Below are 72,089 nucleotides of genomic sequence, written 5' to 3' on the forward strand. Positions count from 1 at the left end.
GGAGTCCTGAAATGACTCCGCATTTGCTAGGTCTAAATTATAGCATTCTATGACATTGAACATAAATGGACTAATTGAAAAGAGATACAACCGTCTCCTAATTCAACATGCTCCATCTAATGACAGTAAATGTCAAATCGGTCAAGTGAAAAGAGGCAGGCAGTAACACAGGTGCCATAAGTCCTTCTCTCCCAGAACTGTTAAATCTGGTAGCTAGACTCACTTTTTTCATGCTCTAGAAGTTATGTCATTAAGAACAGATTTCTCTGTTGTCCTGTTTGATTCCCAGCTACAGCGTCTTCTGTGTGGAGACATGCTTGAATGGGCATATCTTAGTTGAACTCGGCACATAAAAAATCTACTGCCAATCATTAGCGGACTGGAGTTCCGCTGTGGCGACCCCTAACAGGGAAAAGCTGAAAGACACAACAACAACAACAACAGGACGAGCTTGCATACAACATTAGGATGAACAGAAGTTAACCCCAAAAAATGGGGGATAGATTACTGTGCAAAACATTTGCACAATGTATAATTTTAATTCCACAGGAAAGATACTGCTACCCCATGTTATCCTGTTCTCTTTGTAGCCATTTAATCAGAGTACCATTTTCCTTGTAGTGCTTTTACTAGAAGATTCTGCAATTTAAAGTGTGACCCTAATAAATGTGATAAATCCATAATATTAACCACTGGCACTTAATGCTGCCCACCAAAACTGTGGAATCTCTTACTGAAAAGCAGGCTGCACATTTCCCATAATTCCTCTCAGTCTGATACCAATTTGGGCAAGTGAATACACTGCTACCCCTCCAAGTCTGGGTTGAGCATGAGATACTACTCTGTGGATCAAAAAGTGATTTTCCTATCCACAGGTAATTTTATGTAGCCCAGTGATATGGTACACTGAAGTGTTTGCTGGAAATACTCCATTATTTATATAGAAAAGAAAGGAATGGAAGCTGTGTGGCTCACTTTCACCGAGTGAACAAAACTGAATATGACAAGGACTGGAATTCCCCCAAACTACATTTGCTTCTCTTCCTTTCTCTCCCTAATTCCTTCTCTTTCCCTTGCTGCTCTTTTATCTCTTTTCCTTTCTTCCCTTTTCTTACTAGCCAAAGCACAAGTTACTTCTTTGATAGTTCCTTACTTTAACTCCATTTCCTAATCTCCCCCAACTAGAAAACCTCTTCCTTTTCTTAGTCTTTTGCCCATATTTAAAATGCTTAACTTCTTTACCATTGGTTGCCACTATTGACTGTACTTTACTAAGCGTTCAATATGCTATAACTGTTGTTTAATATCCACTGTATGATTTTCTGACCTGACTTTATTTATCCTGTGTGTTGATTCTACTATTTGTTACTGCACTTCATGTGATAATGTTATGTAGTTTATTAATTAAACTATGTACAGGGAAGGTGCCACCATTAAGGTGAATTAGGCATTCACTTAGGGTGCAGATCAAGAGGGGGCACAGCCAGGCATCTCATAATACCTCTCTAATTTAGTATTTGTGGAACTTGGAGATGCGCGCATGCGTGCTCGAGTTCCACTTTAGCAAAAAAGAAAAAACAAACAAACAAAACTTTTCTTGTTACTGTTGCCGGACTGCTTTAAAAACAGTTAACTAGAGACTGCAGGGATCTGAGTCCGATTGAACTGTTTAGTCAGCAGCCATGTACGTGACGTGGCTGCTGATTAGTCCTACTCCTCTCGCGCTCTCTTCCCTCTCTTTGCATTGGGTAAAGCAAATAGCGAGACTGAGAGAGTGGCAGTAGAGTCTTCTTCCCAGACATGAATTTTATTACTGCCAATTGAAAACTAATCCACAGTGACAGCAGATAGTTTCTTTTCAGGTAAGTGTGAAAAAAAATGGTTTCTTCTGACTGTTTTTTTTTTTTTTCAGCAGGGCAAACCAGATATACGTATTGCATTTTCTTTCCCTGCTGGACCAACTAGATACTACATATTGCATTTTTTTTCTGGCAGGGTCAACCAGATAACTTATGTATTTAATTATTTATTATTTTTGGCAGGATCAACTAGATACTGTTTAAAATGTAAAGGTGGACGGGTTATATATTTGTTCTTTGTTTCTAACATCCTGGGCTAGGAGATTGCCTGAGTCAATCAGATCATAGCAGAAGACAAAATCTGCAATGGGCTGGCTGTTTTGGTGGCAGCTTGTGATTTTATAACACTCCTGGTGCGGTCAACCAGATACAATTAGTAGGTAAGGTTAGGCAGTGTGTGTGTTTTGGGGGCTGTTGATGACTTTCTTTTTCTTAATAACCTGTTCTGGCAGGGTTGACCAGATACTAGGGATGCAATGTGTTTTGGGGACTGTTTATTTTATTTTTTTTTACACAATACAATACACTGGAATGGTCAAACAGATACTAGTGGTCTGTGTCTTTTGGTGGCTGTTAATGACTTTCTTTTTTCACACTATGCTGGCAAGGTTGACCAGATACTGGCGATGCAGTTTTTTTGGGGAGGCTGTTGTGTTTTTTTTTATATACTGTAATACATTGTCTGGCATGGTCAACCAGATACTAGTGGTCTGTGTGCTTTGGGGGCTGTTAATGACTTTCTTTACTATTATTACTGTTATTGCTATTATTATTATATATATTATTATTATTATATTTATATATATATATATATATATATATATATATATATATATATATACTTTTTTTAATGTAATATCCTGGCAGAAGTCAAAGAGGTACTAGGTCTGCAGTGTGTTCTAGGGAGCCATTTAAGGATGACATATTTTTCTAGCCTAATATCATTTTGTATGGGTAGTCAAGATAAAAAGGAGTATTTGTCAATGTTTTGTTGTTAAAACAAACTGTACTCTTGCATGACTACAGTGTGTATTGCTGAAATGAAGTAAGATCATGTGTAAGTTCTTGGCTATGTGATATTTAAGAAATACAATAATGTAACCGTGGCCTTTTATTTTCATTGTTTTAAACATTGTAGGCTCAAAGCATATTCTCTGGGTAGGCAGTTGGAATGGGGGAAATGCCTATGTGCAAATATAATGACTGCAGTTCTGTCTTCCTTTGCAAGAGTAATGGGCATTTTGGTGAAGTAAGATCGACCAGAAGCTCTGAACTCTTAAGTATTGTTTGTGTGAAAAAAAGTATACTTAATTAATGACAGTGTCGTCTTTTTTGTTGCTGTTTTTGTTTTTAACCTCGTAAGATCAAGTCATTATTTCATTTTAAAAAAGTAACTTATCTGTAAAACAAGGGGTGCACTAATAAGTTCTGCCTAGGGAGAAAAATAACCTAGCACTGGCACGGACTATGTATGTTGGAGCTTTTCTCTCCAGGCCTCCACTGAAAGTGGTATCCTTGCCCAGTCAGACGTTCCTGGTAAACACATGCCAAATAAAAATAAAAAAATAAACCAAAAAAAAGTTTTTTTTTCCAGGGGGAAAGCCCTCCTGCACCCCCCAATGTAAGGGGCAAGCCCCCACACCACTTGAATGTATATATACCAACTCCATGGTCACATCAACTGAAAGAATGGGGAATTTCACTCAAAAAAGTGCATCACCGTGAAGAACTTGTTAAATGTTAATTGCTGTGGTGGAAATCCTTGGAACGTTGAAGTTCGACCACATGAAGCTTGAGAATTCAATCTTTGTCCAGCCACAAGTTACCCATTTGGCTCAATGTTTCATAGAATGGATACAAGCCAGCTGTATCCAATATTACAAGTACTGATCACTGTGTCTTGAGTCTCACTGTGTTCTCAGGCAGCAATCAACAGAAACTAAATTGCATCATTCACCCATGGATTACAACTTGTCTCGCTTCTGAATAGTTAATCTGTTTTTCCATGTATACTGTTATTAACATTCACAGTAATTTTGCTTTCCTTCAACCTCTACAAGCATTCCTGTTATATGCTCTAGAACTGTATGTGCAATTTTTGGTACAGCAGAAATTTAAGGGTGGCTAGGGGAAATGATAATAATTCTGAAATTGTTGTAAATTTTCTTTGACGTACAGCAATCCAAGAGTTAGTGTACGTGTGTGTGTGCTTGTGGGAGAGGGCTTTATATATTCATTTAATGCATAATAGTGACTTTCAGAGTTCACTATTATCTCTAATGAATCACACAATTTTGTAATTTTAGGACTCACACCATTGATTTTCAAATTCCATAGGGCACTCCTAGAACTTTAATGCATCTTATACACTGATGAGCCCTATTTAGTTCACACACACACACACACACACACACACACACACACACACACACACACACACACACACACACACACACACACACACACACACACAAATGAATGGCTTGTATAACATCAAAGACTGAAACAATACTAATTTACTGAACTCTAATCGTATCCTAACATAGAAATAGAGCCATTCACATCATGGTATTAGAAACCAAAAACACTCAGTCCATATCCATTTTCCATTTGTATAGGAATTCAGCATTCAAAGACCAGACGTGGTAGCTTTTTCTGACTGAATATCATGAGGTTCTGACTGTAAAATAAAATTATATCATATTTTGTTTTAAGATGTATGAATGTGTGGTAGGAATAAAGCTGATTTATTACCATTGGCAACTCACAGCCAAACATTCACCAACATTAAAACCTTTGAGGCAATGTGATAAGTCCTGAAAGTAATTTAAAATATTAGTTTTTCTTTATAGCAAGTATGTGTGGCCTTTTGAACATAAAAATGCTTGATATAAAGTGTAGGATTTAGAACAGCATGTGTGTTAAGTGGCGTTTACATTGCTGTACTGACAGATGGCAGCATTGTATAAACTCTAAAATAAACTGTCTAAACATACATACAATATGTACTGGTAACATTTTTATGGGAATCTTTTTAATCCTTTTCAACTATATAGCACCTCTCAAATACCTTAGCCTTGCAGATGGTACTGTTAATTGCAGAAACTGGGAAACATATCAATGTGCTCTATTGGTTCTGGAAATCTCCAAATCTGTAAAAATATCCATAGAAATGATTATATGCAATCAAATGAAAAAGGTAATGCAGAGCTTAGTTTTTTGCTAATTAACAAGAACAACACTACAGACTCCAAAAAAAAAAAAAAAAAAAAAGGCTCAGGAATTTAAAACCAATTACCTTCCTTCAAAATTACCTACTGCAGAAACAACAAGCTTCTTTGTCCTCAAAAAATCTTCCTCAATAGCTAGTGCTTATAGAATATGTAGCAGTAAGCTATATTTTGTTTCACGAGTAGAGATACTTTCCAAAGGGCAGGAGTTCTCACACTTGTGTTACTCAGACTACTTCAAAGCATGGATGCATTTTTGAGCCTGGTCTAGATATCAGAAAGGTGCATTGTGGTTTCCACACAAAAAATAAATAAATGTATAAATAAATAATAAAACAGCACTCAAAACAAGATACACGAATACATACATTGCAGTATTATTCGATTGGTAATGATTGGTTGACAACGTGTAATCTGATTCCAAATAATATTAATACTGAACAAAGGTTTAAATTTACTGCATATTCAAACTTCTTAAGTCCTTTCTGATCTCAGCATTTGTGAAATGGTGTATTATAACAGTGAATGTTGCATATTAATTTTTTACTCCTATTGATGTCCAAGGGAAGGGTTATCCATAAAATTTTACATACAGACATCTGACTAGTTAAACTAAAGCATGTAACTTCAACAGATATGTAGTAGAGGCAAAGAACATTGGGAATAGAATTAGTAGCACAACCTAAAAAAAATTCTAAATAAGTATCTGCTTATCACTGTTTGTATTATATCCTTTCTTACTCCAAATGCACCCTGGTACCTTCCTCAAACACTAATAGGGCAAAATACAAGCAACACCTATATAACCAGCATGTACCAATGCTGTGATATTTACTAACAAGCTAATACTTTAGTCAGAGTTGTCAGAAACAGATTAGCATTCATCCAGCCACATAACTGAATCTGTGATGTAACAGGCATCTTATAGAGTTGTAGTGCTAATACAGTTTGGGAAACAGCTACAGCATGACATATGTCTGTTCAAGCTAGAATAGAATAACATATATCTGTTCTAGCTATATAACAAGTAATCCATGTTTATAGTGAGAGAATATGATAGCTCAGCCCCCGCATTAGTTCTTTATTTTGCAATTAGAAATGAAGCCTCAGCAGTCCAGACGTCAGCAGTTTGTTTCCCCTGTTGCTTTGCACCCGAATTCCCCCCGCTGTTTTAGCCATCTGCAGCATGCTACAGATGAATATCACTTCTTTTGTTTCACAAAGGTTGGATGTTAAACTTATGACCTGTATCATGCAGCTGTAAAACTGAATTCTGAGGGAATATTGCTATCATCTGCCATATTAATAATCATATCAATGTAAAATTCCAAAACTTTATGGACAATTACTGTTTCAACTGGGTTGCATTTGTTTTCTGTGGGGAAACATTTTTAAAATGCCACTAAAACTCAAGCATTGCTTCCTGTCACTGAAAAGTATGTTCTACTTGAAATACATTTTGTTAAAAAAATACATTAGTCTTTGGTTTCCTAACTGGCACCATACATATCTTCAGTGCTGGTGTCAGAATCATTATAGTAGGAGCAGTAGTGAGATGAGGAGATAAGAATGGTGTCAAAGGAAATGAAAGTACACTGGTCAGGTCACAGAAAATAACAACTCATCTGGAATTGTATTCATCTCTGCATCCATCTCACTTTTTCTATTGATGCAGACACAAAAATATGTATGTATGTGAATATATGGATGCCTGTGCATATGTGTGTGTATAGCTGCATGTTTATCTGTATATACATATATATTTTTCTGTCCTATTTTACTATATTACCCTTAGCTACATATTCACTTAGAAAAATAGTAAAAGTCTATTTGTACAAAATAACATGCAAAACAATAGAAATTAGCAAAAAAATAACTACTTTTATGCAATATTCTGCATTTTAACTGAAACCAATCTAGAGCTGGAACTGTGACATTTGCATTTATAAGGTACGGAACTGCACATACCATGAGATTCGATTGCCAGTAGTGTTAAGCAGAAAAATAAGTGCCAGATGAGGTGAAATTGTTTTCCATTGAGCTCCTGCCCAGTTTAACCTCTCAATGTGTTTGCCTGCAATGCGGTCTTGGCAACAAGATTCACACGGAAAACCTGAATTGCTTAGGTAAAGTGCACTTCTTAATGTACTTGACCTGTAACTCTTAAGGATTTTCCTCACTTTGTGCCTCAGAATTTGTCACTCGTAACAGGAAACAGCACAATGCAGGAAAACATATTATAAGCATTAATTTGAATTCAAGGCTGAATATGTCAACACCTATCTGTCTGTTTTTACTATATACATATATTTATATACTTTTTACATTTTTTTTCAATGTGTGTGTGTGTTTAAGTAGGTATGTACTCATCTGTGATTCAGTATAACTAGATTTCTAATAACAAGAGAGCATTACCGTAACCTAATAGGTGATGAGCACAAGAAAGTAAGCCCCACGTTCACAAAAAATATCAGATGGTTATCTTAAAGAGTAGTTTAGTCTCTAGATCTGAATGGGAAATGACTTTATTGATGTAGATTATTTGAATGTCCATCTAGCAGTCTTCACCCATGGTCATCTGATTCAAAGATTCAAAGAAAACTTTACTGTCATTTAGGAAATACAAGTGCAACCTAAACAAAATACTCGTTATCAGAGTACAGAGGCAATTTAAGTATAAAAAGAATAAGGCATGATGTAGTCACAACTATTCTAATGACTAATACACATAAAAAAATACTCCTTATAACCTATTTCTAGTCAGGTAAAACTATCCATACATATAAATCTACACATATGAACAAATAATATTGTACACAGAAAGAGAAGAAAAGGCAGTTTGTTGTTAATTGGGCATCATCACCATTATGTATACATAGTTTTGCTATGACAGATGAAGTTTGGCAACAAACCAAGTTGTCTCGGGACATCTTCATGAGTGGTTAGATTGATATTAGTGGGTGTTAAGTGGGTTGAGGGGGTGAAAGGGTTAAGTGGAGGCAGGAAGGATTGGGAGGAAATGAGATAAGGGTAGGGAGGGGCTTAAGAGGTTTAGACAAGTGTAGCTGGTTAAGCAAACACATTTTGGTGTGAACTTGCTACTGAGACATTGTATCCCCATGACGACCTGTAGGTATAAGAGGAGATACGGTAGGCCTCTGGGTATTGGTTGGTGGCAGGTGGTCTGTGGTATGTATTATTTATTTATTTATTTTCTGTCAGTAGGGTACTGTGAATTCTCATGTTTGGGGGGTTAGAGATCCATAACTTTAATCCCGGAGGCAGGTGGTTACCAAGCTTGAGATGATAGGTGGTCGGGTTAGTCATTTCATCGGTAGCTCTTAATGAAAAATAAAATAAAAAAAAAAAAAGACAGGAATCATGACCTATAGGTTTGAAATGATTTCAGCGTTTGGGGTCAGTCCTACTGTAAACTTGTGGCAGCATCCGTGCAGGGAATTGAGTTCCGGTAGCTTTGCGGTTAGGCTCCATAGTCTGTTAGTTGAGCCAGGTGGATGCTTAGCTAGTCAGTGTCTCTATTTTTAAATATTTCAACCAGGTAGTACATTATTTTCCTAGTGATTTGTATGAGTCCGTTTCCCACTGTATCTCTCTTTTATCAGATGTTGAGAGGTTGGCATTGGCATTTGTTGGTGGTGAGGGTGTTGTACGGAATTTTAGCAATCGCAGAGGTTGAAAGAACCATGGATTTCTTTTTGTGGGCTTTAGGCTCAGAGTGTGAGGCTTGCTTGAGGTAGCATGGTAGTCTGTGCGTGCGTGTGCTGGGTGGTGCGGATGTGAGGTTTCCCAAAATATGACACTGCTGGTGTCATTTGTGGTTCGCTATCCATAGAGTCTTTTGGATCCCTTGAGTCCTCTAAATGATACCGGTATGTTTAACTCTTCTCAGCTTTGTGAATCTCCAAATGGTTCATAAGTTAATATGTTGGAAGAACTTTTGTGTTGACCAGGACGACAAGGTAGTCCTAAAATGTTGAGGTTGCCATGAGAGTCATAGCACAGTCAGAGACACACAGTTAATACTTTCCAGTTTTGAAACATAGACCTTTTAATCGAAAAATCAGTTAACCAGAGGTTAATAGATTTAGATGCTGACTTTTACTTTTGCACATTTTTGTTTTATTATGCAACATGACTTAATGGCAAAACAACAAACTCAGGCTATTTGTTGATGAACAGGAAGGCTCTTCCTTTGCTCATATTCACTGACTCACACTGCAAAGAGCTTGGTGATATAAAGCTAGGTCGTATATTTTGTGCATCATTTACCTGATGTACAGAGCTTGATTTAAGGTTTTGTCGCAGATTCATTGTTTGTTACACAAAGAGTTTGGTTTAATGTGTTGCTGTTCATCTATAGCTTGATGTAAATAAAGTTTGTTGTAATTGTTTTACAACATGAGAACTAGTCGGGAGGGGCTTATTCTTTCCCACTTGGTGGTAGGGTTTCAGTGTACGTGGAATGTTGCCTCTTGGTTTCACCGATTATCACAGAGAGTCCTAATTGTTGTATCATTTTCCAATTTCTTGACACCTCGTATCATCAGAGAACTACATTCTAATACAAGTACTGTTAGGCCAGCAGATTTCTGGGTTGTACGAGCAGTGGTTGAAATCAGTCTCTGTTTTGGGTCTTTCCTGACCCCATTTGTTTGGACTTGCACAAATTTACATAATTTTGTGTGTTTCGCTGATAGGCTGAAAGGTATGGGCATACTTGTGGTTACTTATTGAGAATGGTATTTGAACCACGTGGAGTGACAAAACTCTTTCATGCCTCTCTAAAGTACAGATTCTGCTCATCTGGACATAAGGGAACTGGTTAGTTTGCCTCTACAGCAACTGGCGGATGGTGTGGGGGAGGCGATTTTGCTTTGCGGGGCCAATCATTCTTGCAGTCGGTTGAATTACAAAAAAAAAAATAAATAAATAAATAAAAAATATAGCCTTATATTTGATCTGATTCTCATAAAATTGTGGCTGCTTGGCAGATCATTTGGTGGTGGAGTAGTCAATTCCCACGCTCGATGACTGGAATGTTTCCAAGTAGAGGGTGTCTGTTCCTGGGCTGCAAGTGCAGTGCTGTGGTAATGGCTGTGGGGGAGGGTATGGTTAGAGATGAGGAGACTGGTCAGCGAAACAGCAGTTGTGTCTGCTGCGCTAGGAGGGCATACCTCTCAATGGTACAGATTTTCGCAGGATGTTCAGATTTTGCTGCACACTTTTTGCACCCCCCCCCTTTTTTTTTTCTTAGAATGGTGGCTTCTGACAAGCTATGGCAAAGTATTAAGACTGCAGTCAGAAATAATGACAAACATTTGAGTTGCAGACTTCATGCCATTCTGAATATCTATGTTAACGCAAAGCTGTTCTATCAACCTTTTAAGTTTGTAAGAGGAATATTTAAAATAATACCTAACTGTATTTTGTAAACTGCTAGTAAGCTATTAGGATTGCTGCACTTTGTCCATTTGTTCTACATGATGTTGGTTAGTGTACCTCATTTGGAGATGGAAGGTTAAGAGCTGGGCAGATGGTTTTACAATATAAGTTATCTTAGCTTATACAATGTCCTAATTGATGTGGTATGGAATCACAAGGTTACCCGGGTTGTAGATATAGGTAGGTCCCTTCATGTGTGAGGTTTAGTTGTAACATACTCGACTGGTAGTTAAATTTATATTGGGTATTTGATAGGGTCATTGGATGCATAGTTTCAGTTATGGCTGCTTTGTCATAAATGTGTGTGGCGGTGGTACATTCCTTCATGGTTTGGCAGGATACATTGTCTTTGAAGATGCCTTGGAATGTGCATTATGTATTTTAGATGATTTACATGTCTTTTTCTTTCTTGCAGATGGGGGTTTTGGAATGCTGCTGCTATAATTTGGAATAGGTGCGTATAAGGTGCAGCCTTCTCTTTACATCTTAGAGGATTTACTTTTGTCCTTTTCTTTGTAGATTGGTGGTGTGCCAGGTATCAATTGTGGTGCTACACAGTGAGTTCAGAGATGATGGAAGAAGTGGCGAGTGAGGAGGTTACACATGGGGAGCACAAGTGGGCAACAGTTACTGACTCAAGTAAGTGGATTTCAAAGTTGTTGAGTTTTGGTAGAGGATTTACACTGCTAGCCAGAGAAGGACAGGCATTTGAGTTTGTGATCTCAGGGTTAACTGGGTGTACAATCTGTTCTATTAACCTTTTCAGTATGTTAGATCAATGTTTGAAAGTTGTCCCTACTTTTGGGCATTTGCATTCAATAGTAAAAGGGAGTAACAGCCATTGGCCATAAGTACGAGTTTGGGTTCCTGCAGTGGGCTTGATGAGGTTACAGGTAATGCATTTTATTTAGTGTTCATTAAGGCACATCACTGTGGATGGGGTTCAGGTAGGTGGAGTGGAGTCAGAGCACTTTTAGTGTCATAGGAAGCTACTGGGCTACTGGCTCGGGGGTGATTACAAGCTAGACAAGTTTGGCTGTTATTTCTGCGGGTAGCACTTATCACTCTTGTCCAAGGGGATATGAGTCATAATAAAAAAAAAAAAAAAAAAAAAAAAAGAGGGGGCTGGTCCCATACTTTGGTGCAGAGTTTGGCAAACACTTGATGGGGCTGGCAGGGTTCTTGTCAGTGCCTCCATGTTAAGTAATTATTGGTATGTGTGCACATAGAATTTATTGTTTTTTCTTTTCTTTGCAGATTGCTGAAGTGCAGAAGGCATCATGCGGTGGCTTGAAAAGGGGATCTGTAAGGTGATACTTTTGATAGGATGAATGTTCTTGCCCTTGGAATGGGGCACAATGAGGGTCTGAGTAATCACCTTATTAAGGCATGTTAGAGCTCTGTGTTCAATTAGTGGGCGCTGATTATTGTGTTTGTATAGGGGCAAGTAAGGAAGAGGTAGGTGGGGGGCCAGGGAAAAACTGTTGGTGACAGTTTATGGGGAGTGTGGGGATCCCATGGGTTAAGTAGAGTCACGACATTCATAGGAGCACAGGAACTTATTAGGCTAAAGCCCTATGGCTCTTGCAAGCCAGTGAAGTTCAACCCTTGCTTTCAGGAGCTTGGAACCTTGGGGTGGTTATATTTACTCATCCAGTTGTTTGAACCGTATTTGGGGGAAGGGCCAATGAGGTGTTTGACAGGATGCCGGAGTTTGTCCCTAATGGGCGGTATCTTTGGGTTGACAAATTTTTCCCTTGAGTAGGTAGTGTTAATGTTACATACCAGGTTAAGGTTTTACAGAGTAGCACAAGGATCATTTCACTTGTGGTTTGGGTGAATTTTGTAGGTAGGGTTTTAGGAAGCATGGTAAGTAGGTGGCTGTGTTGGGGTAGTTTTAGAAACTGGGTACATTGCTACAGGGGAGTTAGAAGGTTTAAAGGAAGCTTGGTCACAGGATATGGCAGCTGTAGGCCAGGTCTTAATTACTTACTAGTGGTACAGGTAACATAAGGGAAGAGAGCCTTTGAGGGAAAAGGCCAGGGACAAACAGGGGTTAAGGATGGTTAGTAGTTTGAGTGTTCTAGCTAGGATGGTTGCTAGGAGGTTATGAGTGGGGTGGCCTGGGTTTAAGTCTGGATTGTCATTTGGTAATGAGTGAATTGGGGGTGTTTATGGCTGGGCACATAGAGTACTTCATTGCTGAGCATAGGTGAGTTTTCAGGAACTAGGTCAAGGGGTGCTGGTTTTCTGCCATTTAAGGTTAGGGCATTAAAGTTTTGGAGTTAGACTATTCCCTACAGTAATTGGGTTACTGCACATCCAGAACTGGGTAGTTTGCTGGGCTAAGGTGATATGTTACAGCTGACAGGGTTCTGGCTACAGGTTGTCATTCTGCTCAGGTTGAGCCATGATTAGTGGCTGGAAGGAAGTGGTCTAAACAGGAATCTATTCTCTTGGAGTGAATGTTCCGGTGGTACAGTGGAGTCATGCATAATCCTAGTTTCATTAGGGTGTGGTTCAGGGATGGTATGCAGGATGCTAAGGGCTTTACAGGTGATGGGTACACTGAATGATGTTTGGCTTAACCCTTCCCGTTATGGGAGGTAGTTGGTTGAACAATTTTGGGAAGAAGGGAGGGGGAACAGCCTGGTCAGGCTGGTTGGCGGAGAAGAGGGACAGGCTTGCCCTCTTCTGTTCCCCCTCTGGTGTATGGATGTTCATTTCAAGAAGCTGAGGAAAGGAAAATGAGCAGCTGGAGGAAGCTTGCTGAATAGATAAGTAAGCGGAGGTAAGGATGCTGCTTATTTGGTGGAAGGCAATTCAATGAATGGTGTATGAAGTGAGATGGGACGCTGCTTCATAAGTAAAGTAAGTGAGCAGAGGTATGGATCCTGCTTACTGGGCAGGGTGAGTAGGTACGCTGCCCTGATTGACATTACAAGGATGGCACTTCATAAGTAAAGTAAGCGAGCAGAGGTATGGACGCTGCTTACTGGGGCAGGGTGAGTAGGTATGCTGCCCTGATTAACATTACAAGGATGTTATGCTGTGTTTAGAATCAACTATATTATGGTCAGTTGTAACTAATAAAGTTGGTGAACAAAGCTATGTTATGGAAGTTTTAATAAAGGTCGTCAAATGTCATTCTGTGTCATGTGTTTATTGAAGGGGACCAGGACAAATGAAGTTTGGCAACAAACCAAGTTATCCTGGGACACACAGAGCTATCTGAGGAGAAGCAGCTGATCTGTGATATATAGCAATAAGTAGCCTGTTTTTTTTTTTTTGCTTATTTGTAGTAGTTATTGCTTATTCTAGATATTTATAGCAATTTTATTTCATACTGCATACTTGTACTGTATTTCATAGCTATTGGCTCACTTGTGATAAACATTTCCCCAATGTGTTCTGCCTTAAATAGTTTAGGTAGTAGCTGTAATATTCTCCATATTCCTGATTGTGTTGTGGGCCTAGTTGTTTGTTAGAGGCTGTTTTCTGAGCTCAGTGTCCAGGCCATCTTAATTAGCAAAGACCATCCCCCACTTCAGTGAGAGTTTAGTGTTTATGGTCATTGTCTAGATGGGTTGCCAGGGCTATGGCTTGGAGAAAGCACCTCACTGGTTCTGGTCATTTTTCAGTTGTGCACTTGCCTTGCTTCATATAAAAAGTTTTAAATTGCTAATTTTGTAGAGTTCTAATTGTATTTACTGTTTAGGGCTACACACTCAAGTTAGCCTTTTCTGTGTTTATTTAGTATATTATTGCATTGTTTAGCCTGTTTTAATAAAAAAAAAAATACTATCTTGTTTGCTTGTTTCCCACCTTTCCTAGCTAGTATAATCCAGATCCTAGGCTTTGCTGGTTTCAGGATTTTATTTTCTGTGTTCAGAGCTATCCATACCTTGCTGTGGTAGAGGGAAGTCCTACTGCTTACCAGTGGGAATGGTAAGCATTGTACTGCCTGTCTAACACTAGAGGAGTGGTTTCCAGCTCTGAAATTGTAATTGTAGCCATTTTGGGCTGATTTCTATCCCTTTCAACTTTCTGGCTTAAAAACGCGCGTGTTTGTGCATTTTTCGCATCATGCAGCACAGCAGGGCTACTGTTAAACTATTCCAGGTGCCAGAAAGTCTGCTCTTCAAACTTTCCCTTAGAACTAGCTGGTTTCTCAGTAGTAGCACTAAAATCTGAACCCCTGTGACTAGCACTAGCTCTAGAACCTGGTGGAAAGCACTAGGAAGCCTTAAACTGATACAAGCACTCAACTCTCCTTGTTAATAAGGAGAAATTAATCGTAGGCACTAAACAGCATATAATTGCAAAGTACCTTGCAAAGGTAAGGGAAAACAGCTCTTGTACTTTAAAAAAATTGATTTCTCCTGTCCACCTGGTGAATCTGGGCGCACTGGGGCAATGCAGCAACTACCTCATGTGCACAGAAAGCCCTCTCCTTCTACCACCCAACACTACAACCTGCGAGAGATGCACTTACATAGCCAAACTGGAAGCAAAGCTGTCTCCAGCCAAGATTGTGCTAGATGGTCAAGAGGAGAAGGTTAACACCTGCACTACACCTCAAGCAACACATAGCCCTTCAAAACCCACACCATCAACACCCACACATAATAACACTAAACCCACATATGCGGAGGCCCTTAACATTAACCTGCCCAAGTGACAAGGACCTTCGAAGCTGAAACGCAAACAAACACCAGTCATGACCAAAGTGACACATAGCTCACAACACCAGTGTGTCACCCAACAACAGCCCCTAAGGCAAGACAACGTACCCAACACTTTAGTCATAGGTGACTCTGTAGTCAGGCACACTGATGTCCCACTCACCAGGCTGAACAAGGAGAAAATTACAGTCAGCTGCCTGTCGGGTGCCAGCATCCACCACATAAGGCATGCACTCAAGTCACGCCACAACAAGTACAAATACAACTGTCATTGTCCATGTTGGAGTGAATGACTTGAGATGTACCTCCATGGACTACATGAAAAGAGACATGGAAGAGCTCTCAGATCATGTTGCCTAGGCAGGTATGACCCTAGCCCTGAGTAGCATCCTGTCTTCGCCCAGGATTATACCACAGTATAAGAACAAAATGATTGACTTCAACAATTGGCTAAGCTTCTGGTGTCATTCAATGCAGATCCAATATCTGTCTGCTTGGGACGACATGATCGACAAACCACGATGCTTTGCTAGAGATGGTCTGCACCTGTCACCCCTGGGATTCAGGTTACTGGCTAAAGCTCTTGCCACCCCTATAGTGACTTTTTTAGGCAAGGTTCAAAGGACAAAACCACTGCTGTAACAGATAAAAGCATGCAAAATCTGAAGGTAATGCTACTCAATGCTAGAAGTCTAAACCTCAAAATGCACTCTCTTGAGGCACTCCTAAAATAGAGCACATTGATAGCTGTGCAGTAACTGAGACCTGGTTCAAGGCACCAGAGAGGACCCCTGCAATACCAGGCTACAACTCTTTCCACACTTTTCAGCCACCAAACCAAGATCGAAACACTAAAGGTGGAGGAGTGTCCATATTCAACAAGGATATTCACACCTCCAGGCTAGTTGCCCAACACAATGCATCTGAAATTCTCCAGGTGCAACTAACACTAGGTAAGACTGCAATCCAAACTGAAGCTTGCTACAGATCCCCCACCATGCCTCAAGAGTTTCACTATACCTTTCTAAACATACTGGAAAATATTAAGATACAAACAAACACCCTAATACTGGGTGATTTTAACTACCCTGCCATTAACTGGGAAAACTACTCGGGTACCAACACCTTTTCCCAACGGTTCTTGGAATTCATAAATTCCAACTCCCTGGATCAACTAATCCATTGTCCCACCAGGGGCTCCAATATCCTAGACCTGGTCATTACCAACATGGCAGACAGATGTTCCACACCAGTGGTCACCCCCTCATTAGTCAGGTCTGACCATAAGCAAATCACCCTTGAGATCCACATCCCACCCCCAATTCCCAGTAAGGAACCTCCGTAAAAAACTTCTCCAAAGACAACTTCATGCTACTCAAGTCTGAAGTGACAAACTTCATTACACCCATGCATGCGGGAGATGAAAGTTTGACTGCTGAATGCTACACTAAGGCACTGTACGAGCACATCCACTCGTGCATGAATTGTGCCATTCCAAATAGAACCAAGATGCTCTCCTCCAAAAAAAAGGAAGCCAATCTGGTGGTCCCCTGCCATAAACAAACTATACAACAGAAAAAAAAAACTGTTGCATAAAAGAGGAAAATCCCAGGATGATAAAAACTCTCTTACCAGCCTCAGTAGGAAGCTGAGATCCCTCATAAAATCCTCCAAAGCTAGTTACGAAAATAAAATTGCCAAAGATTCCAAAGACAACCACAAGGCATTCTATAGTTATGTCAGTAATCTAAATGGCAATGCTCAGATATGCTCAGAGCTACAACAGAATGGCATTAAATATACTGATCCCAAGGATATTGCCAATATCCTGGCAGATCAATTTAGTGCCAACTTCACCCCCTTCTCACCACCTAATGGACCCATCTCAATATCAAAAGATTGCCAAATTCCGGTAAACACAGCCACACAGGTAGAAACCACACTCTCCAAAGCTAAGAATACAGGGACCAGATGACATCCCGGGCTGTGCAGTAAATGAACTACAAAATTAACTGGCACCTCACCTAAGTGTCATGTTTAATCATAGCTTCACCTCAGGCTTCGTGTCCATGGAGTGGCGCACAGCTAAAGTTATCCCACTCCACAAGGGGGATCCACCTTGGATCCTGGGAACTACCGTCCCATCAATCTGACTAGGCTGATCTGCAAGGGCATGGAATACATTATCATGGAACTTATAAACAAAGACATTGGCAACCTTCAAACACTGGACTCCACCTAGTTTGGGTTCATGAAGGGCCGATCTTGTCTCCTGAACCTGATTGACTTCTTTGTATCAGTCTCCAGAGCTGTGGATGAGGGTAAGGTGGTCCACACAGTCTATCTGGACCTCGCCAAGGCCTTCGACACCATCCTCCACTCTGGAATCATAGATAGACTTACTAAGCTGGGCATAAATCCCTACGTCACTCGATGGGTTGCCAACTGGCTTACTGACAGAACCCAGACTGTAAAAGTAGCCAACTCCAAATCCAGCTCCAGACAAGTGGCAAGTGGAGTATCTCAGGGTTTGGTCCTGGGACCACTCTTGTTTGGCATCTACTTCCCTGAAGTACAGGCCAACACTAAGGGACTCTGGCTAACAAAGTTTGCAGATGACTGCAAACTGGGAGCCATTACTGAATCCCCAAATGATGTGGATATTCTACAAAAGGGCCTTACAGAAACAGATGCTTGGTGCCAGAGCCATGGGCTCAAGCTTAATGCCAAGAAATTTATAGTTATCTCTTTTGGGAAAAAACATGTACCCATGAATTACCATATAGGTGGCAGTACACTAAACACTGAAAGTGTGATGAGAGACTTAGGGACACAGGTGGACAGTGGTCTCACCTTCGATAACCACATTGCCACAACAGTCAGGAAATCCTTCTATGTGGCACACCTCATCACTAAGGGTTTTTCATCTAGGAAAAAGGAGGTCCTTTTCCCACTGTACTCATCTCTCATTAGACCCATTATAGAGTACAACACCCCATCTGGTATGTACCTCACAAGACATCTGCAACAGCTGGAAAGGCTGCAGAAATACCTCACTAAAAGAATCACTGGCCTAAAGCAGATGCTCTATGCTGACCATCTAAAAAAATTCCAGCTATACTCTATAGCATATCGTCTATTCAGAGGTGATCTCTGCTTAACATACAAGGCCATGTCAAACCCTGAGTTGCTGAAAATACTCTACTTAAAAAAATTCCAATCCCTCAGAGCCACATCCAGGGATCTAAACCTTGTCATCACAATGTAAAAACCATGCTGGAGGGATAGGTTCCTGACCCAGAGACTCCCCATACTCTGGAATAGACTGCCCATATGTGTCAAGCAGAGTGCCTCCTTGGCCCTCTTCAAAAGGAACCTTGACGATTGGATGCGAGATAGGAAATTCACCCCAGGGATCACATCATTCGCCCTGCTAGACAGGGGTCCAGGGAAGTAAATATTGTGGGAAGAAATATCCAGGGAATTGTTATGGCTAGGCTTCTATAGGCCCTATGACTGATAGCCTAGTACCAGCCTATGAACCTATGAACATATGAACATCTTCATAAGGGGTTAGATTGATATTAGTGGGTGTTAAGTGGGTTGGGGAGATGAAAGGGTTAAGTGGAGGCAGGGAGGATTGGAAGGAAATGAGATAAGGGTAGGGAGGGGCTTAAGAGGTTTAGACACATGTTACTGGGTAAGCAATCACATTTTGGTGTGAACTTGCTACCCTCCTACCCTCCTCTTGTTTGTTGGGGGGTTGGGGGGATTGGAGTTAACCAGTTGGGGTAGGCAGAGAAGCAGAGAAGAGGGACAGGCTTGCCCTCTTCTGTTCCCCCTCTGGTGTATGGAGGTTCATTTCAAGAGCTGGGGAAAGGAAAATGAGCAGCTGGAGGTAGTTTGCTAAATAGATAAGTAAGCTGAGGTAAGGATGCTGCTTATTGGTGGAAGGTAATTCAATGAATGGTGTATGAAGTGCGATGGGACGCTGCTTCATAAGTAAAGTAAGCGAGCAGAGGTATGAACTCTGCTTACTGGGCAGGGTGAGTAGGTACGCTGCCCTGATTAGCATTACAAGGATGTTATGGTGTGTTTAGAATCAAATACATTATGGTCAGTTGTAACTAATAAAGTTGGTGAACAAAGCTATGTTATGGAAGTTTTAATAAAGTCATCAAATGTCATTCGGTGTGATGTGTTTATTGATGGGAACGGGACAAGTGACTTTCTGATATATTTGTAGAGTACATCTCCAATGATTAAGCAACCTTTATAAACAGCTTCATCTTTTACATATATTTTAGATGGAATTCCATTCTATCCCTTTTTGGATTTAGATTATGAGACATAAAATTTGGAATAGTTTATAAATAGTATTAGATCCAACAAGTCTACCTTTTGTTAACGGGTCATGCCCTAGTAATTTTGCAGAGCTTACCTCTTAAGTAACCTTGGTTTTCCTTTTCCATTCCTTCATTGTGATGGCATGTCTAATCGTTGTGAAGTTATGAAATAGAAGGACTTACAAAGGTTGCATGATATAAATGTAATAGTTAAACAAAACCACATTATATGTTCACTGCTGTGAGTTTCATAAATGTGCAAACTTGAAAATTTATCCTGAGCTGATTCTTTTAAGCATAAAAAGGGGGTCATGCATGTGTTGTCAAGGGATTTGTTTTGTCTAAAACGTACAATACCTTTACTATTGTTAATCAATGTTATGATTACCAGCACACCTGAAAAATTACTGTATAGAAAGGTATGACTAATTACCGATAAAGTGTAAATTAAGCTTCAGAAAAGATTTTAAATGCAAAAAGTTGCTAAGCACATATCAGTTCCATACTGGTATGTCTTTTTAAATATAGACATATTTATTATAGTTTCAGTTTTCTAATTAAGTAAAATTGCTGCCATTTGAAAGATAAACATTTTTGAAGATGTAAGAAGATACAAGTGTTCTGCTCTTAATAAAGTATTGCATTTTAAGATTAGACTTTGTAATCAAACATATGGACATTCTTACCTCAGTAGTTTTAGAAGCACACCGGATATACAGACACACTGACATGCAAACTCAAAGTCTTAACACACGTACACACACACACACACACACACACACACACACACACACACACACGTGTATAACAAAACATGTCTCGTTTTTAATGAGTGGGATGTGCATAATTTGGTTACCTATAGTTTGTTCTATAGCCAAAATTATGGGGCATAAAATAAGAAGTGAGTATGCTTCTCTAGGGCTATAGTTTTCTGGAGACTGATAGAGTGCACATTTAATGTATTGGCAATATGCCATAAAATAAGATCCCACATAAACTGAATGAGGCAATATTTTAATATATCATATTAGGAAAGAAATGCAACCTATCCCTTCTGAAAAGACAATGTAATAAAAGAAGAATAATCTGCAGTAGGAAAAAGGAATGTACACAGACAGAAGGTAACCATGCTCAACAGATCGGGAAAGTCCCTTTAATTAATTAATTAATTAATTATGTTAAAACATAGGATGTAAAACTGAATTATTGATGGCACAGCCACGGTTTAAGTCTTTAACAGTCTTCTTATTAACTCATTTCTGATATTCAATTCCTTTTTGCTAGCAGATTATTTCTAGAGACACAAACACAGTATAGGTCAAGGGAGGTATTTTCAGGTTAGTGGAACAAGTGGAAGAAGAAGGGATTGAGTCAGACAGAAAGGGCTTAGTGAACTTAGGGCAAGGTCAGGTGTTAGGTTAGTCAAAAGTCAAGTGTACACATTTTAGCTGAAACAATAATGCAAGCTTAACAGTACATACTTTTTTTTGTGTCTGTAACTTTGTGTGTCCTTATCGGCAGACACTTCAGCTGCAGGCTGGTATCTTAGGTCATGTACAGTCTCAGAATCAAAGTCTGGTTATGCCAGTAATTTTCTCTTGACTGTCATGGACTCCTGCACACACCTGTGATCTACATCATGTACACCTGATGATTGCATGACTCACTTGTAATGCACAAGAAGAAAAGTGTTTTCAATATAATCATGAGATTTTGTTTTAAATTACATTTCGTCAATAGTGTGTGTGTGTGTGTGTGTGTGTGTGTGTGTGTGTGTGTGTGTGTGTGTGTGTGTGTGTGTGTGTGTGTGTGTGTGTGTGTGTGTGTGTGTGTGTGTGTGTGTGTTTTCATGTTCACATGTTGATGTGATTATAAAACACATCTATCTATGGGTTATTGTTTAGTCCAAGACTATATAAAGCTGAAGCAGTGATTTGTGTTTCTTTGTAGTATTCTGATTAGAAAAATGGAATAAGCATGTTTGATATCTCTGGGGAAGCTCTCTCTTTTTTTCACAAATGAAGGTCCAAAAAAAAGCATACAACCACATTTGTGGTGGACTCCTTGCCCCTTCAGTAGGTGACTGACATGTCATCTGCACCATCTAAGGGATTACACTAGGTGAGTGTACCTGCAATTCCATTTATAGCCTAATTGTGTATTATCTTTTGTGTCAGGTACAACCTTTGGAGTGTCAATCTAATCTCTAGTTAGAGCCAATTTATTACACTGATTTGGAAGGACACTGGTATCTGCTCTTGTAAGTGGCAGTGTTAGTTCCAAAGAGGCTGAGGGTGGAAGGGAGCAGGTTTACTTTCATACAAGAAAAGCTATGTAAGACCATAGTAGATAATACCCAAGCCTTGCTTCATCTGTCATAAATATCATCATGTGCAGGACATTTAACTTTTAATTGACATTACTGGAAAGCTGTTCGATGTCACATGGAGGATGATACATTGTTTTCAGACATATTTGTCCAGAGACACCTGGGTGGATAGGGGAGGGGGTTAGAGGTAGGGTGAGTGAGTGCCTGAATGATTTGGGCAACATTGTCAGACTGTGTTGATGCTGTAAGGGTTAAAGTTTTAGAAGGAAGCTGAGGAAAGTTTATAAGTGTAGGTTGGGCTTAGCAAGGCTTGTTTAGGCATAGTTTGTTGCAGTATTAGAAAACCACATACAAGTGACCAGTAATCTGAGTAAAGCCTGGTAGTATGTAGCCTGTGTAAGTTAGATGACGATGTGTGGGGAACTGATAGCTGTATGAGGTAAGGTATGCTGTTCAAGTGTGGGGATTCTTTTAGTAGAGGTGGTAAGAGTATTGTGTTATCTGTAGGTTCCAGGGGAGGGGGAGGGTGAGCAGGGTGTGTGGTGTTTTAGGTAGTTCCTCATGGTAGGGTTGTTTTATAATACAGCAGGAGGAAATGTTGTTTCAAGAGTTATTTTAATGTAACGTATCAGTCTGAAATTGGCCAGGGTGTAGATCTCTGCTGCTGACGTGTGTTACTGGCCTCGTAGTAATGAAAGTTGTTGTGTTCTACCAAATCTTTAGTGATCCAGGTATGTGGAATATAGGGTGTCTGCCCCAAGTTTGATTGGTGCTGCATGGAAGTTTTTGGCTTTCTGTGATACTGTCTGGGTTGCAGGCATATGATACGGTCTTGCATGTTTTTTTTTTTTAGTTGGCTTTAGGAACCTGTTGAATATTCCTTGTAGGCAGTTATTCTATGAAGTACTGAGCCTAGGGATTTATTTTTATTTATTTATTTTTGAGGGGGAGGGGATCATTTGGTTGGAGAAGAGTTGCTCCCATTTTAGCAGAAAACACAAAAATAGGAAACAAGCGCAACCCAGCAAAAAACTGTCCTTTTAATAAATTGCTTATTTTGCACTGGACATACTGCTTCACAAGTGCTTTTAGATTTTATTGGTTTCCCATTTTGGTAGGTACACAGGCTGGGGCATAAGAAAGATAAGACTATGCACTGCCAGAAGTGCTGGTGTATGACATCAGTATGGGACACATAGCTAAGGAGTGCTTGCAAGTTCTAGGAATGGTCAGCAGATCTTGTTTAAAAAAACAAAGAGAAGAGAGACAGTGAAATGTGTGGGGAAGTGGTCACAGGGGGGCTTATAGTGTAATAACTAATGAAAAGTAAGCCAGGTGAGAGCTTGGTAGGTTCATACCTCTTAATTGTATAAATTGTTGCAGAATGTCCAGGCTTTACATCTCAATTGTCCAGATTTAGTAGAAAATCCAGATTTTTGCCTCATATTTTTTGCAATATTTAAAATCTGTCTCTGATTTTGGTCCTTTGTTCCCTCATTATTTTGGTTTTTCAGATTTCTTGGACTTGAGAGCTATGGTCCAGTTTATCTTATTCTTCTGGCCCGTTCCTCATAGAATTTGGTGTTCTAGTAAACCACTGGGATTTGAATGCATTAAAGAATGATGGACTTTGCAGTTTCAGACTTCATGTCCTTCAGAAAAGGCATAATGACACGAGTGGATATGTTAGCAACTGTCGAGATTTGCATTACAATAAATGAAGTCTGTCCCTAGTTAGACATTTTAGTTTTTGAGATTGCTTGTACTAAGAGGTCAAGAGACATGTGTATGAGTTGCACTCTGTTAAACAGGGGAAGAATGAGGTAGGAGCTGGATGCCCATGATGGAAATGAAATACCTCAACAGTTGTCATCATCATCATCATCATTTTGTGGTAGTAATGTGCTCCTGAGGGTTCCAGACATGCAGCTGTCAGTATTATGTATGATGTACAAGTAAGCTAGCTGGAAGTAATAAAAAAAGAATTGCTGCAAGGGGTATAAAGTGAGTAGGTTGTGGCTGATGGGATTTTAGTGGTGTTGGATATTTTATCATAGGGTGCATCTTCTTGGGGAGGTTCACTGCGACTGAAAACAGTGACATGACTGTATTATCAAATGGTCCTTAGTACATTTAGGTATTCAATCAGCTGCTTAGTTATGTAGTTGTCTGGGGGAGGGGTGTAAAACCTAAGGCATGATGTGCCACAGCTACAATGTATGCATCAAATTTAAGAACCCAGCCTTGCAGGTGGGGTAAGCACAGTTTGACTTCTATTGGTTAATTGCAAACATGTTAGCCTAGTAGGTAATCCTGTTTTACTTGGTTTCACGTTGTGGGCTTGCTGTTAAAGAGGGACATGAGTGATTGGCTCCTGGTATTTGGTGGTGGGGGCAGGCCAATAGGGGGGCATGTTTGAGTTATTTCTCTTGAAAATAGTTAGGTTTGTGGATGCTGATTAATGTTCTTGTCTTGTAGATGGTTGAAGATGTGGGCCTGGATATTGTCCCATTTGGCCCTTGATGAATCCACACTGAGACAAGTACAGTGTTTGGAGGTTCCCTATTTCCAGACTGATTAATTACATGATAATTCTTTACATGGCTTTGCATATAAGTCTGGTCAGACTTATGGGATTGTAATTGCCTAGGTGTGTGGAAGGTCATCCCTTATGCTGGGGGATAACCATAGGTGCTCTCCATTCATTTAGTACAAAACTTATTCTGAAGCTGAGTTTGAACAGAATTGTTAAAGTTATCCTAAATCGTGCTTCATGTTACTTAAGATGCATCCAGGGATATTATCAGGACCCATCAATGCAGTATTTTTAGCTTTTAATTATGCTTTTAGGACTTGGTCTTGTGTGATAGTTGGACATGAACTAGTTTCATGCATATCTTGAGGGAACAGATGGAGGGGAGAGAGGGGTAAATTTAGAGCTAAATTTGTCAGACAGTAGGCTTGTTATATCTTCAGCCTCAGTGTAGGTAACGCCATTCACGATCAGCTCAGTGGATTTCTGTACTGTGCTTTTGAGATTGCAAGCATAACTAAAAATGCCTTGTGATTGCCTTTGGCTTAGGTAGCTATTTTAGCTTCAAACTTGGCTTTGGTGGATTTTTTTGAGTCCTGAGTTTGTTTATTTCACTGACAAGGGATCTAACATTCTGGGAATTGCTGTTCTTACTTTTGTTCGGAATTATTTTACTTTTATTATACACTTGTCCATATCATTTTTCCACTATGTGGACTTCTTTCTGGGGTTTGCCCTGTACATGTGCTGCATTAATGCTGTTTACATGCTGGTATAGTGGGTGGTGTACATTTCTGCATGTTGAATAAAAATAACTGAGTTTGGTGAGGATTTGAAGCTTGTCAATATATCATTTAGGGGTAAGATAGTTTGTCTTAAATACATTTTTAAAGGTACATTGGGTGGAAGGGATATCAGGTTTCAGTTTTATTTTGAAGGAGACTATTTTACAGTTAAACCTAACAAGTGATGAAGACAAGCAAGGGATGGTGCAAGAATGGATGCTGTCATGTTAGTAAGGACAAGATTCAAGATGTTTTTCCCCCAGTGGGGACTCTGGCTAATTGTTCCAGGTTGGATCTGGAGTAAGGGCAGATGGTTCAAATGGGTGTTTAAGGGCAGCCAGGTGATTGGCTAGTGACTTAAACATTTCTGGGGGGTTGTCTTGGGTGTTTATCACAGCTCAGATTATCAAAGCAATGAAGGAAAAGATACTGAAGGGAGAGTATGTTAATGTACTTGACTTGATTGATGTGAATACTGTGCAGAGGATGGCTGAAGCAGAAGGGCTGGGGACTATGGATTTTTTGGTTGTGTTGGCTGCTCTGGAGAGGAGAAGGTCAGGTAAGTTTAAGGCACAAACCTGGGAAATTGGGTCCTGGGTTTTGTTTATTGTATGGCAGTGGTTTTGGAGAAAGACACATCTCAGTTCATGCCCCTGCTTGCATATTTATTATGATTCAGAAGGCATAGAGGTTGCAAGTTGACAATGTCTGTCTGTGGTATGATCAGCATTTTCAAAAAATGAAAAATGGTTGTAAGCAACTTGTGTTAAGAGGTAAAGCATGCAGACATTTGGTTGGCAATGATGTTGAACAGCTCAGGGGATAAAAAAAATAACAGAATCTGAGGGATAGGTTTGGGTCTTGTTGAGCCATTCATGGTTAAAGATGTTTCTGGCCAGTCTAGGTTTAATTGTGTATGTTCTGCTTGTGGAGGGTATCAAACAGAGGTTAAGTGCTGACACAAGGAAGGAGAAGGTGGGTCATCATTGTCACTGAGGTCACAGTATGCACTCAGGTATTTTAATGTGGGACAGCTCATTCTCAGAAGCAGATGTAATTTTCATGGGCAAAGAAGAGTGATGCCTTTTCAAGGGCAACTTGGGAGGCAAGCTTTCTTACTCGCCCATTAATGTGCAGGTGCTTCTAGTGTAGTTCGTTGACTTTTCGGAAGTTGAAATTGCTCAGGAATTGATTGAAGGTTTCACTTGCAGGGTTTCTATTAAGTCTAGGGTAAGGGTGGGAGGGTCACCATACCTTAATTTGAAATCAGTCAAAGGGAAGGAAGCCATAGTTTGTAAGGAAGTGGAAGCTGGCAGACTGCTGGGCCCCATTAAAGTGTCAGCATTCCATAATTATCACATTTCTCCATTGGTCTTAGTTCCAAAAAAGAAGCTGGGTGAGTTTAGGCTGATTCATCATTTATCTTACCATAAAGGGGATTCAGTAAAGGATTTATTTCTAGAGCAGATGCCTAAGTGTGATATGCTGCATTGATGGCTCAGTACACCTTATCAAGGAATTTAAGGGACATTGGTTGGTAAAACTGGACATTAAGGTGATCTTTCAGCTTTTTCTAATCCGGGAGGAGGATTGGCCATTGCTTGATATGTGTGTAGCTGGGAAGTATTACTTTTATAAGGCAATGCTAATGGGATGTGTGGTTGTTTGTGCTACATTCAAAAAATTCAAGTTTGGTATTGCAGTGGATTCGGCAGAGGAGGATATTTAGTTAAAGATGGTTGGATGATTTTTCGCTGACTGATGAAGACAGGGAGGGAGTTGAAGCAGGTATGGTGTATGGACGTGGGAGTAATATTAGTGCAGGACAAGTTGAGGGCCGAGTCGAGTGCTGCTTTTCATAGGGCTAACTGTAGACATACAGAGGCATTTGTTTTGTTTGCTAGTTGACAAGTTAAATAAGTTGGGGGAGAAGACTGAATGGGTCACAGGGATAGGGAAGGTAAGAGTTAGGGGACATGCTGGAGATGCTTGGTCTGAAGAATATTGTGTGCAGGGCAATATGTCCAAGTATGACTCTTTGTAGGTCTGATGCTAAGTTTTTGAGAGGAGGTGGTAGTAAGCACCATTTTGTGATGATTAATCAATTGGTAAAGGAAGATTTGAGATTATGGGTGGTGTTTTTGTCAAGTTTCAATGGTGTGCCCTTTTGGGAGGAGGATTGCTTAATGGGCATGGAGTTACATTTGTTTATGGGGGCATACTTTGATGGTGAGTGGTTTGCAGTGAGTTGACAAGTAGAGTCACCAGATGACTGGAGAATGGATATGGCATTTTTAGAACTCATGCCAATTTTGGCAGCATCTGTGGTCTGGAAAAAAAAGTTGAAGAATAAGAGAGGAAGTTTTCTGTCTTTGGCCAGGACAACTACCAGGTGAGTCTTGCTGTCATTGGTTTTATGGAAGATAATTTTACAAGAGTTTTTTAAATTAATTTTATTTATTCATCCGAGCATGTTCGTGGACATTTTAATGAGATAGCTGACAGTCGTTCTCAGTTTCTGTTTCACATGTTTCTTTCCATAGCACCAAAAGCAAGGTTTGAACCACTGGTTTTGACAGAGGAGGTGTGAAATCTTGGTCAAATTCCACATGGAAGTCATATAATGCAGCAATAGCTGCATTTTCTTCTTTTGTCAGCAGTTGTTGGTGTGTCAAAACAAGTGGTCAGTTGTTTTGCTGATGAGATATGTTGTGTATCGATGGCCACTTGGTGAGGCAGGTCAATTTAGGTGCATTTATTGGCTTTAAGTGCAGCTGCTATGGTAGCAGGATTAAGGGATGGTATGGAAGCATTGGTGATGAGTAGGTTGGTCAATGGTTGGGAGAAATGTAATGATTCAAGAGTGGACAGTTGCTTTCCATTGAGTAAGCAAAGACTTCAGGAGTTATTTAGAAGTCTGAACAGGTTATTGACTAAGCAAGTAGATTACAGTGTGTGGAAGATGATGGCGGTTTTCATTTATATGGGAGTTTTTAAGATCAGGGTAGTGTTAGGAACATTGTTTTAGAGTGTTATTTGCATCACTAACTCATCAGTATTGATACAGTTACATTTTTCAAAAACATATCAGGTAGGGAGGTGTAAACAGATCGTGTTGCATGGCAATAGCAAACAGTTGTTATGTATGGCCTAGACAGTTGTAGAGATTGCATAATGGTGGTTTGGATGAGATGGTTTTTCATTTAGGTAATGGAAAGGTCATAGATGCAGAACAATTTTGTGTTTATGATTAGGGCTGTATTGGAGAGTCACGGCGTTAGCGGTGACAGATTTTAAACACTTTCATTTAGGATAAGTAGGGCTTCTGATTTGCAGCAACAGGATACATTGGTGCTGTTCATACCTAGGATGGGTAGGCAGTCATGTAATGATTTTTTGTCTTATATTAGACAGAAATGTTGTCAGTTGTGTAGTTCTTTTTGTTTTGTATGTGGAAACATTGTATTGTTGCGTCACTCTTTTGTTCTCTGGATGGCAAAAAGAGGTTTAATTCAACCTGGTTGGTGTTCTGGGTTTGGGCCAGAACAGATGGAAGGTGTCTTGGCATGGCTTTTAAGATATTGTTTGGGAAGTCTGAAGAGATACAGGCAGCATTATGTGTACCCAGTTTTTTGTTTATTTATTTGGGGGAATAATGATTTGAGTGTGTTGCCTAAAAGAGTATCGTTTTGCAGGATTGTTAATAATTTATTAGAAATGAAGCCAAGATTTCCACAAATTGTGCTTATCTGGTCTGAGATTATACCTGGGATGGTGTGGAGGCATGTGGAAAATTTAAAGATTTGGTGTCTGCTATCCAGCATGGATCCATAACAAATTACTGAAAACTAGATGCCCAAAGCTCACTTTCCTGGAAATCATAACCCATGTATGCATCTTTATGAAATTTTATACTATCAAAATGTAAAACATTGGAAAAAACATAAAACTGAATAAAACAGGTTAAAGAAGATACTTTGCTATGTTCAAGTCACCTTAAAACTGCCTGTTCTGAGGGATGTGTCCCTCTTACCTCCTTACCATTATCACTATTATTACTATTATTATTATTATTATTATTATTATTATTATTATTATTATTATTATCAGAGTGGACATAGGACTGGGAGTAATCAAATGTGCTGTGATCACAACTTGTATAACAGAGTTGTGAGAGTGTAGTCAGTGCAGGGAAGTTTGCTCTTGTACAAACTAAACTTTAAGCTACCATTTTGCAACTTGCAAGCGTACTAGTATAACAGATACTTTCAGAGGAGGCCCCAGGTACAAGATATTAGTGTGCATGACTGAGACCACAATAAATCATTTCAAAACCTTTCCCACCTTTAATTTGACCTATAACCTGTGCAATTCAATTGAAAAACAAATCTGTCAGGGGAAGAAATACAAAAAAATAAAAAATGTACAATACGCTGGTTGCATAAGTGTGCACACCCTTAAAGTAATACTTTGCTGATGCACCTTCTGAGTTAATTACAGCATTCAGTCTTCTTGTGTAGGAGTCTATCAGAATGGCACATCTTCACTTGGCAATATTTGCCCACTCTTCCTTGAAAAAGTGCTCCAAATCTCTCAGATTGTGAGGGCATCTCTTGTGCACAGCCCTCTTCAGGTCACCCCACAGATTTTCTATTGGATTTAGGTCTGGGCTCTGCCAGGGTCATTCCAAATCTTTAATTTTCTTCTGGTGAAGCCATTCTTTTGTTGATTTGGATGCATGCTTGGGGTCATTGTCGTGTTTAAAGGTGAAATTCCTTTTCATCTTCAGTTTTCTAGTGGACACCTAAAGGGTTTAGGCCAAAAGTGACTTGTATTTGAAATTGTTCATAATTCCCTCTACTTTGACTAAAGCCCCAGTTTCAGCTGAGGAAAAGCAACCCCAAAGCATGATACTCCCACTACCATGCTTCACCGTGGGGATGGTGTTATTTTGGTGATGCAAAGTGTTGTTTTTGTGCCAAACATACCTTTTGGAATTGTGGACAAAACGTTCAGCCTTGGTCTCATCAGTCCATAACACATTTTTCCACATGCTTTTTGGAGACTTGATGTATTGTTTTGCAAATTTTAGCCAGGCCTGGATGTTTTTCTGTGTAAGAAAAGTCTTCCGTCTTGCAACTCTATCCCATAGTCCAGATATATTGTTTGAGATTGTTGTCACGTGTAGTACACAATCAGTACTTGTCAGAAATTCCTGCAGCTCCTTCAGTGTCGCTGTAAGTCTCCTGGCAGCCTCCCTGACTGTTTTTTGTCTTGTCTTTTCATCAATTTTAGAGGGATGTCCAGTTCTTTGCAATGTCACTGTTGTCCCATATTTTCTCCACTTTTTGATGACTGTCTTCATTGTGTTTCATGGTCTAGCCAATGATGTGGAAATTTTTTTGTACCCTACTCCTGACTGATACCTTTCAACAATGAGATCCCGTTAATGCTTTGTAACCTCTCTGTGAACCATGGCTTTTGCTGTAGCAGGCAACTGAGTAAATGTCAAGAAAATCCTACCAGGACAGCTGACATTTATTTGGGGTTAATCAGAGTCTCTTTAATTGATGTCAGGTGTGTACCCAAGAAGACTGAATGCTGTAATTAAATCAAAAGGTGCTTCAACAAAGTATTAGTTTAAGGGTGTGCACACACAAAGTATTAGTTTAAGGATGTGCACACTTATGCAACCAGCATATTGTACATTTTTTATTTTTTACCTAACAGACTTTTTTGTTTTTCAATTGAATTGTACAGGTTATAGGTCACATTAAAGGTGGGAAAAGTTATGAAATAATTTATTGTGGTCTAATTTTTTTATATTTCAAAAAACAAAGCCAGGACAATGAGGTGATTGTAAAACAACACTTTAATAAAAAACTGTTCAAAACATCACTAGGGATGATGAAAGCCCCTGTGAATGCATAAATTATACAAAATAAGCAGCAAACCGGTTTTGGCTAACCTAGCCTTCCTCAGTGCAACAAAGTTAATAAATGAAGGCAGAGGCTGAGCTGTATATAAAGACAGCTCCATTATTCAATTTAATATAATTGAAAATTTACAAATGCTCATTCAGACCACCTAGTTTAATTATCCATTTCTTTACCTTGGAATTTAATATGGTGTGCAAACCCCCTTTACAGTTCCTGTCCCCACCAATTTTATCAATAATAGTAAAATGAAAAGAGAATGTCGGATGCTTCAAAGTGTGTTTATATAAAGAATTGGTCAATTTGTGGTTCCTGACATCACTCATATGTTCAGAAATTCTAATTCTCAATGGCCTAGAAGTTTGCCCTACATAGAATGCTGAGCATGAGCAGGAAGCCAGGTAAACAACCCAGTCTGAACCACAGCTTGCCAAAAACTTAATGTCAAATACCTGTGCTGTATTTTTGCTGGTAAATTGTTTGGTCTTAAATACTCTGAGGCAATGGGTATAATGCCCACAAGGATAAGAACCTATTCATTTCTCCCCAGTCATAGTACTTTGCCATATTGTATTAATAGATCTGTAAGAATGTTTATAATGGCTAAATGGTAAAGGGGGTTGGCACTCCATATTAAATTCCAAGGAGAAGAAATGGATAATTAAACTAGGCGGGCTGTTCAGCTCTGGTCTGAATGAGCATTTGTAAATTTTCAATTATAATAAATTGAATAATGGAGCTATCTTCATATACAGCTCAGACTCTGCCTCATTTATTAACTTTGTTTTACTGAGGAAGGCTAGGTTAGCCGAAACCGGTTTGCTGCATATTTTGTGCATTCACAGGGGCTTTCATCACCCCTAGTGATGTTTTGAACAGTTTTTTATTAAACTGTTGTTTTACAATCACCTCATTGTGATGGCTTTGTTTTTTGAGTTTTGGAGCAAGTCTGAGCCATTGCACTTGCCATACCTGCGAGGGAGTGATGTTCTGTGTTCTCTCATTTCTTTATATCACAAAAACCTGGCATTTTAACAGGGGTGTGTAAACTTTTTATATCCCCTGTATGAGTGTGTGTGTCTCTGTGTGTATAAATATATACCTCCAACACACAAAAAAAAATGAGTTAGTGCAGATGTGGAAATAACCACTCTTTACTAATCCCAAAGTATAAAATGCAGACCATAGTTTCACCATAAATTACATTCATGGGAGCGCTGTGTGACCCTTTCCACCCACATTGGTGCTGGTACATTTTTTGTTGTATATCAAGTCTTTGGCTTGGTGCACTGTAATGACTGCCAGGTCCCACATAAGCTTTTTTACCTTGGAGTTTTACATGTATGCACGTGTCTGTGTGTGTGTGTGTGTGTGTGTGTGTGTGTGTGTGTGTGTGTGTGTGTGTGTGGGTGTGCGCGTCGGTGTTGTCAGGTAGACCCATATATATATATATATATATATATATATATATATATATATATATATATATATATATCAAACTATATATATATCCATATATATATATATATATATATATATATATATATATATATATATGGGTCTACCTGACAACACCGGCGCACTACAACACCGACAACGAAATCACCGACACCACACAACCGAAAGTTCACAAACACGAAACCTCACATGCCCAACACACCACAATCCCAACAATCAACAAACAAAAGAAATCCCCTGTCCAAAAAGCACACAAACAACACAAGCACACCAAAATCCTTACAAACCCACACTAAACCTTACATACACAACTATCCATAACCTTAACCCAAACCCTAACCCTAAGGTCCGTCACTATCGCACACTCACCTAACCTGCACCCTAACCCTAACTCACTTAACCCGCCCCTAACCCTAAAGACTGTCACTATCACACACTCACCTAACCCGCGCCCTAACCCTAACTCACTTAACCCACCCCTAACCCTAAAGACTGTCACTATCGCATACTCACCTAACCCACGCCCTAACCCTAACTCACTAAACCCGCCCCTAACCCTAAAGACTGTCACTATTGCACACTCACCTAACCCGCACCCTAACCCTAACTCACTTAACCCACCCCTATCCCTAGAGTCCGTGAATATCGCACACTTACCTTACTCGCACCCTAACCCTAACGTCCATCACTACCGCATACTTACACAGCCTTTTCACATGTCGGTGTTCTCATCGTCAGGGTTTTCATCCATCGGTCATCTCAGTTTTCAATCTTCTGGTGTCGGTGTTCTCATTGTCGGCGTTGTCAGGTAGACCCATATATATATATATATATATATATATATATATATATATATATATATATATATATATATATATATATATATATATATATATATATATATATATACAGATAGAATCTCTTTCGCTGTATGTATCTGTGTATGTGTGTGGTGTGTGTGTGTGTGTGTGTGTGTGCACGTGTGTATATATATATATATATATATATATATATATATATTTTTTTTTTTTTTTACACTCATTGTTTTAATGCCTGCCCCCTACTCTATGGCTACAGATTTTGTTGAATCAGCTAGATGATATTAGGATCCTAAATAGCAATGTATCTTACAGATCCATGAATAAAACACCTAAGTAAGCTTAATTCTTAAAATATAGATTTGGCCTCGACTTGATCTTTATTAAAAATATTTAAAAAGTTAATTTTATTTTGCTAAATGTGTCACATTTATAGCACTGCAGAAGGATATAAAATTTTGTTTGTCACAGATCGACAAATATCTGTCAGAGGCCATTGAATATCAGTTTCCAGTACAGTCAGCCATGTATTCTATACCACTTGTATGAAAAGTGTGACTTACATATGGCATATAAACATCAGTTCTTTAGGAATCATGAGTTACAGTCCTACATCAGGATATGAATGCTTACAGTGCTGTATTATGCTGTCTTACAGTAATGACAATTCATCTGCTAACACTTTCATTCTGTACATCCAGTTAATTAGACTGGACATGCACATCAGTAGAATTTCTGGATATTTTACTACTGTAGAAATCACATAATTATTCATGGTTTTGTGATCCTGTACCGATAAATTGAATACTACCATTGTACACTTAGTCACTTCAGCCAAAGATATATGTGCTGCTGGTAAAGTTTTTGGGGTTCACTAATTAGAAAATTGATAATATTGATAATGACATGCAGACAGTCATCTTCTTAAAGATTTTTTGCTGGTTCCTAATTACTTTCTCCAGTTCAGATTTGCTTGGCTGTGTATTTTAAAGAAAATAAATTTAGCAATCTTCTGCAGCTAGTCAATTGAAGTAATTCTTGTGTCTGTAAAAAGGAACCCGCACTCAAGCGCAGATAAAGTAAATTAACCCTACTAGCTGCGCAGATAAAAACATATTTTATTTTAAGGTGCAGGCATAATGGCCTAAGACTGTAGATTCTTTGCAATATTTTAATATCCACGCCATCAGTATAATGTCATTTAAATTATCTGTTTTGTTCGTGACAACTAATGCATTCATTCACTGGTCATAAAAAAAAAAAAATACGCCATTCTGTATAACATATCCTTTGTATAATGTATGCTTATAACATCTGAGTCACTGTGTTTTTTGTAATTTTACTACAAACAGTAAGAGACTGTCAGCAAAGCAAACTGTGTCACAGAGTGCTGCAGTTTTATAACCCACATGTTAGTCATAATACAAATCTATTCAGTATTCATGTTTTGGCAGTTTTATTTTATGACTCCATCTAAGAAGTGTAGCCATCTCAGACAGATGGCTTCATAAAGTATAAATTAATTTACTGAACATGGAAATTGCATTTATATTTTCACTTATCCGAAGCACTTCATTCTCAACAATTAACTTTGACTGCTCCATGATAATACTTCATAAGCAGCTCATTACTGTACTAATCACTGCAACATTAGATTGACTTGTTGTCTTAAAAATAAATGATTTTATGAAGCTGAAATCATGCTATAATTCTTACATGCCTAAAACCTAGCTGCTGTATAAATGTACTATGTACACTGTCTCGAATCCACTAAACTGCATGCTATAAACTGACTATCAAACCACAAGTAAGTAACAGTGGGATTCAGGAATAGCGTGGGAGTGACTGTGGCTAGCCATGCTTTACTGTTTGTGCATGATGAGCCACACTGCTCATTAAGAACTATTGGGGTTGGGCAAGTCTGTATGATCAGCAGCTCACTGAATGTCCTTTCAGTGACCACAGCATGAACTGGAAGGAGTATGGAAGGAGTATGGTGTGGACGCCTGGAAGTATGAGCAGATCGTACAGTAGTGACAAGAAACAAAGGTATATCTAGCAGCCTTAAAGATCCAGGAGATGTGTATGTTGATCTATGCTTTGACTTATTTAAACATATATGTTTATCTATTACATATACATATACATACATATATAGGTTTACTATCAAAAAGTTGAATGTTGGTTCAGCGAACATGGAAAGTCGAACATTAGTTAGTTGACTTCCATGTTGTTGAATGTTGGGAGATTTAGAGCACATATCAGCAAATGCAAGTGTGCGTTCGCTGATATGAAGTTAATGTTATGAGTAGAGTCATGGTACAGTGCGGATTGGGAAATGTATCCCTTTCCTCACTGTAGTGCAATCTCAGAGTTAGAATATTTAATTTGCAGGGGGTTTTGGGGCACAGCCTCCCACAGGGGGGTGCTGGGGGGCTTGTCCAACTGCTAAAACGTGAATGACAGTGTAGTTGTTTAAGTTACATTTGCACCTACACTGTAATCATGGTCGATTTTTGACATAAATGTTGAATCTGTTGAATTCGATCAACAGATTCAAAATTTTAACCTAATTAGTGTTCAGGTAGCATGATGTCATTTTTGAAAAATCGAATGTTCAGTCTTATGAACGTCGATATTTTGATAGTAAAACACACACACACACACACACACACACACACACACACACACACACACACACACACACACACACACACACACATATATCTATATATATATTCTACACCCTAAGTCGACTTGACGGTCATACTTCGGTCAACAAAAGCAGATGGTCGACAGCTGATCACAGAATCCTTGGGGTTAGGTAATACGTCCCTTCCCTGGGGAATGTGAAATCTCAGTGTTAGTATATATGTATATAAAATTAGCAAAGGAGGTGTGAATGCAATCCCCTACACTGGGGGTGCAGGAGGGGGCTTGATTCCCTGCTAAAACACTGATTATGAAGTTTGCATGTCCTGACGAATAACCAACTAGTTGCTCAGCATAATGCATCCGAGATTATCCAAGTGCAACTAACTCTGGGCAAGACCACAATCCAAATTGTAGCTTGCTACAGATCCCCCACCATGCCCCAGAATTCTCACTCCTCATTTCTTGATACACTGTAAAATATTAGGGTACAACCTAACACCCTAATAATGGGCAATTTCAACTATTCTACCATTAACTGGGAAAACTACTCATTTACCAACTATTTTGCTCAATGTTTTCTGGAATTCATAAAGTCCAATGCCTTGGATCAACTTATCGACACTCCCACCAGGGGCAGCAATATCCTAGACCTGGTCATTACCAACATGGGCAACCAGTGTTCCAAACCAGAGGTCAATTACTCATTGGTCAGATCTGACCACAAGTTAATCCCCCTAGACATCCACTTCCCGCTCCCACCCCCCATTAGGGAAACCACTGTAAATAAAATTTTCCAAAGCCAACTTTACGCTACTTAAGACAGAAGTGGCAAACTTCATGACACCCATGCAGATGGCCAATAGAGTAACGACTGCTGAATCCTACAAAAATGCACTTTATATGCACTTACACGAGTGCATGGATTCTGCAGTCCTTAACAGAACCAAGATGCTATCCTCCAAAAAAAGGAAGCCAATCTGGTGGTCCACTGCCATGAACAAATTCTACAACAGAAGAAAGAAACTGTTACAAAAAAGTGTAAAATCCCATCCCATCCCGGGAACTATCGACCTATTAGCCTGACGAGCCTGGTCTGCAAGGCCATGGAATGTATCATCATGGAACTCATAAACAAAGACATTGGTAACCTCCAAACTCTGGATCCCACCCAGTTCGGGTTTGTGGAAGTCAGATCATGCCTCCTGAACCTGATCGACTTCTTTGAGGCAGTCACCAAAGCCGTGGATGAGGGTAACGTGGTTCACACAGCCTTTCTTGACCTCACCAAGGCTTTCAACACCATCCCCCATTCTGGAATTATAGCTAAACTCACTGACCTAGGTATAAATCCCTACATCACAAAATGGGTTGCCAACTGGCTCACTGACAGAACCCACACTGTAAAAGTTGCAGACTCCAAATCTGACCTCAAGGCAGTGACAAGTGGAGTGCCACAGGGTTCCATCCTGGGAACTCTCCTGTTTGGTATCTACTTCAAGTACAGGCCAACATAGAAGGCCACTGGCTGATGAAGTTCACAGATGACTGCAAACTTGGAGCCATAGTCAAGTCCCCAAATGATGTGGACATCCTACAGAAGGGCCTCACTGAGACAGATGCCTGGTGTCAGAGCCATGGCCTCAAGCTCAATGCCAAAAAGTGCAGTGTCATTCCCTCTGCAGCAGCTGGAAAGGCCACTGAAATACCTCACAAAGAGGATTACTGGCCTCAAACAAATGCCCTACACTGACCGCCTCAAAAAAACTCCAGCTTTACTCCGTAGCATGTCATCTACTCAGAGGTGATCTCAGCCTAACATATAAAGCTATGTCAAACCCAGAGCTGTTGAACATGCTACACCTAAAGAAATCCCAATCCCTCCAAGCTACACGCTCTAGGGACCTAAACCTTGTCACCACAACAAACAGGACACGCTGGAGAGATAGATTCCTGTCCCAGAGACTTTCTATACACTGGAACAAGCTACCCATCTATGTCAAGCAAAGTTCTTTATTAGCACTCTTCAAGAAAAATCTTGATGAGTGGATGGGAAATAGGAAATACACACCAGGGATCACTTCTGTGTCTCTGCGGGACAGTGGCACAGGAAAATAACTTTCTTGGGTGGCGTAAGCTATGGTACCTTGCTGGCTAGGCTTACGTAGGCCCTTGGGCCGATAGCCTAGTACCTACCTATGAACCTATGAAGGAACTCCTTGGTCATCCTCAGTAAGAAGCTGAGATCCCTCATAAAATCCTCCAAAGTTAGTTATGAAAATAAAATCACCACTGACTCTAAAGACAATCACAAAGCATTCTATAGCTATGTCAAGAATCTCAATGGCAACATTCAGATCTGCTCTGAGTTACAGCACAATGGCACTAAATATACAGAACCAACTGATATTGCCAACATCCTGGCAGATAGGTTCAGTACTAACTTTACCCCCCTCTCACCCTCTAAAGGGCCCATCTCTATACCAGAAGAACACAAAGTTCCTGTAATCATGGCTGCACATGTAAAAAATATACTCTTCAAAGCTAAGAACACAGCATCTATGGGACCTGACAACATCCCAGGCTGCGTTCTACGTGAACTACAGAATGAACTGGCACCCCATCTAAGTACCATGTTCAGTCATAGTCTCACCTCAGGCTTTGTGCTCACTGAATGGTGCACAGCGACAGTTATCCCACTCCACAAAGGGGGAGCCACCATGTACCCTGGGAACTACTGCCCCATTAGCCTGATGAGACTGGTCTGCAAGGCTATGGAACGTATCATCATGGAACTTAAAAACAATGACATTGGTAATCTCCAAACACTGGACCCCACCCAGTTTGGGTTTGTAAAAGGCAAATCATGTCTCCTAAACCTGCTAGACGTCTTTGAAGTGGTCACCAAAGCTGTAGATGAGGGTAAGGTGGTTCACACAACTTAGCTAGATCTTGCCAAGGCTTTTGACACCATCCCCCACTCTGGAATTATAGATAAACTCACTAAACTAGGCATAAATCCCTATGTCACAAGATGGGTTGCCAACTGGCTCACTGACAGAACCCACACTGTGAAAGTAGCAGACTCCAAATCTGACTTCAGACCAGTGACAAGTGGAGTACCACAGGGTTCAGTCCTGGGTCCTCTCTTATTTGGTATCTACTTCTCTGAAGTGCAGGCTAACACAGAAGGTCTTTGGCTAACGAAGTTCACAGATGACTGCAAACTAGGAGCCATAATCGAAACTCCTAACGATGTGGACATCCCACAAAAGGGCCTCACTGAGACAGATGACTGGTGTCAAAGCCATGGCCTCAAGCTCAATGCCAAAAAGTGCATTGTCATCCCTTTTGGTAAAAACTCTGTACTCATGAACTACCACATAGGCAGTGGTCTACTTAACATCAAAAGTGTGATAAGAGACCTTGGGACACAGGCGGACAGTAGTCTCTCCTTTGATAATCACATCGCCACAGTAGTCAGGAAATCCTTCTACATGGCACACCTCATCACAAAAGGTTTCTCATCCAGGAAAAAGAGGTCACTGTTCCCCTCTACTCATCACACATTAGACCCATTATAGAATACAGCGCCCCTTTTGGTATGTACCTCACAAGACATCTATAACAATTGGAAAGGACACAGAAATACCTCACAAAGAGGATTACCAGCCTCAGACCAATGCCCTACGTAGACCATCTGAAAAAACTCCAGCTTTACTCCATTGCATATCGCCTACTCAGAGGCGATCTCTCCCTAACATACAAAGCTATGTCAAATCCAGAGCTGTTGGACATGCTCCACTTAAAGAAGTACACACTCTAGAGACCTAAACCTTGTCACCACAATAAACAGAACATGCTGGAGGGATAGATTCCTGTCCCAGAGACTTCCCATACACTGGAACAAACTACCTATCTATATCAAACAAAGCTCCTCATTAGCACTCTTCAAGAAAAAATCTTGATGATTGGATGTTAGATAGGAAATTCACCCCGGGGATCACTTCAGTGGCTCTGTTCAACAGGGGCACAGGAAAATTATTTTCTTGTGGGTACCTTTTTGGCTAGGCTTTTATGGGCCCTAGGGCCAATAGCCTAGTACCTACCTATGAACCTACAAACTTATGAACCATGGTGTAGGCACAGAAGAGTGTCAATATTTGTGTTTCAGTGTTACTGTGTTGAAATTAACCATGTCAATGTAACATTGATTCAACAAACGCTACTATAGCCACACACACACGCAAACACACACACACACACACACACACACACACACACACACACACACACACGTGTGTGTGCGTGTATCTCTCTCTCTCTCTATATATATATATATATATATATATACTCTATAGATATATATATACATATATGTGTGTGTTTGTGTTTGTGTGTGTGTGTCTGAAGAGAATGTATGTTGGGGAGGTAGTAAGAGGAATGTAAGAAGTTTAGGGTAGGTAGTAGCAGGGACAAACAAACATATAACACAGATAAGACTGAGAGGGAACGTGGTGATACAATCAGGAATGATGAAGACAATCCAGAAGGGGGCATCAAATACAGAGAGGAAGGATAATAGTACTGCTAGATGTAGAGGTGAGTGCAGAAGTCTGGGATACCACTGGCAGTGATGGTGATGGTTGTGATGTGGTAGCCACTTGAGGTGGTGTTACAGGCATGGATGGTGGCAGGGGATGCTATTCTGGATTTTGATGTATACTAATGTACAATAGCTGAAAAAGATAAGTACATGTATATATTGGATCGGATAGTAAGTGAGAAAGAGGGTGGAACAGAGAAAAGTGCAGATACAATAAAAGAAATTCAGGTACAGTGTCATCAGAGCCTGACCACTATACATGTACTATAATACAAGGTCATGAAACAACTACCCCATTGTAAAAATAATGTACCTATATGCAGCTCCAATGGGATTACAATCCGCAACCTTCATCTTCTGTCCTAGAAAAGGCACTTCATGACCATGCTAAGCTTCAGCAGTAGCCTGAAAGAAGCCTTCAGGGAATCACAAATTTGTTGTGTTATACACACTTGTAGAATGATAGAATAAATGAAACATTGATGATTACTCAGAACACTACCTGTGAGATTTAAACTCCTTATCCAAAGCCTTGGTTAGTAGTGTAATACTTTAAAAAGAGGTGTTTAAAACTTTTCAATCTTTTCCAGTTTCTTGTGCGCCAATTTCAGATAAGTGATGCTCAGCTGATTTGAATGTCCCATGGCAAGAATGACCAATATAAGGAGCATATGATTATGGTTGTACATTACAGATGGACGTGTGAAATATGCTGTATGTTGAGCAGTAGCATTACTCATTATTGTGTATGAACATCAGTATTGTTCTTTGCAGTCTGCTACTCACATTAGGAGCAAGAGGAAATAGTGATTCCGGAGCCTAAAATGACAATGAAGTAGTTGTGTTTGCCTATTTTTGACCAGACATAAGGGTATAAATGGAAGTATAGTAAAGAGGTGAAGAAGGGGAAGCAGGCAAAAGGTATGACATAAGGTGAATGACTAAGGAATGAACAGGATGGGGGTGGGCAAGGTGAGATATATATTGTTGTGTCGGATGGGTGCACATTTTTCATACATAAAGAAAAGTTAAGTTGGGGAAGGGAAGTAAGCATGAGGAAGGTGCCAGTGATAGAGCAGGTATCATGGCAAGAGAGACAAGACTGATAGCATGTGTGCTGATACAATGATGGAGAAGAAACACAATGGTGAAGAAGACTTCAGACAAACAGGGAGAACACAGTGGTGAGGAGAAGACTGTATAATCAGTAGGGGTCAGTACTGACACAAAATGGAGGGAAACATATGAATGGGATATAGGATGGGGTTCTGCAGCTACATTACCTGCTAGATACAATTCAGTGGGAGAATAGTTTCCACCCTGGATAACATTATCATTTGTCCCTTTCTCAGATGATGGACAGGGACACCCAATGAATCCCTGGAGGAGGTTCTCCATCTAGCCGAATTGAGCATCTAACCTCATGCTAATTATCTCCACTGGAATGTCTTTCAGCTGCCTGTGGGTGACATTTATCACCTCCACTGACAGTTGCTATCTATTTTCAGTGTTTAGTGCAGGTAGGGGGGCGAGGTATGAAGGTGACTGTGGCAGACTGATACCAGATGTGTTGGGTGCTTCTGGCAGTGGTATTGATGGCAGCAGCAGTGCTTTTTGGGGCCAACAGACTTGCCTGAGGGTTGATTGCAGGTCTTTATGTTGCTATTGCATATAACAGTAAAAAAATGAGAGAATTAAAATAATAAACAAAATTAATTTATGGAATAGGTATGATAGCAACAATGGAAGATGGGGAGATACAGAAGTACAAATACAGTGGAAAAATACAGCTGGTATGTAATTGTAGTATGATTAAATTACACCTAATATACTTGAATAAAAGGTGAACACAGTTCTCTGTTTAATAAGGCTCTTGAAACAGACAAGTAATATGGGGACCTGAACTCACAGCCACCATCACAGCCAAATGAATAATGTGATACACTACTAAGACAAGCTAACAGGGGTCTGTAGTGCAAGACACAGTAACGGGATGTCAGAGACAAATTTACTTACACAAAGAAAAAATGATGCTCAGACAAATATTTCCTCACTGGTACTGTAACAGAAGTAAACAAGAATATTGATAAAGAGTGCCCGTGACGCACACGTCCACTTACTAAAAGTGTTGTTTATACATATTTACAATGTCTAATCTTGTAGTTACTATAATTAGACTAATATCGCAACTTAAAATCTATCAGAACACATTTGGGGGGGATTAAAACCATAGGCATCATTATAATATGTGAGAACGGTCTTAAAATCATGAACCACATGTCCAAGTATATGGGTGAATGCATGTTTACATACAATAACATTCAACAGTCATACTGCTACCTTTGAACTATACAAGTTATCATAGAAGTGACAGTGATTTATGGAAGGTATACTGTATGAAACTGAATATATACTACTTTTAACATTAAAGCTGTACATTCATCAAGTATGTTTTCTTAGGTGCAACAGTCTCCTCCTTTGCAGCTGCCTCATCACTGCAATGTCTTCTGGGGCTATGGAGACAAAAACACCAATGTGTAAAATCTTTGGATGGCACACACTGGAAGGTTGCATGTATGGCTACAATAAATTTTACTTACACTATATAGGTGGTACCTGCTGTTTAACTTCTTCTTCCCATTGGCCTAGAAATCAGGATGTCATCACCTCATGTCAATATAATGGTGATGGCACTGTTCCCTTGTGCATGTGATGCCCCTGGCATGGATGACAGCCTGGGCTAAACTATTCCAGGCTTTAGCCTACTCTAAAAAGATCACTGCTCTGTCCTTGTCCTAACTTGATGTCTCTCCCTGAAGCATCACAGGTGGTAATGACTGACTCCCAAAGCAGTTCATACACGTACCATCTGTCACACATTGATGAGCACTGACAGACAGATCATGTACATGGTGGATGACAGGCTAGGATAATCTAGGTTATGGTATTATTATGGTACATAATGGCACTTTAAAGTGTGAGACATGGCAGTCCTGTATCCCTGTTATACTATTAAGAAATCAGGCACTGCAGTGACTCCATTTTCATGAGGTTATAAGTGGAATTATGCATCCCACTAAAAACATGACATGAACCACACATGTGCAGTACTGCCTGTAGTGACCCAGGCATGCGCACAGCATGGAGGATGACTAAGTGCAATGGTTAGCAGGTTTCCTTATTGTACAAATTGACTGATTCAGAAACAATAATGAGTTGAATCATTAATAGTGTTAGCCAGGTAAATCTATGCAATATGACGGGAGACAAAGAGCCATAGCACACTAAGGGAGAACCTACATAACAACAACAACTTCTGAACCTGCAACAGCTGGAACCGTGTGGAATTGTTAAGGAATGTAAAGATCTGTTTGTATAATAGTACTGCTATTTTTTACAAGTACATTTTTCAAGTATGGCTGCTTGTAACTGCTATTATACTTGTTGCCATAATTCAAAGTATGTCTGTTAAGCCTTGTGTTTTATGAAGTTGTGATAAGACGGGGACAACAAGGTTAAGGCTATTCTTGAGGATTAAGGATTGCTAAGCATGATGGGAGACTCTGTCATACCCATCAGCATATTTGTATGTGTATATATTACACATATATGTCATTTACTACATTTGCTGCAAAGAGAGAATACAGTCATGTCACTTTAGTCAGCTGCAATGTTATAGCTATCACTTTGTGTGGGATATTTGTTCAGTAAATAATGTGCTTCACATTACTTAAAGAGTCCGAATGGAAATAGCCACTACATCCTTTACATAGACCATGGACATAGTCTCTATGCCTATGGATACCCAGAAGGCACATACCACACAGGTAAAACAGGCTTATGGGAGAACTATCAGTCATGAAAGTTTTGTACCCTTAGCATGCACATGTCAGAATCTGCACCTAGCACCCATGGGTAGAGAAGTACACACAGGGATATGGGTAATGGTGCTCACTGAAGAAATGGTTGACACTCTCCCCTTAGGATGTTGTGTCATGGCTGAAATGTCAATTATGTGCAGTGCCATCATGGAGACACAGGCTAATACATCCACAGCCATGACAGACTAAGTGATGGTGATGCAGGGTGTGAGAGATATATGATTGCTTGTATAGACTCAGTAACATACTAGAATGTGATCTAAAGCTCACCTGCTAAGGCTGAAGCACTATCCATGAAGCTGGTAGACATCATGGCCATGGATGACCTAGGTCACACTTCTACAGTGGTGGCACTTTCAGAGATACAGCTGTTGTGGAGGTGTCTATGCCCAGGAGATTATGTCCTCATGGTCATGGCAGTCCTAGCAGTAGCACATCTCAAAGCAGATGTAGCTTGGTGTCATTTAGCATACAAGCACCTGACTAGGGTCCTGACAAAAGCAATGCAACTGCTAGTAGAACCAGATCTCATGGGTGGGGGCAAGCAGTAGATGCTGAAACTTCTGCTATGCATACTCCATACCTGTTCAGTACAGCAAGCCACGATACTGCACCTCCAGTTTATGCCATTTCTCAGCACTTGTAACCACAGCTACTAGTACATACGACACACAAATCTTTCACTGAGACTGGTCCATTACAAAGCCTTTTACATTAACTACCTTCCACCCACTGAAAGGCAACAGACACAACAGGGCGTTTTTATGTAATAATCCTCATCGATCTCACATTACCCTGTGAAAGACATCACTTCAGTGCTCCTTCCTTCACATATCCAGATATGATAATGGTGCTGTCCCCTTTGTACATAATTACTTAGGTTGTTTATGTCCGATGCATAGAGTGACCAGCCTGTACTCAGAAAACACAGCCTGGCGTTGGTTTCACATGCATCACTTTTACTGTAGTTTATCTGCTTTAATCATGATTCTGAAGGGATGTGAACTACTGTTTGTTTTGCCAGTGCCAAGGCATAAAACACCCACTTCCTTCTATCACGATCATCCTCAGCTGCTGGATCCTCCACTGACTCCTTGACTGCCTCAGCCTCAACTGCTGGTTTATTGGAGATGGATACTCTTGCATAAAATGAAAGCATGCTTTCAGCAGCCAGAGCACATGCATAATAATAGTCCTTGATATTGACTGAACAGCCAGCACCCTACCCCCACAGCTCTTCAAGTGAAGAGCAAGAAAAAAAATATGTATATTTTTTTTACTATCATAAGTTGTTGCTAGATTCACACTTCCCCCAGATCTTCCATTAAAGAGCAAAAAAGAAAAACACTTTACTGTAATAAGCTGACCTCTACATTGTAGCAATCAGCTTATTACAGTCAGATGCAGCCCCCCTTCCAGCTTTTTTGGAAAGCAAAAAAAAATAAAGTCCATTCCTTCTACTGGTACACCTACCAGATAGCCAGATGCAAAATACATACCCTGTCCCTAATGCCTGAGACAATCAGGCCCCATTTCTGTACCCTGCCCCCCAACCCTACTTCCACACATTTTATTAAAAAAATATTTTAAACTGTAGCAAATTGCTTGCTACAAATGTACCAGACAGTTGCTACAGTTTATACCCTGCCTGCAGGCAGTGCTACAGTGATCAAGTTTTAGTTGATAAAAAAGGGATTTTCTTTAAATTTAAACTACAGAAAACTGCAATTACTACAGTTTAGGCCACATGTGGGGTATACAACACTCAGGTTTGACTGCAAATGATTAAAGATAGATCCAAATTGGCTGATCAAGCCTCCCCACAAAACTCTGCAGCCAGGGCAGTTGCCCCTCTTGCTCTACCCTAGCTACACTACTCGTCCCTTTGTTCTGTTTGATGTTTTTTTTTATTTTATGTGTGTGTCATCAACCAGATTTTCAGGGCACATCCAGCCTCATCAAGAAGATGCCCCTGGGGGAATTCACCCTTTGCAAAATGTTGGTACAGGTCACAGATGTGTCATATGTGGAAGCCATGATAACTGAGTGCATGAATTGTAAATTCAGTGCAGATTATGCCTTGTGCATTATGAACCACCTGGCAGATGACAGAGTGATACCCTTTAGCATTCACATACCCCCTTCCCATTTCACCAGTTGGGGCCTTTTTTTGCAATCTGAGTAGAGTATATAGCCCCAGCACCTCAGGGAAATGATGTATGTCATAGAAATGTCACATGGTAATGACATCTGCTCCCCACACTTGTTGAAACATACCATCAAGAAACAGATGGAGTATTCTCAAGACATGCCTAAGATACTCCTAGTGTATCCTGGTATGTCTTTGTAGTTAATAAATATAAACTCACACATACTTAGTATCCACTGGGATAAATACTTCATGACTCCTATGAGGCTGCAGACAAGGCTGACACATGTCCAGTATCTACCTATGAACCAAAATGCCCTGTATGCTATCCTTAGCTACAGTGTACCCATCCACAATGTCACTGTCATGGAGTCCAGGAAACATTAAGCATGGTTGGATGACAGGTGATGTTGTACATTATCAGGCTAAGTAGTGACAATAGCAGCCTCCTGCAATACACATTTACTAAATTTGTGACGACCCCTAATATTCGTTCATAATTCCCTTACTCTGAACATGAACATTCATCAGAGTTAAAATATTCAGTGAGAACAGCCATGTTACATGGCATTTATATGCTTGTGAATTACTCCACAATCTTATTTCAGCACATTAGCAAACTCACGGATGCCTATTGTAGTAACGTTACTTATTACCATATTGTTATATAGCCATTTGCATATACTGTGCCTGACCATGCTGCTCGGCCTGTCTGGCTTAAATCATTGTTTCTGAATTGCACATACCCTGCACATAGATGCTGATTGTGCAAAAACATGGTGAAAGAAAGTTTTTTAAATTTGGCTAAATGTTTTCTTACTTCATAATTTATATTTCAGAATAATTAATAATGGAAGGAAAAGCTCAGCTTTAACTCGGATTGTCTTCTTAAATACTTAAATATTTCTATTGCAGGATAAATGTAAAATCTAGCAATCAATTTTGTATTTTTTGAAATACATACTGATGTCAGTTGACAGATGTTAAAGTAAACATTAAAGTTTAGAAAGTATATGATTTTCTGAAGCAATATGATGAGGTTCACAGTATTTTACCAGCTTTTTGAAGTGTAGTGTTACTGAACTTGAATAAGTACCTTCTGGAAAAATTAGTTTATGCTTCTACTTATTTCAGAAATGTTGCCTTAATACTAATTAGCACACATTATCAAATTTTGAAGCATATTTATGAATTTTATTTCTTTAGAGGGAATGAAGAGTGAAATCCTCCTTAACTGGAAGCAAAATGGTTCAGCAAACAAATCAGGTGTTCTTTTGATTAGAGTTCCTTTTTTAAGAAAATTCTAGCGATCCAGAAACTCACAGCTGATTGTTTAATCTAGTTCTCATCAGGATTGCTCAGTGTGCTATACTCAAGAGATTCTGAAACTGCTGTGCCACTAATGTGGTATAAAGACACCGGACGAAAGCACTACAGCAACCACACTGGTGAAAGCCATATGCAAATGTGAAGACCCAGGGGTGTGGTTAATGCAAAGCATCCACAAGCTCTTCCTCAGAAATTTCACTGGCAATGGCATAGCATATTAGATTGATTCAAGTTGAAGCTCTAATGCACTTTTTGGCCAACAAAGTTAACAATCTGTATACAATCTTTCAATGGCATATACCTATTCACTTCTGTGATAAGACAAGGGCTTTTAATGCTGCAGCAGGTAAGTATTGCAAAGCCATGTGTGTATATATGTGTGTATGCATGTATATGTGTATATGTGTGTGTGTGTGTGTGTGTGTGTGTGTGTGTGTGTGTGTGTGTGTGTGTGTGTGTGTGTGTGTGTGTGTGTGTGTAAGAATGCTGGTATGTGGGTTGGAGTATGTGTTTTGTGTGTGTGTGTGTGTGTGTGTGTGTGTGTGTGTGTGTGTGTGTGTGTGTGTGTGTGTGTGTGTGTGTTCTAGTTTCAGCTCAGAGTCTGCCTGTACTGCCACATCATCTGCATACAGAAGCTTTGTTGATATGTCCCCTCCAACCTTTTTGCTAATGTAGTCCATCACCAGTATGAACCATGGTATATATCCACTCCCACTGGGAACCCCTTTGTGAGGCCGAACACAAAATTGCTTCTGTCTGAGAACGAATTTTAGAATCTACACACAGTTTATTGGTTTGTACGTCTTCACTCCTATCACATCTTGCATATCTATAAAATGATATCCTATTACGCTCAATACCTTTACATAAATTTTCATTGAATTTTTCTTGATCTTGTTGGACACTATGCTTAATTTGTCTGTCCAGTTTGTTCATTTCATTTTCTAAACTCACAGGTTCAACCATTTTTCCATTTCTTATATTTTTCCCTCATCACAATTAAGCATCTCTTTCTTAGGGAAATGTATCTTCCTGGTTATGTGCCTAGATTCTGATGTTAAGCATTTTTTGGCATTCAAGCAATTTTTCTTTCAAAGCTTGTTACATTCCTTCTACAATTTTTCAGCTGAACACATCACTCCAATTAGATTTACATAGTAACCAGTTTTTCAACTAGACACATCACTCCGATTAGTTTTACATAGTAACTGGTTTGCTTCCATGCAATCTGTTATTAATCTTTTGTGCATTGATTTAGATTTCTCTTTGGCAGAATTATGTAACAACAATTTAATGTTTATAACCCCATGATCACTGCACATCAGTTGTGGTAAAACCTGACAAGAAATAACAGCAAGCTTTGTTGTTAGGCTTCAGAGAAAAAGTTCTTGTGGGTTGTGGGTTTGGGAAAATCTTGCAGTGACTTGCAGTGATTATAAATCCGAAGTTCTAAATAAGCACTAAAGCTTATGCATATCTTTATTATGTCTAAGTCAAAAAAGCAACAGGTAATTTCTCCAATTCAGTCTCCAGAGACATCAGAAATAACATTTTTTGTCTTTAGACTGAATGGAGGAATTTAGAGGGGAAGAATTTAAGGTGTGCAACTGCATATTTGTAAGAGTCCGTTAATCTGAACAGTTTAGTGAAACATTAAAATATTAAAACAATTTTGGATACACTTTGAGTAAATATAAAATAGTTCTGAATACTTTACAACATTTGAAAAATAATTCTACTTATTCTTATACAGATTGGAAAACTGCAGAATTCTCACTAAATTGTGTTTTGGCCATGTCTGAAAAAATATTTTGTAATGCAAACAAAAAATACATTTCTCTCTCTCTGTATATATATATATATATATATATATATATATATATATATATATATATATATATATATATATATATATATATATATATACACAAATATATATATATATATATATATATATATAATATATACATATATATATATATATATATATATATATATATATATATATATATATATATACTAACCAATGAAATTTAAATGCTGACATTTATGATATACCTGAAACAAATGCCAAATTGGCAGCTTATTGTAAATTTCTTTTGAAGATGGCAAAAGCGATGTATTTTTCAGGTGCTAAACCAGGGGTGTTCAACCTTTTGGCTTGCTGGGATTGAGTGCACAGAAATTGTCTCGGGGCCGCATATAAAATATATCATATAGTTAACTCTTTTGCTGCCACAGGAGACCAAAGCCGACCTCCTGGCTGTACTGTAGGTGAATTCGAACAATTAATAAATGTAATAAATGCCTAATATTTGCCTTAAAATTCTAATTCTCATTCTGATTTTAATTCTCTAATCTAACAGTTAACTCTAACATCTTAGTTAATATATAATTTTTTTTTTTTTACAAATAAACAGATATTCACTACAGCACTAGCATTTCTCACTGGGAAAACCACTCCAGCAGTCCATCTACTACAGTGTCAACATTAGTAGTCCTACAATACTATAATCCGCAAAAATAAGCCAACAAATTTGCAATAAAGTAAAGAATTCACATTACTGACTTAATAAAACAATTCTGAATAAGCTACAAGAGGGTCTCACCCAAACAAATGACTGGTGCCAGAAACATTGCCTCAAGCTAAATGCCAAAAAAATGCACAATCATCCCCTTTGAGGAGAGTGATGTCCCCACAAATTATCACATTAACAACAATGTTGTAAGCACGCAATCAGTCGTGAGGTGCTTGGGCACCCAGGTTGATAGAAACATGACTTTTGACCACCACGTTGTCTCCGTTGTACGGAAAGCTTTTTACATGGCCCACCTCATTAGTAAGGGCATCTCATCCATGGACAAGGAGGTCATAACATCCCTGTATTCTTCCTTTACAAGAGCAATTATTGAGCGCCTCAGCAAAACACCATGCCAAAAGAAAGACTACAACCATTTATGACAAAAAAAGGTCAAAGGGCTGAGTTCACTTAGTTATCCAAACAGACTAAAAAGCTTCTTGCTTTCCTCTGTCTCTCACTAGCCCCTATAAATTTCATCACTGGCTTGCTTTCCAGGCTAAGAAAGATCCTGCCTTAAGAGACTTTCTCCACCTCAGAAATACTGGTTATATTTAAAACACTCACTAAGACCATAGCCTTCACTACAACATAAACAGGCCACTTTGTATAGACAGGTTCTTGACACAAAAACTTTCAACTTCTGTAAAAAGCTCCTCTCATTATCAAACAATGTAGTTCAACAACACTACAACTGGATGGATAGCCATGAATGTACTCCTTAAGCAAGTAGCATAGCCTTCATCAAACCGGAAGGAAAATCCACATACTAAACTTTCCCAGCTGGATGGCTAAGATCTAATATTGGTTACTCAAGTCTACTTGTCTAAGAAGAGGGGCCTATTTAACTACGAATTCCATTTGCAAAAAATATATTCAGTATACATATTAAATCTCTCTCTCTTATACACACACACACACACACACACACACACACACACACACACACACACACACACACACACACACACACACACACAGAAAAGGAGCCCTACTTGTAAAATAGGCAACCTCAGTAATCACATGACACAGTCTCACTGATTGAAATTGTCTGGAAGTCAAAATATCTGAAAAAAAAATCATAATAGAAATGGATTCATCCATGCAATTTCCCACCACCAAAAGGACCATCAGTAAATCAACAAACAACTGCTCAGCAAAAATTAAATCAATAAGAAATCTATAAACTCTCTAAGATCATGCTACATACTGGAGTAAACATATAACTTCCCTCCAATCTAAAGCCATTTGACATTCAGACATTTTAATTTGTGCAGAAGTTATTAACAGAGTGACCATTTACTAAGCTGTAATGTTGGCTATCGCTTTTGAAAAAAACAAATTCCCACTCTTTATCAATATCTCAAAGTGAAGAAAGGATTACTTTTTTTCATTTATTATGTATTTATTTAATTTTGGAAAACATCTTTAAAACTGTTAAATTGATCACACACCCAGAAACACAGAAAAGTTATTGTGATAAGTAAGCCACAGACTGCTGCAAGAAATCAGTCACAGCACACTATGCTTACGTCCGAACCAATGAAGCATACCTGTCAATTCCAAAAGAATTAAAGTAGCGTAATAAAAAAGTTATTTGCAAGGTTACATGGCAGTTTATATTGGAAATAAGTGGAGATATTAAAAATGCTCTGTTTCTCATAATTATGCTGAAAAGTCTTTCAAGGTAAATACAACCTTCTGATTTAGCATGGAACCATACCTCTCAACCTTAGAGTAAGAAGTCTGGACAAAGCGAAAAATAAAATTGGGACACAGACCCAAAAATAGTTATGCATCACAGACACCATTGAAACAAGTGTAGCTGCAAACATTATGCATCACGTATAATGTTTCTATCCCATTATTGTCAGTTAAGCGTTATATGGCTCATTCAATCCTGCCTTCTTTTGCAACAAAGAAAACCATACTTTGAAATGACAAATCCATTAAAAATAATAAAACACACTGGCTCCACATCCTGCAGCTTCCTACCTGCAAACAACCACAGAGCTTTCACTAAAACTAGGTCTGCTTATTTCCACAGAATGACACCTCTCCCTAATTAAGTCTAATGGTATACAATCTACCAGGATCTGGACTACCTGAAATAAATTAAATTATGGCCTGTAAATTGCAAGTGCACTTTATTTAATTAAACTACATTTCAAAGCCCACTTGCTGTATTTTTTCAGCAACACCCCAATATCCATTTCCAGGTCACTTTACAAGAAATTGGCAGTGGTAGACTTAGCATCCTCCAGATCCCTACAGGACCACACCCATACTGCTAACATTGTCCATTAAATGTAAATATCCATCCAAGTAAATGGCAGGAAGCTATGTCTTAAAAAATCTATTTTTGTCATTCCTAGTACCCAAGTATCAGGTTTTGAAACAAAGAAACGTATTCTCCACAGTTTGTAAGTTTGTCTTTAATAATCATCTACTATTGCAGCACTCCTAACACAAACACACACATACACACTAAAACCCCCAACATTTAAAGAATTACATTGTGCCCACCTGATTTGCCAGTATTGATGATCCACCAAAGATATGCTTACTGTTGTCCAATCTACCACTGCTTAGAACCCACCGATGACAAGACAGTACTGGGCGATTTTTTTGTTTGTCAAAAAAAAAACAATTAACTTTATATGCTACAGTCCCACATTAGTCAATCCATTACTGACCCATTAACCCTAGGCTGCTGTCTCATTCCTAATCCCTGGGACTGCATTACCTTGGATGACAACTTTTATTTCCTAAGCAAAAGACACAAATTGGAAGATGAGGCAAAAATCCAGACATTCTTCGAAAATCCATACAGTTGAGAGGTATGATTTCATATTCAATGCAACACTCTCCCTGTCAGAAAAGCTGCAATTTAATGAAAGTGTACTTTTAATGTAGGATGCATTTGTGAGCCAACTTGTTTGTCACGTATCATAGCCTCTTTGTGCATGTGTCTCTCTCTGTCTCTCTGTCATGCACACATAAACACACACACACACACACACACACACACACACACACACACACACACACACACACACACACACACACACACAAACACACTTCTACTTTCACGCACACAAACATTCTGCTTTCATGCATGCACTCACTCACACCATACTTACCTATTAATACAGGTTAAGTGCTGTCTCTTTAAAAGGCAATGGCAGTAAATCCATAGACGAGTCCCTCTTCAGCAGGAACACACCCATTGATTCTTTGGCACAAAATAACGGCGCGAACACACAGACCCTTCTTTGGCGCAAAAAAATCCAAAATAGAAGGATGCTTTGGTGCATGCACACAGCGATGTTAGAGTTACAGGTCACGGCCGTGAAAACCACAACAAAAAAGTGTTTTGGGGCATGCGTACATCGATGTTGGAGTTAGAGGTAGAGGGCCGCATGGCATAGCTCTGAGGGCCGCAGGTTGGACACATCTATGCTAAACAGTGATGATTTCAGAACTACATATTTTAAAACTGTCAACTACTTCTTGACATGGATTTCTTATCAACCAGTCTCTCAAACAAACAATGCAAGAAATTACAAAGTTGTAAAAAATATTTTTGGTGCTAGGGGTGCAAAAATGCTTACCAGTAGAGGCTTGTATCTCTGTTTAGAGAAATAGTTTTCAGGCAAGAACATTTTGTTAAGAAGGCAAACACATCCCTAATAGTGATGACCCCCCTCCCCAACCCCTGCTAATTTTATATATACTACCTGAGAAATTGCACAGTCCCTGGGGAAAGGAAATATGCCCTACTTGGGGATTATTGATCTGACACACAAGTTGACCACCTGTCTGTGTTGACCAAATGGTGTCAATCTACTGGGTGTTGGGGCACTGTCCATTCGATCCACTACCCTGCACCCATATATGTCTGAATATAGAACAATAGACAGAATGAGAGCAAGGATACTAATGGGAAGAGAGCATAGTATGTGCTTCTGACTTAATAAATATACTGATAAACAGACTTCTATTGTCACAGGAGGGCAGGCAGTTTTAATCAGAATTCGTATAGATGGAGGCAAGCATGTGAAAGCAGCTGGCTACATAAAGTACACAATTTAATAAACATTGCCCTATCCTAGGCTGTAATTTGCTGTATGTTGGTAAATTAATAACTATGCCCCTCTGACTGTCCCTCAGAGTTTCCTGTTTCAGCATACCTCTTGTGTGTCGCTCCTCTTCACCCTTACCCCTCATCTGCTTTTTTTTATCACTCTGTTTCCCTGGGAATATGCATTAATTTTGTTGATGACTGCATGGCATTCAGTGATCATCAGATAATTAAGTCTGCCATTACAGTGGACAAAATAAGGGACAGAGCTCAATACATTCAGTTAAACTATAACCAAAGTATGAGATCAGTTCCCAGATTTTAGTAAAAATGTCTTTCGGGTTTTTCTGCTTATGCATCACCACAGTGGATCACCGGTCCACAGACTGATTGGCAGTGGTGTTTGTATGGTGTTGAGTTGCCAGCCTGGCACCCAACCTTCACAGATAGCACACACATACATGCACACACCTACCTGCATGTCTTTAAAACTCACTCGATCACAGGGAGGACATATAGACTCCTCACAAAAAGCCCTCCAGCTGAGAATCGAACCAGAGAACTGTTTGTTGTGAGGCAACAGTGCTAACTGCTGCATTACTTAATGACCACTCCCGTGTTGTATACAACAGGAGTCATATACCACTGTCTACCACTAGTGTTTTAAAAAGTGTGGTGAATCTCAAAAATATTGCTTTACAAGCCACTTAAAATGTTTATAATGTGAGAAATTAGGTTTATCTTTAATTGCATTCCCTCACAGAATCAAGATGCTTCTTTTTTTCAAACCTATCACTATGCCTAGTAAATTAATGTATCTCCCGATGAGATAAGTGAACCACATATATAGTGGCCTGGTTAAATAGATGAGTCAGGAAATTAATGTCAGATAGGGATGCTGCCAAGAGACTCTATAAATGCAAAACATGTAAATATGTAACTTGGCCAAAAGCAAATTAGATAGCAAATCAGATCAATTTTAAAATTCAGCAAAAGAGTAACCTTTCCAAATTGGCAAATTCTAGAAATTCTTAAATTATATGATGTACAGAAACATGTTTTTAATCCCTTTCTCTCTTATTACACAACCGGAAACTACAATAACTTCATCACTCATGTCTACTTTCAAAGTGTCAAACTTTGATTTACCTCTTTTAATCCACCAACTCCCCTAAAGTTGTGGAGGTCTTTGATGGCTTACTTTTCTATTTTCAGTTTATCAGGAGTATCATTGCAAAATGACTGCCATCAAAAACTGAGAAACATGGATGATTTTCTGCTGAAGATGGCATAGAATAATATGTTTAGATATTTATTGTTTTTGCTTGTTTATTGGGGTAATGGATTGTTCAAAGAGGGTCTATTTCACCAATGCTCAGTGGTCAGCAAACAAAGAATAAGCAAAACAGTTTACAAAATGAAGAAGACTTACAGCAGGTGGTCTATACAGATGGTGTGGTTACTGAGGAATATACAGAAAGTATACATAGAATAAGTGAATAGTACATAAGCCAAGGTTACATGATATGTAGATATTTTGAAATGCTTACATGTTTACTCAAGCAGATATGCAGATGGCAATCTCTGTTGAGCTTTAACAAACACTATTATGGTAGGTTCTAGTGACAAAATTGTTAATAATACATCAACAATGTGCATAGTTCAACAGTCAGCAGTGTAATGAATTAGATTTATATTGAGTAATATAAGTGACTTAGAAAGTGAAATATCTAGCTTCAAAATGTGAGATTATAAGAAGGAACAATGCATTAAACTAGTTTTGTATTTAGAGGCTGTTACAGGTTGAGACAAGCTAGAAAAATAAACTGTCATCAGTGGAGTTAGAGAAAAATAAAGAATGATTTAATATAGGATTGGTTAAAGAAAAATAGATCTTACATTGTGATGGGTTGTGGGAAACTGTACCTTTCAGATCCATTTTAGTACAGATTTTCAATAGGACTAGATTTTATTTGTGGTTTCTCTTTTTCTGGCCCCAGGGGCAAGACCAGAGGAAGTCTGATCACAAGCACCACAGGAATTTGCTGGTCTATAAAACAGAGAGTCAGAGTTTGGTCTCTGATTGAAAATTATATGGTGATATTGTAGAATGAAATTTAGAGGCTAGTCAAGAAGAAATAATCTGTATGATAATATTGTGAAGAAGTAAATGGGGTCTGTCTCTGAAAGTCAGTTGGATAAACAGAGGGTTGAATAATAATGCTGAAGCCTGACCAACCACAGAATAAACACACAGATAATGATTGCTGAGGATTTGTAAGTTTTTGAGATTTTGGGTGGAAAAGAGTCCATATTCCCTTTGGGTATATAGTATCCCTATTTCACTGCTATCATGTTCTTATTCTCCTACTATGTTGATAAGTAGAGGCATTAAGGAAAGCAGAATACATGTTATCTGTTAAAAGAGTAGGTTCATACTAATCCCAAAATGTGGAGGCCATGCAAATGTTGACAACTACATGCCAATAAGCATACTGATGTCTACAGCCAACATATGTGAACCATCTGAGCACTTTCAGGATACACAGCATGTACTTAGAACACAATGCAATATCTTAAACTCACTGAGAATTATTGGGTTGTCACTGCACTAAAACACCTACAGCCAGGGAAATTTACCACAGTTGTACAAATGTGGATTTGTGGGCAAAAGAAATGTTGCTGCTGTATGCCAAGACTTTGTAGAAGCATTTTACTTGTAGACAATTAATTTTGCTTAAAGTGAATAGAAATATAATGGGAGTCAGTGCAACTGATTGGTTTCAGATTTATGAATCAAGTCATGCTAATCTCAAGATAACACTATTATGCATTTACTAAATGAAGAGCTGAGTTTCCCAAGATTCAGCTGTATATACTATAAACACTGTGCATTTACCTACAAAGTATATGTTGCATTTCCGTTTTATCAGCACCTCTCTCCTTTTTATTTGCTCTCATTACAACATGCTAATACATATATCATTGTGTGTAATGTTTACAGTATCCATAAAAAATATGCTTTTTTGTCATTGTGTAACTCTGCAAGCTCAACCGGAAATAATCCACTTTGCCCAAACTCCTATCCTGGTTAGCAAATGAATGAAAGAATGAATGAATAAATAGATAAATAAATAAATACATAAATACATAAATGCATGAATTGTTTACTACAGAATATTACAAATACTAGAGAAGCCACATCATACAACATGAAGATTGTTGTTATGTCATGTGGAATATAAAGGATCCCACATCTTTAATGTATAGCCTGTAATTACATTTCATTCCCCTTTGTCAGATGGTTAAATAACAGAGGACTGATTATTAGTGAAAAGCTAAAGTTATGCTATTTGGTAAACATGGTCATAGAAGCAGTATTGAAACAAGGGCTGACCTTTCAAACAGGACAGCCCAGTTGGGGACATTTTGGTGGGTCCCCTAAGCAACACAACTCCCATCCCTCAGGGCCAGCTTTAGGTGAAATGTCACCAATGCAGCATAGGTGAAGGTCTCCTTGGTGCTTCCCATGGAATCCCACTCTCCTGTTGCACACATATCACCTGGTATACCTCCCATCATATCCCGCTCTCCCGACACACACATCACTGGGTAACCCTATGGTACCTCTCGTGCTGGTGTATCTATATCATATAGATTACTTTCTGCTTCTGTTTCTCACAGTTTGCCTTTCTCATCAGTGCTTGCCTGAATTCAATCATATAGCACATGCCTACTAGATGTTGCTTGTCCCTTTCTAACATAGATAACAAGCAGGTGGGGTATTTTGTTTAGATGTTTTAATACATAGAAACACATCAGGATGGATAGCAGCATCCTAACATATAAACAAACTGGTTAACAGACAGACCTTACATGCATACATGGTTACATCTCAACAGCTTACTACAAAATCGCAGTCTAGCTTGCACATGCTCAGTATTTATACACTTGTGCAAGCCCTTGGATAGCTTCTTAAACATACATGAACACACATTGATCTACACTAGACAAGACTACACACTGATAACTGTTTTGGAAAAATATGTTAAGCTAGGGGTATGGGGGCTGCCAGGACTCCAGAATCGAGTACGGGTTCCAGATTTTCTGAGGTGCATTTTAGAGTTTTTTAAATGATCTTTACATGAAATGATGGCTTGGAGAAAAATCATGATTAAGGAAAGAAATTCAGTCTTATTCTTCAACTTTACTTTTGCCTGCATTCTTTCAACACACTCATTGTGCCTAGAGATGATGCTGTAGAAACCTTGGAGGAAATACCTGCATTAAGATATGGGCCCATGGGCCAATAAGCCATAGGTGTGGGAACTGTTCATGTTCAAAGGTACATTTTATATTTTTTTCTTAAACAACCTTTTTGCAGCCCTCCCACTAACACTAATAATCCATTTTAATGTCTCAAGCCTTTTTAAAATCATAAAATAACTTGTTGTTAGTCACTGCTTCTGTTTATTCCATGTAGCAACCCCCCCAAAAAAGTGCTTTCTCATATTAAGAGTCACTTTGATGTGTTCACTTTGTCCAGTCCTCTGCATCCTACCTTTTCTTTTGCTTTTAATGTTCTTACATGTCCTCTGAACCCCTGTCATATCCTGTCTGTTTTCTTTTTACATCGAATAAGGTTTGTCTCCATCATCTTTCATTACATGCCTGCCATTCTGTATACTCTATAAATCTCTGTATAATTTATATCACATTCTGAGTTATTCAGAATGGCATATAGTGTTCCAACCATGGCATGACCATTGAAAGATAAAATAGAATAATCATTTTATTTATTTTGATTCTGTATCACTAAATATATATTTATCCTACCACTGATTTGCCATTAGAGCCATCATCTGAAATTACTATTCGTAGCTTAATTTGCTGGTAATAATAACACACAGATAACTTCCTGACCCATTGACATAAGCTGTACTCCCCTAGATATGTATTTCACTTGAGATCCTTGCTCCTAAATGCTAAATGCTTTTTCCTGTATCCTTTCAACAAAACTTAATTGACCAAAACTTTGCTGTAATAGCTGTGGACAAAATAACTGCATTATGCCAAGGGTCTGGGGGTCACTAGGACCATAGATGTCATAGGTGTTCTACAAGTTCAGAGGTACATTTTACAGCTTTTTTTCCCAATCTTTTGATTCATTGAAGGCGTGGACAAAAATAATGACAAATGAAAGAAATTCAGTGTTATTTTTTATCTCAAGGAAAAAATAAGTTGCATCCAAGGCTTAATGCTCAAAGCTGTCAAAATAGCAGTTCAGAATAAGCTGAGAAAATGAATGATTACAAGGATACATCAATCAGAACTAGCAACTATATTGCAGAACTGTATTTGCCTCTCTGCATCTCAAAAGAAAAAAGAAAGTCACCTTTTGTGTATGTTCCTATAGTGATAGATTGGGATGAAAATTAAAGTACAAGTGGCCACAGTCATATATTTCAAGTTACTGCTGCCATACATATATAGAACAATCCTTTTTATTCCAGTCTCAAAGCACAGCTACTGTCCATACAGTCCTCTGATGTCAGACTGAGATGAAAGGGAAAAAAAAAAACAAATACGACATAGTTCAACCTATTGCAGTCAGTTGTATATAAACAGAAGACTTCCTTACCCTTCTCAAAAAGATAGCCACCTCTATATGAATCTAATCATTAATTGTGAGAGAAAATTAAAAAAATATATGATGAAGTAGTATTTCCAGTCTGTCACTCCTAGACAGTACATTGCTCCTATGTAAGCTACAGTGACCCTCTGTGCCCAACCCTGAAGTTTATGAAAAAAGTTAAATAAATAATGACCTTATCATCCCCAGCCCAACAAAAGATATAGCAATAAGTAAAGCACCACACTGCAGAACAAACCAGACCTCACACCATAAGTTAAAGAACCAGAAGAGATATAGCAAGTTAGGCAGACCTCTGAGGTTTGGGAGGAAAAATTAAAGAAACAATGACATTGTCTCCACCCCAGAACCCCCCCCCCCCCCAAAAAAAAAAAGCTACAGTAATCTTCTGTGCACACATCTGAGTAAGGCCAGCTTCAGACTACATGGGATTCAGGGCAGAGGCCATAACTAAGCATGTGTCAAAATCCAATTATATAGCCTTGGCATGTGGGGGTCATCAGGCCCTCAGAAGCTCTGAAGGACTAATGTTCTGTGATGCATTTTATGCCTTATACTTTGAGAGATGACTGTTTAAACTAAACAAAGGACAACAAGTTCAGTTACTTTCATCTAGACAATCCCCACCAAGCAGTTATAGCCACGTCTGTGCACAATTCAGATGTCTGATTGTGAGAAAGAGGGTGGCTGTGAAATGTGTTTCTCTTTTACTCAACACAAACAACTGTCATACATTAAAGTATTTTAAATTGGTTCACATTATTCCTGCAAAGTCAAAATAATGAGCAAGTAACACGTGCCTGTCATTATTGTTTACAGACAGCCCCATCAACTATACATACTATGTTGTGCATGTCAGATGTCAAATAGTTTATGTTGGCGGTATCATCTTAAGGTTAAGAAAGTCAGGTTAGACATACATCTACAGAGGAAAATAAACACACGTGAAGGCAATCAATCTGGTTAAAAACGGAAGAGGGAACAACCCTCGCTTCCTTCTTTATTATAGAGCACATGGTCATGTGACCTCTCGACTTCTCCACACCAACATCGTCAGTGTAACAGCACACATATGATCATTTACTCTCTTTATTATTATCAGCCAACACCCCCACTTGCTCTTACACTGTACACAAATACATTTTAAGAACATATTTTTGGATAACTTTTCCTTCACGTTCCAAATACATAATACATGAACTTTTCAATCTTCGATTTTGTAGCAGGTTTAGTAAAGACATCTGCAACCATGTCCGTTGTCGGGCAATATTCATTGCTTATTTTGTCATCATTAAGTGCTGACCTGACAAAATGATACTTAATGTCAACATGTTTACATCTCTGTCGGCTTACTGGATTCTTCGACAAAGCGATTGCTCCTTGATTGTCCTCAAATAATGTTACTGGCACATACTTGCACTCTCCATCCATTCCACTCAACAGCTGCACAAGGTACAAACTCTCCTGTGTTGTTGCTGCTAATGCCATGTACTCTGCCTCACATGTAGATAAAGCCACCGTTTGTTGTTTCTTTGATTTCCATGAAATAATAGGCCCATCTCTATAGAGGCTAAAGCAATAACCTGTTGTACTACATCTATCGTTTTGATCTGTTGCCCAGTCTGCATCACTGTATGCTATAAGCTGGTTTCTCTTCACTTTTCTTGTAACACAGCTCTCTGTCCAATGTACCTTTCAAGTATCTTAACACATGTTTGGCTAGTGTTAAATGAGATTCATTCGGTTGTGACAAATATTGTGAAAGTTTACTTACAATCCAACTAAGATCAGGTCTCATGCTTGTCATAACATATATCAAACTACCCACAAGCTGACTATATTTTCCTGGATCTGTAGAGTCACTGTCACATTCAAAGTTTGTTTTTTGTTCTGAAGGGGTACTTCTTATTTTACAATTACACATACCAAATTTCTCAAGAATTTTTGTAATGTACCTCTTTTGGTTCATCTTCATTTCACCAGTATTCTGGGTAAAGTCAATGCCTAGAAAATGGCTTAGCTTTCCCAGATCTTCCATTTTAAATTTAGCCTTGCGCATTTCCTTTACATCGTTTAGTGATTCATTGTCACTAGCTGCTATAATGAGATCATCAACCATATAATTAGGACTGTTTTCTCATTTTCAGCTTGTCTAGTGTACACACAGTGGTCTGCGGGGTTCTGGATAAAACTATTTTCACAGAGATAATCATGCAACATTTAGTTCCAGTTAGGCCCTGATTGTTTCAATCTGTATAATGACTTGTTCAGTTTACAAACCAACCTTTGATCATTATTTGATTTATTTTCAAAACCTTCAGTTTGCTCCATATATACCTCACAGTCAATAGGAGCATGTAAATAGGCCGTTTGTACATCCATCTGGTGCAATTCTAAATCGTACTGAGCTGCCATCTGCATTAGACCGTACAGATGTCATACTCGCAGTTGGTGCAAATGTCTTGTTATAATCTATATCAGCGACTTGACTGTAGCCTTTAGCTACATATCTAGCTTTGTAAGTCTCAGTATTATCTGCATTGTCTTTAACCATGAAAACCCACCTACCCCCCACTGCATTTTTATCATCCGGCAGTGTGGTGAGTGTAAATGTGTTGTTTTCCTTTAAAGACTTAAGTTCCTCCTTCATAGCTTTGACCCACTTTTCTGAGTTAGACGAAGTCATGGCTTCTTTAAAGTTCTGCGGTGTGTTGCATATTAATCGTTAACAATAGTCAACATTAACTGTCACATAATTGTCGTTTTTAACTTTACACTCATAGTCTTTCAAGTATGCAGGTGGCTTTCTCTCTCTTTTAGAGTAGTGTGCATGCTGCCTTTCCTCTTCTTACCTTACTATTGTGTCTTGACTGTCAGCTTTTGATTCTGACTTAACATGCACACTTTTTCTGGTATTAAGATCTTCATCTATCACTTCTGGGTCTGTCTGAATCTGGCATTCAGCTACATTCTTAGTAATGAACTTGACTAACCAGTGTCTAAGGACCCTTCCTGTGTCAGGATAATAGACCAAATATTATAATGGGCTGTTTTTATCATATCCAACAAAGATCCCATTACCACATCTTGGGTCTAACTTCTTTTTATTTTGTCTGTATGCATAACACACTGATCCAAATTCTCTCATCCTCGAAAGGTCAGGTTTCTTTCCTGTTAGCATAATGAATGGGGTCTGCCCCACATGCCTGTTATAACATCTGTTGCGAATAAAAGCAGCAGTCATTACTGCATATGTCCACAACTCTTTAGTTAAGTCACTCTCTATCAACATACACCTTGCCATTTCGAACAGCGTTCTCCAATTTCTCTCTGCCGTCCCATTCTGAAGGGGTGAGTAAGGTGCGGACGTTTCATGTCTTATAACATTTTTACTCAATAGTGACTGAAAGTCTTTCGACATGAACTCAGTGCCATTACCTGATCTGATACACTTTACCTTTCCATAAGGAGCTGAATCTGCAATAAACTTTTCAGTTGCCTTGACTGTATCACTCTTGGCTTTCAGAAAATAGACAAATACTACACCCGAGTAGTCATCAGTAAATGCTAAAGTGTACTTAAAGCCGTCTTTTGCTACTGGCTCAATTGGGCCTGCCAAATCAGTATGGACTAGTTCGAACACAGCTTTTGCTCTTGCATCTGGTTCTCTGTTTCTGCTCTGTACAAATTTCCCTTGTGTACAGGTTTCACAATCTAGGTTAGGCCTCTCAACTTTACCTTTAATTTTCATTCCTTTTAACACTTTTTCTAATTTTGACACATCTTCGAAATTACAGTGACCAAGCACTTTATGCCATGCTTGAATGTCATAACAGCTCTGAGATGCATGATAATGTATCTCACTATCGTTTTCTTCATCATATGTGTCTAAATAATTGAGTCTATCACACTCAATTATGTCAAACCTGGTGCCGTTTTTATATGTGTCGAAATAATAGAGTCTATCACACTCAATTATGTCAAACCTGGTGCCGTTTTTATAGATAAGTTGGTCACGGCTTTGTTTAAAGTTGATTGAGGCCCCCTTGGATGTTGCTGCCTTAACAGAAAAAAATGCTTTGAGTATACGTCAGGATATACAGCGCCCGAGTCATCATCACCTTTCTTTGCGTCCCTCTGTGTCTAGCAGCCATACCTCTGCATTACCTCTCTTCTGTGTGACCCCACAGGTTCTCGTTTCATCAGCTAATTCCACAATGTGTTCCTCCAGTTGGAGAGTTGCATCAAAGTATTTAAACTTTTTCAGGTCATTAATTATGTGTGGTGTGGCGCCAGTGTCCACCATTAATCCCTTCTGTTTTAACTCACAAATTTGATGCTTGTTTATTCTGAAGACAAATGTGTGATCGTCCACATCAGTTGCTTGTTTCACATTGTCTTTCTTCTTTCATCTACAGTTACTGTCCCTGTGGCTAGAGGTTTTACACAAACTACATCACTGTCTCTGGCCTTTATATTCTCTCCGGCATTCTTGTGCCTTATGTCCCTTTTGGCCACAGCTATAGCATATAATCTCTGCTTTTACTCTTTCCCCAAGGCCACTTGCCTTCATCACATTATCATTACATACGTTGGTCTTAAATTTCTCGGTATGTTCATAGCTTCTCAGCCTTGTTTTGAACTCACCAAAACTCAACTTATCATCATCTTGAGTGATGTGTACTGCAAATGGTTTAAAAGTTTCAGGCAACCCTTTCAGAATCATCACAATTAGTAATCCATCACTGAGCTTCTCCCCAGCATTTCTAAGTGCCATGATGGCCGTCTCAGCCCTAATAATATAGTCTGTGACACTTTCATTGATGGCCTTCTGGAGGCTTGTTAATTCGGTGTATAGGCTAATTACCAGTGGCTTCCCTTTCCCAGCATAATGTTCTCTCAGGATCTGAAGCACTTTTCTACCATCATCTGCAGCTTCTCTCATGACAAGAGGCAAACTTATGTCGTCTAAGAACTGTATTAGTTCTGCATATGCCTCCTCATTTTTCCCAGCATCATCGTTGCCTTCCTCCTCATTCTCTTCGTCTTCTGCGTCTTGCTGCACGTTTTGCAAAATGGCATCTTTAAGCCCTAGCAAATGCAGGTGCCCCAGAAACTTTGTCTCCCATAACTCATAATTCTTCTCATCTCCATCGAAACATAGTCTATGCCATAGGCTTCCTACTTCCCTCTTGGGTCCATAACCTGTTGACGGTATCATCTTAAGGGTATGATTGCCAGGTTAGACATACATCTACAGAGGAAAATAAGCACACATGAAGGCAATCAATCTGGTTAAAAATGAAAGAGGGGAACAACCCTTGCTTTATTATAAAGCACATGGTCATGTGACCTCTCTTGACCTCTCCACATCAACGACGTCAGTGTAACAGCACACTTACGATCATTCACTCTCTTTATTATTATCAGCTAACAGTTTATTTCATTTTGCACAAAAGCAAACTAGTCTTGCAAAGTCAAACAGTGTCTGTTTAAATTGAGAAAGGGCAAGGGGGTCATTTACTTTTATCTGGACAACTCCATTCTCCCACCCAGCAGTTACACCCACTTCTGTGTACAATTCAAACTTGTCATCATGATAAAACTGGATGGTCATGTAGTGCATTTCAGCTTTTCTATACACAGTTTCCACACAAAGTATTACAACTTGCTCTACACAAAACACAAAGCCAGAATATAGCAATAACCCACGCTTGGGTGTGGGTAATGCGGGATTTACCCACGGTTGGCATGGTTTGGTCCCGAGGGCGAAGCCCGAGGGAACAAACAAAGACAACCGTGGGTAAATCCCGCATTACCCACACCCAGAAGTGGGTTACTGCTATTATACTATGACATTATTTAAGAAAAGAAATAATTACTTTTCTTAAATAATGGCATTGTATAATGCCTCTTTGCTGCCCTTCCGCAGCTGTCTGGTATCCGCGGCAGTTCTGATGTACTGCGCATGCCTACGCAGTACATCAGAGCTGTGGCCAAAAGCAACGGAGAAAGCAAGATCTCTGTTGCTTTTTGTCGCTATGTTAAATGGGTTTAACATAGCGAGACAGCTTTAAAATAAGCAACAGAGATGTCCGATGCTTATTTTAAAGCTGTCTCGCTATGTTAAACCCATTTAACATAGCGAAACAGTAAAAAGCAACGGAGATCTTGCTTTCTCTGTTGCTTTTTAAACCTGTCTCGCTATGTTAAATGGGTTTAACATAGCGAGACAGCTTTAAAATAAGCAACGGAGATCTCCGTTGCTTATTTTAAAGCTGTCTCGCTATGTTAAACCCATTTAACATAGCGAGACAGGTTTAAAAAAAAGCAACGGAGAAAGCAAGATCTCCGTTGCTTTTTACACACTGTGTCGCTATGTTAAAGGAGATTAACATAGCGAGACAGCTTTAAAAAAAGCAACGGAGATCTCCGTTGCTTTTTTTAAACCTGTGTCGCTATGTTAAACTCTTTTAAACATAGTGAGACAGTGTTTTAAAAGAGACTTATACTAATGGAAAATTAGTATAAGTCGATTTACAATGTGCACGCTGGCCAATCAGCGTGCACGTTTTGGAATATTAATGGGGGGTCATGGTATAATAAGGATTAAACAACAGTAGCTACTAATTATCTTTCACAGTCAGCCCTACTAGTTATAGCTTGTTTCTTTATATGTCACATAATCAGTGACACACAAATATTATTTTCACCATATCTATCAACTCTCCCTGATTTTGCCTCACTTTTTTGCCTTGTTGCCCCTCCTAAAACTTAACAGTAATGTCAGGAATTAGAGTTTCATGCTTCTTATCCTTAAGTAAAGGCACATTGTTGTGCAAAATCGGTTGCTCTATTAGCTTCCTAATTAAGTTATGCTGTAATATTTAAAACATATTTCTGACTTTGGGACTCTGTTTCCCTGTCCCACAACTCATTATTTTTGTTTCCCCTTTTAACCATCAAAGTGAACATGTGTTGACCAAAAACTGTCTGACCACAGCCAATATCTTACATTACACATGAACTTTGCAGGCTTTTCTGCAACATTCAAGTACAAGATAACTTGAATTATCACATCAACTACAGCACCCTCCTCTAGAGCACCTGTCATGTTCTGGCTATGATTTCATCAAACAGGGGCACCTTGGGAAATGTAAACATTTATCTATTTTTTAGAGCAAGAAAGCATACTGTTTACTTGTTAAAAAAATGTATAAATAAATAAAAATGGAAAAATGCCCATGGAATAAACAGTACCAGAAGCATCCGCCTAGTTATCCTATGTGTAACGCTGGCCCTGTCCACCCCCCCCCCCCTTGTGACCTGCTGATCTTACTATTTTAGATTTGGTATGTGCACTATATGGTAATGTGCTACAGAAAACAAAACAATATCATTACAACTTAGATTTTGACAAATTATGTTAAAACACTCTACAAAGCCATTACTGTATTCAGCTACTTAATCTGTTAGAGAACTCACTTCATACATGGAAGACATTTGTTAGAAACTTTAGGACTCTGATCAAGAATCATCCATAAAATATTATACAATAGGAGAGGAAATCCTAGAACTCTGACTTGCACAAAATACTTCTGTTAGCACATTTCTTAGTCCCTCACAGTAAGAAGAATGGCAGCTACATTTAGTTAAAATTAATACCCTTTAGAAAGACATAAAACACCATTTCAATCTTCCGAGTAAATGGTAGATTCAAAATGTTGACATCCTCCCTTATCTCGATACAATTTCAGAACACTGAAAATGCTGCTATCAGGGTTACACTACTTTCTGTATTACTATTGGTAAAATTTCAACTCGTACTGGCTGAGATGTATGCAGGTAGTAAAATGCAATCACACAGAAGAGAGGCAGCCACACAAAATCAGGTTAGTTTACTGAGTAATACTTGCTTTTTTATACTTTTGTAAGTGTCACATCTCACACAATCATGCAATGCTTCTAACCTTACATTTGTTTACTTATACCTCTCAGCTTATTTACTCAAGAATTCTGGACAAACCCCAAAAATAATGGGGACAAATCTTCAATGCAAGGGACAATTTTAAAAAAAGTTAACAAAACAACATGCTTTGCATCAACGTGCATTTTCTGATTTGAACAATAAATATGAACCTCTAATGTCTGGAATTATTGTATGTAATACTTAGTAATTTATCAAGAAATCAAAGATTTTACATGGAAATAGAATAAAAATAATAACATCAGGAACCTCCAGTAAAATCACAGACATTTCAGAAGTATGGCTTAAGAATTTAACACCTTTAAGCAGAAGCAGAATTAGTCCTCACAGTTCAGCTAAACATACTCCTGGTTTGTACGACTGAACCACTAGACTGACAATTTTTAATTCCCTGTTTTTTTAGCTAATGGCATTATGTTCATTTTTATTTATTTATTTATCATACATCAGTGTTAGAGTTCCCTTACCTACAGATTAGTGACATATTGCTGGGACAGTAGAGCCTTTCCAAGAAGTGTTCAAGCTTAGTACAACTGGTCAGCTGCTCACCTATTTTTAAATTCTTGTTAAATATTCCTTAATGTAATCTGTCAATATAGCAAACTTACTGGATATCTGTTTTCATAGCTGTATACTGCATTTTATTGGAGCTGCAAAAACACACCAAATAGCAGATCATACACTTCAACAGCACACACAAAGTGTTGTCAATGAAATCACTGCTACTTCAGAAGTTGAAGTAAATGAAACAGTCAGTTCAGTGGTAACTAGCTTTTATACTTAATTGGTATTTCACTTCACCTTAAAATTAAAATTCTTTGTCAACTGCAGTGGTGCTGCAAAAGACTATTGCAAGACAAATGGACATAGTGCACTGATAACTTAAAAATAATAAAATAAGAGTTATTTAATCCTTTAAACCTAGATTACAAAATATAAATAAATAACTTGAGCAAGGGAGTATTAAGGGGTTGATTGTGGCAGTTTGTTTGGCAATACTGAAAACTGGCAGGCACCTTCCATAGTGAAGGAGTTGAGAAGTATTATGAGTACAAATTTATGTTTTAAGATCTAGCTTACACCCTGTGGGATGAAGAAGTATCTTGAAGGACTTGTGGGCTGATGGAACATCTTATAGTGTGATCTGCAGGTTATAATCAACTCAGTGACAAGTGTGGGGCTCCTTGTAGCTGCAGGGCCATATTGTACCAAATCTGCTCAGTGCGTCTAAGACCGGCTCTGATTGAAACCTCTCTTAAAAACATCGCCAGTACAGCTAATCCTCCTGAAACTTTATACATCTATAGGTATGTGGGCATTATAACAGAGAGAGCAAATTATTCTACGAGAGTGGCGTAGAGAATCTAGGAAAACAGGTGATACAAAAGCTGAGAGCACTGTATTGTATCAAGTGCCACTTACTTCTGAAGATCAATAAACCACCAAACAATGTTTTTGAAATTTTAAGTTAATTTTGATAAAACACCTTATGTCTTCTAGTATGTTGTAAAAGTCCAACTTTTTCAACTTTAGACTGATATTCATTTATTGAAGGATTACATTGTGGATAATAATAATCTAATTATAATGGGTGATTTCAACTTTACCAACATTAACTGGAGTAATGGAACACATGTAAGTGCACTGGAAAAGTAATTTTAAGATTTAATTTCAATTAACAATTTTGTACAGCTTATAAGTTTTTCTCCAAAAGGAAATAATACAGTAGATTTGTTAATTACTAATGTACCAAATAAGTTAATAAATATTAAACAGTTATATCCATTGGGGAAATCAGATCATATTGCTTTTGAATTTTCAGTTTCTGAATAATTTGCACTCACAATATCATATGAAAGCTATACCCAACAAATCTAAACTTTTCAACACAGATATACAGCAGCTGATTCATTCTATAGATATGTCTAAGGTCCATTCAGCTGATATGTCTACTTTTGGTCATTCTTTTGAAAATATCTGTTATGATAATCTTAATAAGTGCAAAAAACATATCATTTTGAAAGCATGACTTAAGGTAGTCCTTCCCTCACATTCAGCTTGAGCGTACGCCATCTGTTCTTGTTGCAACATTTTTTAATAAACACCATCATTGAACTATTTGCCAGAGCAGAAGACACCCAGACAAAATAAAGAGCAATCCAGTTACAATTGCCTCTTCTCAGAATAAAGGAGAAATAGAGAAATCCCTGTAATTAATTACAACTGCAGCAGCAACATCAGCCACAAAATAGGAGCGATCATCATCATCATCATAACAATAATGATGATGATGATGTTGATAACAACTGTTTTTTTTTTTTTTACAACACTGATCAAGCTCAGCCTTCTTGCAGGTTTTATACCAAGTGAATGGAGAATAGCTACAGTCATTCCCCTGCATAAGTGAGGACCTTCCACAGACTGAGACAGTTACTGACTTACAAGTTTGACCAGCCTCATATGCAAAGCCATGGAAAGACTTACCATAGAATTAATCCGTTAGAACATCGGGATCCTCCAAACAATGGAACTCATCTCGGTTAGGATTCATTAAGGATAGATCATGCTTAGTCATCCTGGTGACTTCTTTGAAAAGGTCATCAAAACAATGGATGAAGGCAAAATGGCACACTTCACATACCTTGACCTGGCCGAAGCTTTTGACACAATTTCCCACACAGGTATTGTAGAAAAGTTAAATAGACTGGGAACAAATCCCTATGTCAACCACTGGATTGCCAGCTGGCTCACAGAAGGGACACAGATAATCAACATAAGGAAAGTCACCTCCACAAAGAGACCAGTCATCAGTAGGGTCACCCAGGGTTCTGTGCTGGGACCTCTCCAGTTTGGCATCTACTTTTCTGAAGTAAAAGCTAATACCAAATGGGCCTGGATGACTATGTTTGCAAATGATTGCAAGCTAGGAGTAAGTCACTGAATTCCCAAATCAATTAGCCATCATGCTGGAATGTTTGTCTCAAATAAATAACTGGTGTCAAAAATCATGGTCTGAAATTAAATGCCAAAATATGCATTATTGTACCCTTTGGGAAGGCATCCACCTCAGGGAACTACCACATTGACAATATCCCTCTAAGAGTTGACCCATTTGTTTGGGATTTGGGAACTTATGTGGACAATGAGATAACATTTGACCAAAATATGTTTACTGTTTTAAGAATGTCCTTCTATACTGTGCAGCTTATAAATGAAGGGATTGTGTCTAGATCTAGGGATGTCATTGTCTCCCTTTACAAAGCCTTCATTAGGCCAGTCATAAAATATAATGCCCCCTTTAACATGTATCTGTCTAGACACATACAACAACTGGAATGTCCATCAAGATACCTTATTAAAAGGCCTAAACAACATGTCCTACATGGACTGACTCAATGCCCTGTCACTATACTCAGTATCCTACAGACTGATAAGAGATGACCTGTGTCTGGCATCCAAGGGCTCCTCTGACCTTTTACCGATGGATTTCCACACATCAGCAAGTCAAATGGCATCATAAATACTCAGTAAAGGGATTTAAACCTCTTCTGCAACATCAGCAGAATGGTTTGGAGGTGCAGGTGTATTTTGTAGAGGATACCACTGCTGTGGTACAGACTCTATCCATATGAAACAAGGTTCATCCCCATCCATTTTCATGTAATTTAGTTTTATGGATGAAAAACAGAAAATTTATCCCAGGACTGCCACATGTACTACTGATGGA

Source organism: Protopterus annectens, chromosome 5.part0 (assembly GCF_019279795.1).
Source record: "Protopterus annectens isolate FY-2018-M chromosome 5.part0, PAN1.0, whole genome shotgun sequence".
NCBI classification, from domain to species: domain Eukaryota; kingdom Metazoa; phylum Chordata; order Ceratodontiformes; family Protopteridae; genus Protopterus; species Protopterus annectens.